The following is a 72,089-nucleotide window of genomic DNA, read 5'->3' on the forward strand; positions in this document are numbered from 1 at the left end:
CCATTGTGCGAATCAAACCTTTAACATGTGGTCTGTTGGGGCCATTTGAGATCCAACTATATGAGATCTAGATATGTCTATGAATTAAATGACAAAGAGAGGATGCTTGAAAAGAGACAGGAAAATTAGCTACAGAGGAGGAAAACCAAGACATCCTACTCTATTCAGTAAGTATAGACAAGCCTTTCTAGAAGTTTGAGTTTTAAGAGCAGTTCGAGCTATAGAATTGCAACTGGAGAAATATGAAGGAAATATATAGTGATTTTATTTTTTAAAAAAGCATTATACATCCTAGGGTAATGAATGTGTTTTTTCCAGGGCAATAAAAATTCAAAAAGAGCAATGTAGTTTTATAAGTAATACCATATTTTTGTGTGATTAATGCCTAAGGTCTAAGATACCTTGATGTTAGAGAGGATTAGTAGGGAAGTGGCATAAAATAAAGGCACCATATCACCTGGGTTATTTCTACACGGTCTCCAAATGCGAGGCATGCGAGACCTGAAATCTCTGCTTTTAAGTTCTATAGTTCAGGTCATTTTTCTTCCTAAAATATTATTTTTGGCAAAAAGAGGGCTCCTTAATAAGTTTCTTCTTGATGTTTTCACCATAAAAATCATATTTTGGGATTAAATACCACATTACTGTTATAGGAATTTACAGTAGAGGAGCTTCTAGGGTGCATGGGTTCTATAGTACATCTATGGGGGCAGTCACACACATTATGAAGAATACATTATTTATATCCCACAACCTTATTCTTGTGTAATATTATGTTACAAAGACAATTACAGAAAAATATTGTATGAAAATATATGCCAGATTCCCTAAGTGAATGCTCAAATTTTATGTTGAATTTATTCTTACTTGAACAGCTATTTTGAATTGTAAAATGTGTGGAGTAAGCATAATAAGAAAATGCTTTTTCTGTTATCATTAAGAACAGATAATTATCATGCAATATATGATCTGTTTGTGAATACTGTGGATGTTATCTAACTTAAAAAGTGAGTGATCAGTGTGAAGCAAAGCAGATGCGAGGTGTCTGGTTTGCATCAGAGGGCTATAAAGTCCAAAAGTGTGGGTCACTAACCAAGCTCACTGGCTTTCTACAAAAAAGGTTTTTAAGACTGAAATCACTGTAAGGCGTTCACTAAACTTTGAGAGTAGAAAGCATGATAACATATTACCTTCCTTACATCTTTTTTTTTCTGGGGGGGTGCTAGGTCTTGAACTCAGGGCCTTCACCTTGAGCCACTCCACCAGCCCTTTCTGTGAAGGGTTTTTTTAAATAGGATCTCTCAAACTATTTGCCCAGAATGGCTTTGAACTGCAATCCTCCTGACCTCTGCCTCCTGAGTAGCTAGGATTACAGGTGTGAGCCACCAGCACCCAGCTTCCTTATGTCTTTCACTTAATTTTTTGCATCATGTACACACACACACACACACACACACACACACACACACACACAAACACTTGAAAATTAAGTGATTATACCATCTTTAAAATATAGGGCATTTAAGCCTTAGTTATCATGAATTAAATAATTTAGGGAAATTAAGATTGTTTTGTTTTTAATTTTGATAAGAATTTCACTTTGTAGTTACATTTTTTAATTTCTTGGGCTGGAACAATGTTTTATAGACTTTGGCACAGAGTCTTTTTTTGTGACCCAGTTTCAACATTGTCTTACAATTATCGTTTTGAGTGTCTGTCTTCTCGCTATGAATCCTTGAATCCTTGAGGATTTAAATTCTGTCATATTGTTGTATCCTGGCATCTCATGAATACCTTGTTGCATACTAAGTTTTTGATGAAAGTCCTCAATAAAAGGTAGCTGTTTTATATGTTAGCCTAAGTAGAAATAGACAGACAGAGGGGTTATCTGCTCATATACAGTATATTTTTTATTTCTTATAGCACCTGGAATGAGAATATATTTAATAAAATATATGTCTCTTACATTTTAATTGCCATTTTGCATTGCTTTTATCATACCAAAATCTAAAATATTGTGAAATCTGTTATTAAGAAGTTAAATTAAGTACAATCATGCTTTTGCATATGTCAGCAAGTCAATTTATAATTAGGGAACCATTAACTCATAAAAAAGCACGTTTACAATTTTATTTTTAACTAGAATAAAGCGTTAGTGTGAACTTAACTTATTACATTTCTCATAGCTTCATATTTAAAGTTGTGCTATCTTAATAACTGCTGTAAATTTAAGTGTAGCAATAGATATCATCACTGACTGTTGCTTTTAACTGCAGATGCTAGGGAATTCAAAGCCAGGAGTTCAATCTACATCTAATCAAAATCATTTTGTTGTTTCTCAGAAAGCCTGACCAGATGACCTCTCCTAAAAGGTTTTATTAATTGAGGTACCTTACATGCATTTAAATGCAAAAATATTTCATGAACTTCCTGGTTAATTTTTATTTATGGATACACCCATGTGTTCACCATAAAGCAAGGTACAGGGCACATGGAGTACAGTAGCAAGCGGTCTCATGTACTCCTTTCTGGTGGAGAAGAATACCATCTATGTGTTTACTGTTTTTGAATTTTATATGTATGCTGTAATAAATGTACTGTCTTCTGACTTGATTTAATTTTATGTCTGTAAGAATCCATTTATTGTTTTCAGTAATAGTTCATTCTTTCTCACTTGCTGCTTTAAGACAAGGAGTTTAAAACTTAAGTTTCTTTCTATACTGTCAATATGTAACACATTATACATACTTATTAATTCAACTATTCATTGATATTTGGGATGTTTTAAATTTTGCTAAATAAAGCTGCTGTGCACATTCTCATATGCATATATTGGTTGATGTAACTACTTGTTTTGGTTAGCTATGGAGGAAATAACTTAGCCATAAGAATGAGAATTAAAATCCTTAAATATGATAGCCAAAGAATAAGGAAGGTGAAATAGTAAGAATGTAGGAAATGCTGTTATACCAAACTTTTTCCAAAGTATCTATTTATCCTTCCATTAGCAGTGTAAGAGTTCTAGTTTTTTCATATCCTTGTTGACCTTAGAGATTGCTAATGTCCACAGAAGTAGAAAATTCTAAAAATTCAGTGATATCCAATTACCCCAGTACAGTTTTTACATATATATATAATGAATAAAATAATAAATGGAACAACACAAATAAGTCTCTAAAGAACCATGTTACGTGGTAAACGATTCCATGTGTATGTCATCCTAGAAAAGGGAAAAAAAACTAGAGCTGTGAAACACAGATCAGTACTTCGCAAGAGTCACGTGATGGGAGACATTGGTTGAAGCGGGCCAGGTGAGAAATTGTGGGGAAATGGAAATGTTCTGTGTCATGTTGTGGTGTAAGTTACATGACTGTACACAACAGTTGAGACACTGAACTACTCATTTAAAACTGGTGCATTTTATTATAAGCCTGTCCCAAAACAGCAGATCCAAAAAATATACAAAGTACACACTCAAGACTTATTTTAGATGGTAAGTCTTCAAAAAGTAATAGTTTTGAGTATTTTATAGCATCTGATTAATATCAGAGTAAGTATTGCATACAGAAAAATTATCACTAATATCAAAAATATCCTAACATGAGAAAGTTAAAATTCTTTAGGATGATATGGGTAATATGTAGCAAAATGTAAATTTGAACCCAGATCTGATGCAAAGGAGTTGAATCATTTACTAAGCTACATTGGTTATTAGGTGATTTTTGTAAATAGGATGCTTTATACTTCCATGAGTAAACTTTTTCTATCACCCAATTTGGAAAACATTAATTAATAAGCAATATGTCACAGAAAAATGACTTGGGTTATCCCTTGTCTGCCAATAAGGCTGATGAATTTTAGCTTGGCTGGGAAAACTTGTTGGAATCCATGAAATTTGTTATTCAGATGGTTCAGATGGGCTATATTTGCTTTGCTTTAAAAATTTTAAGACTGAATCAAATTTTAATCAATATCAATTTGATTAAAAAGAGCATTTTTAAATTTGAAAAGGTAATTTTTTAAGTATCCAAATGTTTATGTACACTTTGCTTTTCTCCTGAACCTGTTAACGTGTACAAGAATATATGCTCAACCTACAATTACAGCAGACCAGAGATACCTCTAATCTCATCAGTTGTGTTGCTGCAGGACTAGTATTGTGGGAAATTATGAGCTGAAATAGGAGTCTCTGAGGCAGATTAGCAGGAAACAATGTTTATTGCACCAGCGGACTTGTGTCCAAAGGCTGAGCCTCATGAACAAAGGGGTCTTACCTTATATATCTTTGCAAGCAGGTTACAGAAGCAAAAGCAAAGCTCAACCCGCATATGGCTGCATGTGACTTCATTGGCTATTTCATTTCCCCAGTGCTATGTGAACTTCATGTTTCAATTCTTTAAGTTTTTTCTTTCTGCTTTGCCATCCCCTTACCCTGTCTCGTCATCAGAACACAGTCTGTCTGTTTCTTTTCTGCCTCCCCGCTTTCCTACTACACTAGGAATGAATGCTTCTTTTGAAGATTATAAATAACACTTTTTTTTTCAGTACTAGGACTTGAACTTAGGTCCTCATGCTTCTTAGACAAGTGCTTTACAGATTGAGTCATACCTCCAGGCCTAAATAACACATGTTAATTGGAATAAAACTTCAATTTCTATTTCTAAAACTTGACAATATACTAAAGTGAAGATACATGAATTGAGGGGGATCACTATTTAAACTTTCTTCTTTGGCCCTGTTTTAGTATAATATTTTTGTTTACTAATAACTAAAAAGAAGTTATCTAAGTTTTCTTCCAAATTTCAGGGAAAGGCTTTAAATTTGCTGAATAGCAAGCATTCAAAGCATTAACATAGAAGGGTTTATTTAATGTCTACTAAGTAAGCTGTTTTAAGATGGTTATAATGAAAGTATTTTTTAATTATAGGAACAAAACAAATGCATTTTATTTGTAATATTTGGATTCTACTTATTTGCTAAAGAAATAAAAGAGTAGTGTTAGCATTATGCATTTCAAATCTTTCTTATACAGCACTTATTGAATACAATGGCATGTTTTCAGGAAACTCACTGGGGTGAAATTTATGTCATATTGGGTTAGAGTATGACGCCCAGTTGTTTGGTCAAGCATTAGTCTAGATGTTGCTATGAAGACGTTTTTCCATATATGATTAAGATTTGAATCAATAGACTTTGAATACCCTCCATAGTACATGTAGGCTTCAGATAATCATCTGAGGCCTTAAGAGCAAAGATAAGATTCCTAAAAAAGGAATTCTCCTTAAGACTCCAATATTTTGGCTTGCTGTATAGATTTCAAAGATTCCATCCAAAATCATATGAATCAATTCCTTCAAATAAATTAATGCCCTGCCTGGGGGATGGTAACAGTAGGAGGGGGAAGGGGTGGGGAAAGGGCATGGGAGAGTGAATACAGTGTAAATAATGTGAACACATGTATGCAAATGGAAAAATGACACCTGCTGAAAGTATTTCAGGAATGGGGATGGTGGGCAGCAGAATGGTGGAGGGAGTGAGTTCAAGTACGATATATTGTAAGAACTTTTGTAAAGGCCACCATGTGCCCCCACCCAGCATAACAATTTAAAAAAATAAAAATAATAAATAAGTAAATAAATAAAATTCTTTGTTTCTTTCCATCTCTTTCTCTCTATATGATATGTGCATATACGTGCATATTTTACGTATGCTGTATGGATATATAGCATATTGACCTTGGCTCTCTGGAGAATCTGACTGATGGACTCACCTTGACATGATTTTCTTCAGACCAATTTTCATGTCTTTTCTTAGTACATGCATATTCTTGGATCCAATTTTTCATCCTGAAGGATATGAGAAGGCTTTCTAGAACTAATGATACCTCTAAATACTAGGTAACTAACCTTAGAATGAAAGCTTTGTGGCTTATTACTAAATTGAAGGTGTCTATGTGGTGGAATGCACACTGAGGTTAGAGAAGGATGTGTTAGGATATGGCTTATATGTCATCATGAGAACAGCTGATTTTCTCAGAATTCTGTAATGATAATAGAAAAATCTTTTCTATCAAGAAGCCCATTAGTGTGTTGTCCACTTGAAAAACTATCTATAACTCTTCTCCAAAACATGGGGTGTAGGTGTAAGTGTGCCCATTTTACAGGTGTTATGTGCTGAAAGTCATGTGACTTGGCAGAGTACAATAGAGAGCCACAGATCTTGCTGCCTTGGTAGCCCCAGCTCTCAACAATTACAAACATGTTCATTTGTAATGATAGTTGGAAATACACATTCTGTTATGTTGACCTCGTGTGACTCTACCAGAAAGTCTCCAGGTATTGAAAAAAATCCTCACTTAAATGTAGTACTGTAAATTGTGTGTTCATCTCTGGTGAAAATATATAAGCTCAGATTTCTAAAGAAAATCAAAGTAGTGAGAGCAATGAAAATCAGTCCGTGTTCCAAAAGAAAATGAGGATACATGGGTTAAAAAAGAACTTGTTATTTCTCATGAGAAATTTAAAAGAATATTTCATTAAAAGTTGTTATTATAAGTCTAGTGATGTGATAATTAAAAAAGAGAAAGTGGCGAAAGTTTTGGTACCCAACCCATCCTTTCTAAATTCTTGAGAGGTTCATCTATGTCTATAAGTTAAGTACAGTTTAAATACTGAGATTATACTGATCACTTAATGCACTTAGTTTTCTTTAATCTAATTAGATTTGCAGCATCTAAATGCTAAAATTGTTACATTGTCAATTATCTGTTTTGTTTTATATATACAATCAATATTCATTATGTGTGAGTTGTAATTTTAGATATCATAAGAAGACCAACTTCTAATAATTTCAGAAATAGCAACTTTTCTTGCATTCCTGGTCTGAAGCTCGGAGCTCCACCCTTCCAACTATCTGCCATTTGTTCACTCACTCAATATACAACCCAAATTAAAACTTAAAAGCAAGAGAATCTGTTTTGAACTATCTGGGAGAATTTTTACTTCTTATTTTCTGTTTATTTATTATGCAATAAAAATTTCATCCTCTCTAGGTATCACAAGGATTAGTCTCATGATCACGCAGAAAGACACAGACTATATTTCTAGGTGGCTTTGCTTTTGCTAACATTCTGAGTATATACAGTGCAGGAGCTCATAAACAAGCAAAAGAATATGATTTGAGTGTGATCACAAATTCCATGAGTTATGTAAATATCTGCTAATAAAACTGTACATTGAAAAGTGCTATTACCTTACATTAATTTTATGACCAATTCATTAGTTTGTCACTGCAGTTGTACTTTAATAGAGATTATTTTTATAACATTGCTATAACTTTTCAATTTTATTAAATTTGTATGTAATCAATTTTTTCAAGATCATAATTCCAAGTGTTCTTTTTACCTCTTGACATCTTGTTTATTTGCTTCTAAATTTCCACATTTAGTCTATTGCCAAACCATTGTTTCTATTAAAGACCTCTTCCAAATTCTACTTAATAGAATTGACATTATGAGTATCTGTTTATGTGTATCTGTTCTTTCCATCTGTGTAATACAAGATATAAAATTACTGTGTTTTCCCATTGTATTCATTTACAATAATATCTAAACATTAGAAGCAAAATTTATTATTCCAAGCAAATGATAAGCCTAGAAAAGGGGGAAAAATTTGCAAGAAGTGAGAGAAAACCAGTAACAAATGCCATAACTCCAATCTTATGAGGAAGCTATTTTAGAATTCTGCACAAAGTCAGTTAACTTGTCTGTTTGCCTCATCTTGTTCTTTTTCTCTTCTTTTCTGTTTCCTGATAATGGAATCACCTAGTCACTATTTCTCCTATTTTAATTTGTCCTTTGTTTATATTCTTTGTTCCCTCATTCCTGAAAAGAGATATTTGATTGATAAATTGGAAAAAATCAACAGGGAGTCTATTGGGGCACCCTAGCATTGGGGATCCCACTCTGTGCACAAGATGCAATGTGTGACCTGCTCTCTGCTCTCCATTGGTAGATTTGTCCTGTAGGACAGTGAGGGAAAAAACATCTGTGCTGCCTACCCTTGAATATCTAAAAAACTACTTCTTCACTAAGCATTCACATTAGTACAGATAATGCTGCATATTAATCCTCATCTCTGTAATTACTTTATACCACATGGATTACTTGTTTTTCTTTTTTTTTTTTTGGTTACTTGTTTATTCTCCCCCAGATACCAACATTCATCTTTGGTAATTTCAATCCATGTTTTTTTTACTGATATACCCTCCCATGACTTTTACAAATACAAACAAATCTGCTATAGCTTACTACCAATTCTACTGTCTTCCTTTTACCTTTTTTTACTTTTGTTTTTTCTTCATATGGAACCTCTCAAAGTATATTGTGTATTTTCTTTTTTTCAATGCTTCCATTCTCCTCATTGAAACTAATCTGGAAATGCCTTCAGATGTACTGTATCCTATGTCTTCTGATTATGATTATGCCCAAGCCTTGTAATTTTTTAATCATCTCCCTAGATAATAGAAGGTTCAATTTGGCTATAACTTCCTGCTGGCAAAAAAGAATGAGTAATGTATCTAGACCTATAAGGGCCTTCATTGTAGGTACCACCATTCTCAGCTTCATATACAGAAGCTGCAGGTCATATTGTCACTTGGACAAATAAATTAAGTCCCTCTAAAGTCTTGATAAAGTAAGGAAAAAGCAGCCAATGAGTATTTTTCTAGTGGTAGTATTCACCTGTGTAAGTAAGCATTTATAATATTGAAAGAATTGTATAGAAAAAATAGTATTCATTTAACCACTCATCTCTTTAAAATACCCAGATTATCACTTTCTCTGACTCTAAATGAAGATGATTGAGGAAATATTAGCAATTTAAATTTATGCTTCTAATCCTCTTGGATTACATTCTGAATATATCCATTATCACCTCATGCTCAAGTTTAAAAGAGAAATTTTACCTATGTCTTTCTCTTTCCTAAAACAGCTTTTCTTGCCTGTTGCATCGTTTACAGGGCCATGACATTTAATATTTCAGTCACCATTCATCTTCATTCATCTTTTCCTTAAGTTCTGTAAGCATATGTTTGTTTGATAGCTACAGATGTGATAGTTTTGAGAAAGCAGAGATTGAGGTTAAGGTTGAGAAAAGACTGTCAAAGATAACTATGAAAGATGTTCAGGATTTTGGTGGAGGTGAGGATGGTGGAAAATTTCAAATGATAATTAGCAAGAACAGGGTGGACCACATTAAAAGCGGCTAGCAGAGGATGGTTTGAACTAGCTGGAGTGAAAAAGCATGCTATTCTGTGTTTCTGAGGGTAATTTTTCCTAGAGTTACCTTCAAGTCTCTTTATGTTATGTTTTGGCAAATATGAGATTGTGAACATAGAGGGAAAGTGTCAAAGCTGTTTATATACCAACCATCAATCTATTGGACAAAAGAAGTCCTGGAAGCTCAAACGTGCTATAACTCACTAGTCCCATTGGGTCCTAAGACCATACTGTGTTAGAACAAGCTGCATGAATTCACTTGAATGTCCTTCTACATCTCTCTTAGTAACCTGCAATTGAGATGGATGGTAAATTGAAGATTCATAACACCATCACATTGTCTTTCTAACAGAGATATAGTAAAACCCAAAATAAAAATGTGTTGTTCTTTATTACTGACTAGAAATCTCAAAAGTGTACTGCACAATTGTTTCTAACATTAAAGTTAATATTCTGAACATCATACCATTTATTTGCTTCTAAGAGACTATAGCAATATCATCACAGACACTTACCAGTTATCCATGTTCTAATTACTATTCAAAGAAGTTTCTATTGCACATGTAGCTAAGTCTTTGGGTAACTTCTTTAGTTAAAAAAATCAAATGAAAAAACCCAAACCATAGCAACAGCAACAAACATAGGTGTCCTGAACATTCCCAGTGTGGTGAGTACAGTCAAACATCTTTTGAGATCATCAGAGTTATTGATTGAAGTTTGTCTTTGAAGGTAAATATGTCAGTTTTATGGATTTTGGGGCTTAAAAAGGCAATAACATCAGGTTATTTACATTTTTTAAAGTGTATGTTGGAGTTTTTAACAAGACTGGATTTTGTGTTTCCAGGCTTACTTCGGTGTTTGTTTTAAAAATAAATGTAGCATCATCTAGATGCAGATGGAGTCAAAAAAGAAAGCTCATGGAGTAGAGGCAAAATAAATATGTTAATCAAAGATTATGATATTGATGTAGGGTAATGTTTAAAATTCATATTTAGGGGCTGGAGATATAGCTCAGGGATAGATCAACTGATTTACATGCCAAAAACCCTGGGTTTGATCCCCAGAACGTAAAATATCTATATGGGTTTATTTCAACTGAAAAAAAGTGACTTAAGGGCATCCTGATGGATTCCGTCCCCAAAATTTCAAGGAAAACAAATAACAAATATTTCAGTCAACATGATTTCAATCCAACTTCTTTTAGTAAACTTTATTCATGTGTTTCAAAAAAAAAAAGTAAACTATTGACCAATTCTTGGGAAATTAATAAGTCTGTTGACAATTTGTTTCAAAATAATTCCAATTCATTTACTGGCCAAATGGCAGGAACTACTTCGAATATCTTGGTATTTGAGGATTTGGGAAAAGGTTTGGAAAATGTGAAGTTTTCTATTTCCTTTACCCTTTTCTCATCCTTTAAAGCACTGATTATTTTTGGTAGATGACAAATTCCTGGGGAAATTTTTCATTTTTCACTATATATACACATGATTTTTAATCAGTAAGGATTTCTGTATTTACAAATAAAAATAACACCACTGTTTCAGTTCACTGTTCTTTTCCATGATGTGTAACGTTATTTTCCTGGCTAGAATTAATGAACACTTATCCATGTTTCCCTTATGCAGCTGTCATTCTGCCAAGCAGATGACTCTGCAAACTTTTTCTTTATGTGCAGAGATTTAATTGTGCTTGATAAAAGTTCTTTTGAAAATGTTCCTTTGAGGTCTTGAATGTTCTCATATAAATCATACACTTTAAAAAAAGATCTCTACTCATCAAATTATAAAACATAAATATAGAATTATGGTAGTTGAAATTGTTAAAATTATAAGATTTAATTTCATATTACTTTAGTGACCTTTCCATACATGTTGCTGATTATATTTATAAAATTAATAAAAGTCTCTGGGGGCTTATAATTTATTTTGTACATCTGTCCAAATAATTCTTTTAACATAGAATGAAATTATATATTTATATTTATTGGGCTTTTCAAGGATATGAAAGTTGTTGTCATGAGCTTCTGGTTTGCCAGCTTCCTGGGAGTTAATAGAATTGCTTCCATAGAAGCTAACACATGGAGTTGGAGTTAAAATAGGTTCATCCTTTCTTTTTTAATAGTTTTATTAATGTGTATTAGTTGTGCAATGGGATTTCATTATGATATTTCCATATATGCATACAATGTACTTTGATCAAATTCAAATCTTCTATTGCTACTTAATATCCCTTCTTCCATCCCTTTAAAAAAATAATTTTAGCAGGTTTCATTATTCTATTTCATACACATATATAAATACTTCAGCCACGTTCACCCTGTCCTTTCAACCTTTCCCCTGCCACTTGCACCCACCTCCAAACAAAACCTGTTTTATATCCCTATCATTAATTTTTAGGGACTAGATTCCTCATATGAGAGAGAAAATGTGATATTTGTATTTCTCAGTTTGATTTATTTTACTTAACATGATGATCTGTAGGTCCATCCATTTTCCTTTAAGACACATGATTTCATTTGTCTCTATGGCTGCATAATGCTCCAAGGTATATATATTCTCTATTCATTTATCAGTTGGTGAAGCACCTAGGCTGATTCCATATTCTGGCTTTTGTGAATAGTACTGCTATAAACATGGCTGTGCAGGTATCTTGATTATATGTAAGCTTACATTCCTTCACATATATCCCTAGAAGTAATACAGCAGGATCATACAGTAGTTCTATTTCTAGTTTTTCAAAGACCCTCCATACTGATTTCTAGATGACTGGTCTAACTTACATTCCCATCAACAAGGTATAATGGTCACTTCTTCCCCTACATCCTTGCCAGCATTTGTTATTTGTTTTCTTGATGATAGCCATTCTGACTATGGTGAGATGAAATCTCAGTGTCCCCTTTATTTACATTTCTTTATGACTAAGGTGGTTGAACATTTCTTCATGTAGTTATTAGTCCTTTGAACATCTTCCTTTGAAAATTGTGTATTTAACTCATTTGTAAGTAAAATAGTCTCACACAGCTCATGGACTCAATAGCCATGATCTTGGACAAATCTCGTCTTTATCACTTACTGATTATGTACATGACTTTAGGCAATGTAACTTCCCTGCTCCCAGTACTTCTTCTGTAAAGACTAATCTCTGAAGGTTTGATGATCAAATGAAATAATGCATGTTTCTGGCATAGGGAAAGCACCAGCTCTATGGCAGTAATTATTGTGCCAAAAGCTAACTAAAGCCAGGTATGATGGCACACATCTGTAGTTCTTGCACTCAGAAGACTAAGGGAGGATGATTGCTTGAGTCCAACAGTTTGAGGTCAGCCTGGGCAGCACAGCAAGATGCTATCTTAAGAAAAATAAAGCTAAATAAAGTTGATAATATTTGTCATTAGGTAAGAAATTAAATTACTAGCCATCCCAACATATTAATAATATATTTATGATGATAGCAACTTATTTTGTCATTGAACACTCATAATAATAACTACCAATTAAACTCCTAACATCTTAGTACATCTAACATGACTTTATGTCAAGTATATCAGAAATTTATACTCAAAGACAAGCTGTAGATAGTCACTGAGCAAAAGATGTAAGGTAATACATTTTTAAAAGTTATTTTAATTTTCACTAGCAATTTTTGCAAAAGACATTAACCATGAAGAACAAATATATTTTTAAATGTCTCTGTACAAGAACTGGGAAGAATATGAGTCAATGAGAAAACAAAATTATAAGGGGAAGCAGAGAAATAAACCCATTTTTGCCTTAAGGGTGTTGACCAGTCTAAGCAATTGCGATTTTCAGATTTGGTGGCTTAAAAAGACATATGAGGACAAAATTAAGGTCCTTGGTCTACAGAGGTGGGAAATGTATTAAAGATCCTCCCATCATTAAACTGGATCATCAAAGAGTCACACACTTTTTTACTACAGGTTTTTATTGTATAAAAGAATACCAGGTACTTCATAATTTATTAAAACATAGAAGCTTGTTTTGGCTAATGGTTCTAGAGGCTGGGAAGTCCAAGAGTGTGGTATGGTATCTGATTCTTTTCTGGTGAGGGCTTTGTGCTGTTTCAACTCATGGCAGAAAGAAAAACCAGTGAACATTTATAGAAGGAGTGAAACACATAAGGGGCAGAATTCCTTTATAATAACCGCTTGACATAACTACTCCAGTATCATAAGAGCAAGAACTCACACCCCACCAAACGACATTAATCCTTTCATAACAGTGGATACCTCATGACTCAGTCATTTCTTAAAGTTCTTCCTGCAACATCACAATATTGTTACATTGGATACCAAACCTCAACATGAATTTTGGTGAGGACAAAATATATTCAAATCACAGCACAAACAGAGCATTTTTTAACACAGGCGATAACAAAAGGTGAAAGGCAGTCACTGTGGATTTCCATCCCCACCTGGAACAAGCGTTCCCAGTAGCCTCAAACTATGAACTTTAATTGAAAAATTCTCAGAATGCCAGTGTCCCCAGAAAAAAAAGCCAAAAGTTCTTTTTCTTTTTAATTTTATTATTCATATGTGCATACAAGGCTTGGGTCATTTCTCCCCCCTGCCCCCACCCCCTCCCTTACCACCCACTCTACCCCCTCCCTCTCCCCCCCACCCAGCAGAAACTATTTTGCCCTTATTTCTAATTTTGTTGTAGAGAGAGTATAAGCATATTTCTAATTTTGTTGTAGGTAGGAACATGGGTTTTTTCTGGTTGAGATAAGGATAGCTATACAGGGCATTGACTCACATTGATTTCCTGTGCTTGGGTGTTACCTTCTAGGTTAATTCTTTTTGATCTAACCTTTTCTCTAGTTCCTGGTGCCCCAAAAGTTCTTGAGGGTAATTTCACGTAGTTGTGAAAGAGCCCTGTAAATGTTCTTTTACCAGTGAGTATCCTTCTAAAATAATAGAGTGCACAATAGAAACAAAAAACCATGAGTAAGAAATGGCATGACACAAAAGAAATAGCAAAAAATAGGTTGACAATGGTTTTCAGCAAAAGAGATTACAGATAATCAAAATACCTATTCTTACTCTTACAAAATAAGAGTCTAGCTTTAAAATTTGAAATAAACAGGAAATATAAAATGTAACATAGCCAACTTGAGAAAATTAATTTCTAGAAATGAAAAGTAAATAACCAATATTAAAATTCCAGTGGTTAAATTGAACATCAGAATAGCACACCTGAAGAGCCAATGGATAATCTAGTATCAAAGTTAGAAGAAATTATACAAAATGGTACACATGGAGAGCAAACAGAGAAAATATGAAAAAGAGAAGGTAATTGCTAATAAGTCCAAACACATATTTGGTTGGTGTTTATGAAGAAGAGATAAAATGGAACAGGGTCAAAATTTGAAGAGACAATAGCTGAGAATTTTCCAGAAATGCTGAAATATACTTGTCCACACATTCAAAACCTCATTGCATTCCAAGCAGGATAAATAAATTAAAAATCCACATTGAGATACATCAAATATAAAGTAGGACACCAAATGCCTCTGGAACAGCCAGAGATGAAAAGTCAGCATTCTTTCTTATGCATGACCATTGGACTGCAAGCTTGCATGTCACCAGTATGGAATAATCCAAAGAATATTTCCATCTGAAACTTACATACTTACAAAAAATCAGATATAAGAATAAAGTAAAGAGAATCTTATCAAGGGGTAAGAAGAGCAGAACAAAAACTGAGAGCATTTGTTAAGAGTAGACCCTCATTTCAGGTAGAACATTTAGTTCAGATGAAAGGTACGAGAACCAAAAAATAATAAAGGAATGAATGAATGAATAAATAAATAAATAAAAGTGGTAAATGTGAGTAAATCTAAACCAGGATTTCTTATAATTGACATTATTGATATTTTGAATTGGGCATTTTTTTTGTATTGGGATCCTGTTAATTGTAAGAGGTTTAGCAATATATTTGCCCTCTATCCAACAGATTCTAACCTCTAATGACAGCTAGTGATGTTACTACATCCTACCTAATATCCCCCGAGGAGCATCAGTATTAAGAATCACTGATCTGAATTTGAAAGCTATTGTCTAAATGAATATTCATTTATGAAGCAATAATTTAATGCTTAATACCTTTGTGGCAAGAAAAGATTGAATTAAAATTCACAAAAACAATAATCTATCAGTTAGAGGAAGGAAAGGGGCCTAGTAGAAGAAAGAAAAATAACTTAAAAAAATCCCTAGAAAAGGGAAGACAGAAAAAATAAGAAAAATTGGCAAGGCACTGAGAAAACACCAATCAGAGCAAGAGGCTCAAGCCTAATAGCTCAGTGACTAAATTTGTATGGAATAGGATGAATGATCCTATTTAAGGGAAGCAATTGCAGAGTAGATGACATAATAATAAAATTCTAACTACATGCAGCAATATGTAAACAAAACATCTAAAACAAAAAGATGTAACAATCTGTAGGTGAAAAAAAAATGAAAGGAAAGATAGGATCTTGAAAAAAAAAACCAGGTGTAAATATTATAATCAAACAAAACAGTTTTTAAGCATGGAGGTTTATTCAACACTTCTGTCCTGATTGTTTCAAGTCTGTGATGTGATGGAGAGCCAGTCTTTTGTTGCCCTTTCCTGGTATTCCTGCAGTTTGTTTTGTGCAAGCAAAGCCAGAGAAGAAGCACCGTGGAGGAATCACAGGGCTTCACCATAGCCAGGAGCAAAACTGGTAATAGTGATACCAGACAATTCCAGCACATGCTACACTAAAACATTTTAGACAATATACTGAAATTCTTTTAATGAGAAAGCAGGCCCTCTGGTTTGTATTAAAAACATTTCTTAATTAAAAATAACTTATAAAACTATGTTAAGTAATTTTTAATAACTTTATAATTATTATCTATCTCTCTGTCTTGACTTTGCATCTCCCTCTCTTTCTCATAGACAATAATAAACATAAACCATCATATGGAGATATTTTGTACTCCCTTAGAAAGAAATCTGATCCTGTTTAAGAAATTGTTTAGCATAACCCAACAGAATCATCTGCTAAATTTTATTTATTTTGGACAAGATGCTGTCACAGATGTTCATTATAACAGAATGAAAACACGTGAGTAGTGCAGTAGATGGCTCAAAGTGAAGTGGGGGAAGATTGAAAGAAGCAAAGAAGCCCAGTAAACTTTATAAGCCAGTTTATATGTGACCTGGTCGTGGGTTAGAAGACATGTATTTGCAAGTTGTAAGAGTCTGGTTTCCTTTCAGAACATTGAGGGAAATTCACTTAACCCTAAAAGAAGCTGTTGAGATAATTGAGCAATCATTAATAGAAGGGAGATGGAACTGAATCTAGCTAAAAATTTTTTCAAAGGGATTTTTCTGAGAATCTGGGGAAAGATAAAATGGCCAGGCTCTCTTTTATCACTTTTCCATATCACTTTACCTTCATGTAACCTAGGGAATTTGGACCTTGAGGTTATATTTTGTCTTCACAGAATTTGGCATGACCTTGTCGACTCTGAGAGCAGTACAATAAACAGTCCAGAACTCTCAGGAATGACTGTGTTTTAAAAATTCTATAAATAGACTCTGTGGCTAACTATTAAACTCTCCATTCTGTCTAGTAAGTGAACAATGAAACTACCAACTTATAAAAAAGCTAATTCCTATGCAATTGCAAACTATGTGAAGTTTGGATGGGCTTCCTTCCTCATACCCATATTAACAGAGCTTCTCATTTCTTTATCCTGTATTACTGAAAGTGCATATTTCCTTTCATATCTTCATATTTATTTACATTGCTAATAAAAACTGTTTTCAGTAGCAGCCCAAATAAATGAATGTATTAAAATGAATTCCTTATATATAGCATAATTTTAATGAAGACCAACTGTTAAGCCTTTTGTACAGACTCATTATTTATAAAAGTTACAAAATTGATTGTTCAGTTATCTCATCAGAGTTGCTAAATGTGCAGCTTCAGTTCTACAGTCTATCCTAGTTTCTGTATTCTAGTTTTAGTAACACAGATCTTCTTTGTGGTAAACACTAGTCCTGAATTTTCTATCTACTGATATGCAATCCTTGGACCTTCATTCCCTTTATCCCTCAACTCCCCAAATATGAACTCAAAATCTTGTGAAAAGCCTATTAAAATGTAAGAAGATTTTATATCATTTCAAATACAAATAACCCAACAGTGATAATACTAAAACAACAATACCTTTGCTTTTAGAGATTGTTTTCCTCTATAGCAGGACTAGAGAAAGCATTTGTCAGACAGGACTTTTCATTTGATAAAGTTCACAATAACTGGATTAGGCAACCAGTGTTACTATAGGCCACATGCCAGGACATATTACACTTGTTATATGGAACCAGTTATTACAATGGTTTTCAGTTAAATGAATTCTTCTCCTAAGTCCAAAAACATGCTTAGGCTCACAAAACAATCATTCTCTTTTCAGTATGAATAAATTCTGCACTCAATTACCACGCTCATTTTACCATTTCTATTGTTGTTTCTTATATTTATCCTAGGTCTAGCATTGTGAACAATGAAGAATTGTTGTTTTGTCTGAATTGTTTTTCCAGTAAGTCTGATTACTACTGAGCTAGTCCTGCTATTAATGTTATGTGAAAGACATGCACATGTCTTACATTAAAGAAACACGTTAAGAGTTAAATGTGGGGGATATGAGATGGCAGAAGGTGGTGGCCTAAGGAAGAACCATGTTGATCCAGCTTTAGGAACTACACAAAGAGGAGGAAACACTGCTTGTGTTGAAGGAATCCCTAAATGACTAGTTGAACTGCCTTAATATTGAAGAATTGACCCTTCAGTCAATGATCAGTTGTAGAAGATGGAAGGAGATGCTGACTTCTCAGAGGGTACCCAGATGGTCTCACATGATATGTTGGTGCATAAACAATGAAACATCAGTTAATCAAACTGAGCTAGAGTTGAGCACAAGGAGCTATGTGATGGAGGAGGAAAAGGAGGAAGAAGAATCAAGTTCCCAAATGGGGATACGAACCAGGGTTAGTTATACAAATTCATTTTCTAAGTCTCAGACACTATCTTTCTTCAAAAACGTCATCTTGCCATAGTCCCTGTAGCCTGTTGGAAAGAGAAGCAGGAACTGTAGAGGGGTGTGAGTTGTATAAGGGGCTTCACCAGTAACTCAAGTTTCATAATGTTTTAACAAAAATTAGTGACAGAAATTCAGAGATCCAGTGTCTTAACACTGAGCAATTTGGCATGGCATGTAACATAGTCAGATTTAGGACTTGTGTTCAAAACAAGTTTTCCTCTGAAATGCTATTGAAAAAATTAACAAAAAGGGCAGAGTTTAAACACAAGCCAGCCCTTCCAGTCAACAATGCCTCTAAAGAAAGCCAATTAATGTTAGGTGATTTTGAAGTTCATTTTTCAAGCTACTCTGCAAATCTGACTGCCATTGTGGATACATAAAAGCGAAAAACAAGCAATGATCAGGAAAACTAGAAAATCATTTAATATGTAATAAAAATACTGACAAATCAAAAATTTGTCTAATGGTTAGACGTGTTGTAGCCCACTAAACTTTTAAAGTAACATTTGCATAGATTCAGTTTATTTGTATAAAAGACGCTATTAAAAATCATTGTTTTAGGAGACTAAATGCCTGGGAGACATCAAATAGATATAAAAGAGATAATGTTATTAGTTTAAAATGTGGAATAAAACAATGAATTCTTGTAAAAAAATTAAAAAGAAAGAAAAGAAAGCCAAAAAAAAAAAAAAAGAGTTAAATGTGTTGGACCTGGGAATTTAGCTCAGTGGTAAAGGGTTTGCCTATCACTTGCAAGGCCTTGGGTTCAACCCCCAGCACCACAAAATGAATAAATAAATGATAACATTTGAATGTGGTAAGTTATGTAGACTTGATATTTTGCCCCTTTCTATCTCACCCTGGCATGTGCATAATTTGTTGTCACAGAATAAAAACACTTATCTATATATCAATTCAGGCTTGAGGTGGTTTATCATAGACATGAGCAACAGGGATTTCAAAATATTTTGTAGAAGAAATTTTAGTGATTTTTAAATAGATAACATGTATAATTTCCCTGAGAGAATTAGTCACTTGCCAGTATCTTAAATTCCTATATTTAATTAGTTAAACCAGCAGAAAATTATAGAAAGAAGATGAAAGCAGGTAGATGTTTACATTTGCATTATATTCTTTCTGAAGATTACATAAGATTTTGAAGATTACCCTTGTTTTCATATTAGTTCAACAAATGTACAGAGACATTTCCTTTTACATAGGCCCTGTCTTGGCGGTAGAGATGATAAGATTCAGCTTCCAATGGTTGACCATCTAGTGGAGAAGTTGGTTATACTTCCTTTTGTTAATAACACATATAATGTGGCTAGAACTTAAATTTAAGTCCTTTTTATTCATTGATGAATTTGAGCATCTGTAAATGCATAGAACATGGTAAACAAATATGTATACAGAAAGGATCACCTATACTCTTAATATTATGTCCCATAGAATTTAATGCATTGCATATATCACTGAGTTTAGCAATGAGGATGGGTATTCCAGTAAAGCTTTGCAGTTTATGTGGCTTGCCTGCACTCTTAAAATACTTTAAATTAGCACGCACCTTGGTTAACAGCGCTAAGCGATCACACGCTTTAGGCATAGGATACTTAAATACATAAATGAAAATTTAACTTTGTTATTATTTAGTATCAAAGCCAATGAAACTATGCCCCTCTATTTTGCAGTTCAAGACCAAATGTAAGCTTGGAAATTAGTCATACAATACCACCAGCTACACATCTGCATAGTGTACTCAAGGGAGAAGGCACCAGGGACTCAAAATACGCCCTGCAATATGTCAGGGTGTCTGCAGCACAATACTGTGCTAAATGAAAACATTCCAGGAAGCAATTATTCTCTTCCATGGCCAGGATAAGTATGGAGTAAACATGGGAGGCAAGCATCCTCTCCCCATTTTTCACTGCTCTCTTCTCTTCTGGAAAAATGGAAAGCCCACCCCATTGTGGGGGAAGTCAAAACCATAATAGTGAGTCATCATATAGTAAAATGTATATATACATAATAAGTGCAAAGAACCATTTCTCGCACTTGTATTACACTAAGGTGTAGAAGCAATGAATTTAGAACAGTACATGCTAGGGAAATTCAAAAATAAAGTTCAAGATAGAAAATACCCACATCACACACTTCTATAATAAAGGGGGCTTAAATTTTATTAAAACTCTAGGGACATGTTAGAAAAATGAAGAATGGAAGGTCAAAATGACTATTAATCACTGTTCAGTGAGATAAAAGTCTACAGATAGTAGCTGAATGATCATTTTCTAGCTGTATAGTTTCTTTCAAAAACATTGCATGCAGTTGGTCAGAAAAACTGCCCATAATTGAATAATGTCTCAGTCAGCTAGACTAGAGAATCTCCTTAAGATTTGAAAAGTAGTATTAGGTGCTAAGAATATTGAATTAACCCTCTGATAAGTATACATGATTAGGTTATACCCCCATCTCTCTTCTTTCCCAACACATTTTTCTTCCTTTTTTCTCAGTCTAATAATCTTAAGGTTAAAATATATGATTTATTTTTCCTTAAGAATTTTGTCTTCCTTTAGCTAACTCTAATAATTACTGAAATCACTTGAACATAAAATAGAGACAACCTTATTTTTTCTGAGAAAATTGGTTTTATGCTAATATTGTTTAAGGAAATGAGGCATTTAAAACATGTTTGTGGTGAGAAAATGGAACCAGTCACAATACTCCATCTACCACACTTGCTTCATTGGAATTCCAAGCCTATATATGTTTCATGGTTTTGTCAGTCCCAAGGAAATTTACAGGTATGGCCCAATTCCTGACCTAAATAGGATTTCCAGGTTTGGCAAATAAAAATATAGGACACCCAATAAAGTTTAAATTTCAGATTGATGGCAAAACATTTTTTGGTAAAAGTGAGCCCCAAATATTGCATGGTATCCTAAGTATTGCAAGAGACATACTCATAACTAAAAAGAAAATTTATTATTTATCTGATATCCAAATTTAGCTACATTCCTTGGAAGAAACTGCTCCAAATAATGCATCATATTTCAGGAGTAGAGGAAATGCCCAAATAAATTTCAACTTTCTTAATTATTTTGCTTTTTAAAAAGTAATCAGTCTTTTCTACTTTACAAAGTAAAGAACAGTCCCTGAAACATTTTAATTTTCTTGAAATTTTATTCAGAAATTCTCAAGGTGATTGACAAGTCACCTAATGTTGATATAAGATTCCTAGGAGAATGAAAAGAATCATGGATAATCAAGGAAGATTTTCTTCAGGTTAATTTAGATAGAATCACACATATTTCTTATGGTTAGCTTTGTAGACAGCCTGGAACTGGCAAATAAATAAAAATTATATTTCATTCATCAAGTAATGTTTTTTTATTTTAATTACCTCAGCAAAGGCTTAACTACTCAATAGAAACTTAGTTCACCAACATGAAGTGGTTGATTTGGAATGAGTAATGTAGAGAATCTTTTGTTCAAAACATGTTATGCTACTGACTTTCCTTTAAAAAGTTGGCATGTGCATGTGTATTTTTTTTTTAATCACGATACCTTTACTTATTTTGTCATGCTCCTAATAAAATATTGAATGCTCATTAAAAAGGTACCTCATTTTTTACTTTCTCAAAGCCAAATTTCATTCTACACCTTATCCTTTTACCCAAATTACTCTTTAATGATAGAATCATCAATAAACCTAGTGGCTTTACATTTCATAAATCATTAATTAATGTAATTTAAATTATTTTTCCTAACAGTGACTGAAAAGCTCCACATGTTGATTAAGACTGCGGTAACAGAGACTAAGTTGAATCTCAGGGAAACATTTTGGGGGAAGCTTTTGACACCCAAACACAAATGAAGAGATAATTCCTTTGCTGTAGTTTTAAGTAGTGTGACCCCTAAACAACAGGACAGATGTGCTGACATTTACAGAGGTCCCAAGTACAGCCAAGATATCTTAATGCACTCTTTGGCATCTCAGAGCACACATACGCTATGTGAAGGATGCTTGAGATTTATGGGACAAATTCAGCCCACCATATGGGCCACAGCTCTTTCCTATTTAGTGCTTTCTTCCTGTGTCTGTACAGATGTGCTCTTTGTTTTTGATCATTCCTTTCTCTACTATTATATATATACATACATACTATATCATATTATATATAATACTTATATATTATTATAATACTATATTATATATAATACTTACATTTATACTGTATTATATTATTTTTCCAAAATTCTTTCATCTATTTTCTTCTCATTCAAATTGTTCAATATACACTTAAAGTAAAATAGAAAAGTATTTACCCATTTCACTAACAGACTCCTTATTTTTGCCCCTAATACTGAATATATTCACTCACTCTTAAGTTTATTTTAAAAGACAATGGGTTGGAGGTTTGGGATAAAAAGGTATATCAATTTTTTCTTAATATTGATCTGGATAACATTTATTGTGATTTTTACTTATCAAAATATTGCTTTTAGAAGAATAAAAATTAAATCATGTGTAATGAATAACTTCTGAGAATCATTAAAATACATAACTTTCAATTTATAGGCATTAATAAAAATGATTGAAAAGATTCAGATTAATTCTGAATTTGATCTTTTTATGATTTTATTTGGCAATTAATCATGGAGTATGCCAATCTGTTTTAAACATTTTCTGTGTTAAAAATGTCACTAATAGAGGAAACTCAACTATTTTGATGATTGATGTACTTCAGTTTTTTTGCAAACTTTAGATGTTTATGTAATGATTAAGCTCAATGAATACAAGTTAATTTTCTTTATAATTATTCCTAATATATTGAAATCATGTGGTTTGGATATCTCTTTTAAATCTAGATGGTCAGAGTTAGTTTAACTTTAACACAATGATATGCTGGTTTAGAAATGATCTTTGATGTACGGGTTCACAAGTTTCTTTCATGAACTTTATGATTTCTCAGAGTAAAGTACATAATTATAACTGCACTAAGATTTATTTTTCATTATTTATTAAGTTGTAAAACTAATGGAGTCATTGTAAGTGAGTAAAATAAGAACCCAAATTCATGAAAGAGATGCAGCTAATATCCCATAAATACATAAATCAAATTGAAATTTTACTGTTTTCAGGTGCATTTATATGTAATTATAATATTTCTACATTCATTTTCACTGTAATTATTCATTTATATTTCATAATGCCTTTTTGCCTAAAAATGTAGGCTTAAAGGAGTTTATTGCATATAGATTTTGAAATATTTTTAAAAATCTAATATAGAATACCAAATATTTCTGTAAGAAACTGATTATTTTAGGTCAGATATTTAATGCATATTTAAAATATATTATAATAGATGTTTATTTCCACATATCTTATAAGAATGGGAATAAGAATAGATTAAAAGTAAAATTAGAATTATAATAGGAATTTATATTATTGCCAAGCAATTCAAGTGCAGATGCTCTGATGTATTTCCTCCAACTTTTAGACTTGTCTTGTATAGAATTAAAAGAGACAACAGTTATTTTAGAAACTCATTTTTTATTAAATGCTCCCAATGATTTAATATTTTCTTTACCAAAATGACAACCTTTGAATAATCATATTAAATTTTTCATGAGAAATTACTTAATGTTTATGATTACTATCATCGGTATAAATAGAAATTTAGGGCAAAAACATAATTGTCTTGAGATCTATAGCACAAATAAAGAGGGTAGCAGACTGCAAGCAGAACAGCAGAAGATCATACAGTATTTCTATTTTTAGTTTCTTGAGGCACTTTCATACTGATTTCCATAGTGGCCACACTAATTTACATTCCTATCAACAGTGGATAAATCTTCCTTCTCCATTCCCACTACATCTTCCCTAGCATTTGACGTTTGTTTTCTTGATGATAGCCATTTTGACTGTGGTGAGATGAAATCTTAGTGTTATTCTTCTATTGAATTCCTTTATGGCTAAGAGACTTGTACATTTTTTCATGTATTTGTTATTCTTTTGAGAATTATATGTCTAATGAATATACGCATAATGAAACCCACTAAAATTGTTTAAAAAGAGAATGCAGAAGGATTAAAAAAACAGTAAGATAAATGGAGTGAATTTGATTGTACATTATATATATGTATGTAAATATCACACTGAAACTCCTTTGTACAATTAAATTATGCTAATAATTTTTTTTTAAAAAATCAACAGAGGAAATTTCAAAGAGTATAGGTAGGAGTAAGCTTATTGGTTAAATAGAATTTCATTCAGAGAGCTGCTATTGAATTGAAAAATTATGAAGCAGAAAATAAACATGCCATCTTCAAGAATAAATACTTGATACTTTGGATATTCCTTTTCATATCAATCAATCTGTCTATCTACCTATCACCTATCTAACTATATATCTATCTATATCTATATCTGATTTACTGTGGTTCTGAAAGGAGGTTGTTAAATACTTTATCTTTCTGAAATCTCAAGACAACTGGACACTTCAGGAATGCCTGTGTGAGGTCTGTTCAAATGGTAGTCAAAATTGTAGTTTAATAATTTTTTTCCTGGAATGAATCCACAATTTGGAAGTACATAATCTAGGTTGGGGAACTGTTTCTAGACCAGATTGTTTTTCAATAACCCTTGTGTCTCCAAAAATACTCTAGAACAGAGATAAAACCTTTTTGTTTACTATTGTAATCATATATTGACACCATCATAAGACTCTATCCAGAGTTTATTATTATCGTTAATACAATCAGGAAAGATTGAGAATGATTTCAATGTGACCTAATTTATAAAATAGTAAATATATATTATAGAAAACTGCAAGTATATAGAAAAGCATAAAGAACAAGATAAAAAGGGTTATTTATGATCCTACTACCCAAGTATAATAATTACTATTTGGATTTTTCTCTTTTTCCTTCATTTGTTTAGAGGTAAGTATCTGTGTATGCTTGAATGTGTATACTTTTTTTGGTAAAATATAATTATCCTATATAGTCTGTTTTGTTATATCATGGACTTTATGTGTTTGGTGGGCTTTTCTGCATAGAGTTTAAAAGCTCAGGTTTTGGATTCTGACAGCCTGGAAAGGAGTTCTGATTCCATTCCTTACTAGTGTGAGGTCTTGACAAACTAAAGTGTCTCCTAAGCCTCAGAATACAGCCAAAAGAATATAGAATAATAGTAATACCTATCATGTAGATTTAAATGAGGTGATTTATGTGAAATGTTTGGTTCAGAAAACATTAGTTTTTGATGGCAGCTTGTTGAACCAACACTGTTGTATGCTTTAGTTAAACAAATTTAGAAAATTTTTCTGTAAGTTAGAAAGTGATTATAACTTTAGTATTTGTAATTTGAATTTCCTGAATGCAATCAAGGTTTTCAACTGGTTATTAAACTTGTGCTGATAGAAAATTTAACAGATTTATGAAGCATGAAACATTGTGTAAAATTGTCCTTCCTAGTCTACCACAGCAGTTAATATTTTACCAACTTGCATGCTTTTCCTGTTCATGCTTAATGAATCCCTTAAATCCCACGATTCAAAGAAATTAATTAACTGGGTTAGTATTTGCAAGCATGTTACTTCTGGGAATTAATGTGTCTAAAATAAAGTCTATGTCATCTTTTGAATCAATTAATTTTGTTGGACAACATTGACTCATACCTTGTAGTTAATTGTTAAATGTCTTGATCATATATTATAGAACCAGGAACTTCAAGTCTTCTCACAGGTCAGATGGTGAAATTCCCACAGTAGATTTTAGGTTGAGTTTGCAAGTATCATGGCAAACAATGTTTTTTCAATTTCTTCCTCCTCTGTGAGATAATAGTTGAACAGGTGATTTATAAGCACATCTTTCTCTTTCTACCTCTACATCCATCTGAATTTCTTCAGTCTTGTGAGCTCATTGACTTCTTCAAGTGTAACTTTTCACCAATGTTATATAGAATAAGAAAAATCTGAAAGCACCATTGTAAAGGATTAAAAATGTAAATAACTTAATAACCATCTTAATTTATGTTCAAGGGTGCAAAGAGTTAATATTGCTTCCTTTGTTTAAGTTTTTGGGTTATTAGTATTCTCATGGAAGTATCTAGAAGGCTGATGTGGGATGAAAATGATCATAAGGTCAAAAATTTCTGAAGCAGAAATGGGCAGAGAAGGGATCCAGTAAGAAAGATGCTGGTTCTCAACATGCCTTTATCTCCACTGCATGCTCTGGCAGACTAATAATCTACAAAATTATATGCCCCTTGATGGCTGAGATACTTTATTTTACTTTGTATTCTGAATATTATCATACTAACTATTTTAAGTAAGCAAATAAGAAAATAAATTAATTTTCTAATTCAACTTTCCCCTTGAATAAAGAATCAATTTGACATCCTGAATGATGGGTATCCAAATTACATTTAAATTTAATGCCAGAAAACTCACCACTACATAATTTTCCCATTTTTCATTGGGACAGTAGGTTCTAATTCCTTCATTATTATCTGGAAGCCTTGGGGAAGAGACCTCATTTCATCAGTGTCAAGTTCATCTTCCCTTCTTTTATCATCCTAAGCTTACTTCTGGGCTGCTATTAAAATTAGATTGTTTAATTTGTGGGAAACAGTCTGGCACAGCTTTGGGTTCATGGCTTTTACTCAGTATATTGTAGTTGAGTATGTGGATTATTTTTCTTTTCACTCAGTCTGTTGCTCAAAAACTAAAGAATTTAATATTTGGACTATGTGATTCTTGCACAATTTATTTCTTCTGGGAGCTTTACTTGACTTTGTTATTAAAAGAAGAGATAAGTATCTTTAATTTGTCATTAAAACTAACAAATGGTTTAACCATCTCATTTAGGTAGGGATACCCATTTTCTTCCCGAACAAATTTTAGTGGCCTATTACTTCCTGTTAAAACTACCCTGGGGTTTTTTTTTTTTTTTTTTTTTTGCATCACATTTCAGTTGGATCATTCCCTCTGAACCGTGACTTTTTTCTTGCTTCCTTTTTCTTTCTCTGGGTTATACATCTTTTTCATTTTCAAAAGAGGATCATGGACAGTAAGACCGTATACCTTCCTTTTTAAATTTCTTTTCACAGTTACATGAAAATTTTCCTGTATATGAATTTTAAAATTTGATGTATTTTCTTCTGAGGTATACCATCTTTTTCCTGGCACACAATGGCACTAATGAAATATTTGATGCCAAGCTACTCTTTCCTTCCTCTGTATGCTATGTCCCCTTTGTCAAACATATTATGAAATTCCTGTGGGGTTGGGATTCTAATACTGAAGTGTTCTCTCTCTGGATTGTTACTGCTTTCCATTCTTCCTATAATCTGTAGACTCATTTAACTTGAATCTTTCTTTTTCTTTGAAACATGTTTCAGTTATTTCTGTATTTATACCCATTTATTAACTATCTGGTCTCCCAACAAGATTATACCTTGTAATTGGCACTTAAATATTCTAATATTTCCCAATTCTTAGTGTTTCAAATTTTATTTTCTGGGACATTTCCTTACCTTTATCTTTCAGATTGCTAATCCAAATTGCTCATTTTAACTTGATGAATCCTTATAGCAATTATGATTTCTAAGAATTTTCTTTTGTTCTTTTATTGTTCATTGTGATACTTTATTTTAGGAGTTCAGTATCCCTTTGAATCTCTCTGAGGTTAGAAAGATGATTTTTAAGCATTTTTTGTATTTCTTTTATGGCTCCTTGATTTTTCTCTTTAGATATTTTCTTACTAGTGAATCTCAGTCATATTTATGTATTAGCAGCTATGTTGGTTAATCTCTTTGCCAGTAGGTTCTGCTTTAAAGTTTTGTAGAGATGCTGTCTTAAAGGGAACCCTTCCATTGGACAGAGTCCTGGTTGTGAGCCAGGCCAATTGCCAGACAAACTTCTCTTTAGATTATGAAGGTGTAGAGCAGTCAGGCTAGCAATGACCACAGGGTGGAGGGCACTATTTGCAAGTGAAGTACTTGGATTTATTTTATTCCAACAATGCCAAGCTCACTGAACTTTCCCATTTCTGCCTCTCCTCCCAATCATGGCAATGCCAACATAGAATCACCCAGGAGGATCCTTTGTCAGGAGTAAAAGTAAGTTCTCCAGCTAGACAACAGATCATGGTCAGCTGTTGGATACGTGTTGAGGGTGAGAATGGGGGCTGGATGACATGATAGCTTTGTTTAAATTCTATAAAGGTCACCTGAACTCTCTCCTGCTTTCTAAAGCTAAAAGTTCCAGATTGAGAGTCTCTTAATTTTATTTTATTATTTTTTCATCACTGAGAACAGCTTAAATCACCAGCAAACTTCATCAATGGGTGTACTAAGGTGTGGTTTCTTTGATCTAAATTTTACCTCTATTCAACTTTACTTGATTGCTGTCTTCTCCAATTGTGCCAATATTTCTTATCTGTTCTTTTCAAATACCTTTCAACTTTTAGCACTGCCCTCAGTTTATTTATGTTTTGGTAAAATATCTTCACTCTCTTTTCCATAGTATATTGAGGATAGGTTCTTAATGTAATGCATAGTAAGAGAAAATTGAGACTCTGCTAACTATATTAGGTATAAACATAATTTGTGGATGTTGACAACTGTATATGTTTCTTTGGTTAAAGGAGATAATAATCAAACAAGTTCAATAAAGGTACTTACTTCCAAGTTCAGGGAAATGGGAAACTAATCAAGTCCAGGGAAAACATCTTAAAGTGGAGTAATAATCTGGGACTGGGAAATCTGGAGAACTATTTTCCCCAAGGTCTTAATAGACATTGAGGTGGCAAGAAGAATAAGTAGTTACTAGAAACCAGAAGAATAACTGATGAAAGTGTTACCTTATAGGAGCTGTGACTTTTGGTAGAGGGATAGAGTCAACCCATAAAGGAAACGGAGATAAATACTTCTCACTTTCTTACTCCTGATCTGCTGGAGACTCCTGGTACCTGGGGACTCCAACTGGTGCCAGAGGGTGAGAGGGCTCTGTAATATCAGTTGGGTAGGTCAGCCTCCAGAAACACAAGGAAAAGATGGAAAGTGGACCTGGGTGGACAAATGGGAAATATCCAGCAGAGCTATCCCTTCTACATTCATCTTGTATTTTTAGATGAAATGTTATGTGCCTAGCACAGTGACCCACAGATTCATATCAGCTGTATTGATAGCAATTCAATAACCTGCTCACCTGGAACTTAAAACAGAGGATAAGACCAAAGTTCTCACAAAAGGTAGTAAAGTAAAAAAGAAGAGAAAATGAAAAAAAAATAACATTATATTTTTATGCTATAATCTCCACTTCTGACTGTAGTCATGATGTTTAATTTGATAATTATGGCCTCCTTTCTCTACTACATAGTCTATCTTATTTTATCTCTGACAGCACCTTGGACAAATGGGGCTTTTTAAGTGCTGAGTGTACTCCGGCATGATCTGCTTCCATGTGGGCCTTGTGTGAACAAAATTACTGTGTTGCTCTTGTGTCTTTTGCCAAGGACTCTTATGCAAGAAGTTCTACGTTTATCGTAGTAAATCCCTTGATTCCATACATAGAGCCCTTTATCCCAACAATATAGCAGGAACCCAATTTCACATTGATATTTAGGATAAATTACTGTAATGAACAAGTAGATTTCTTTTTTGGTGGGGTCAATCATCAGGAGCTTCGAATGAACAATAGAATTCTCATCTTTTAATTATATAGGCCATCACTGTTCTCTATAATGGAAGCATTTCTTTAGGAGATATGACTTCAAACCCACTTAATCAAAGGTTGTGGGGATTGAAAGTAAAACTATCACTGGGTTGTGTTTATAATAGTAAGGGGACTTATTCTCATGTTCTTATTTCAGTTATTTGTCCTCTAAATTCTGAATATATTAGTGATGACTCCATATTTTGAGAGCTCCTTTGACATTTAGCATGCACGTTAAGATAGAATTCCAATAGCCAAGTTATAGAAACAGCCAAGACGTCCCACTACTAATGAATGGATTCAGAAAATGTATTTATACACAATGGAATTTTATGCAGCCATGAAGAAGAATGAAATGTTATCATTCACAGGTAAATGGATGGAACTGGAGAACATCATTCTGAGTGAGGTTAGCCTGGCCCAAAAGACCAAAAATTGTATGTTCTCCCTCATATGCGGACATTAGATCAAAGGCAAACACAACAAGGGGATTTGACTTTGATCACATAATAAAACGAGAACATACAAGGTAGGTATGAGGATAGGAAAGACACCCAAAAAACTAGATAGCATTTGTTGCCCTCAACGCAGAGAAACTAATGCAGATACTTTTTTTTTTAAATTTTATTATTCATATGTGCACACAAGGCTTGGGTCATTTCTCCCCCCTGCCCCCACCCCCCCTTACCACCCACTCCGCCCCCTCCCTCTCCCCCCCTCAACACCCAGCAGAAACTATTTTGCCCTTATTTCTAATTTTGTTGTAGAGAGAGTATAAGCAATAATAGGAAGGAACAAGTGTTTTTGCTGGTTGAGATAAGGATAACTATACAGGGCATTGACTCACATTGATTTCTTGTGCGTGTGTGTTACCTTCTAGGTTAATTCTTTTTGATCTAACCTTTTCTCTAGGTAATCAATGCGCATCAACTCCCTGTATAGCTATCATTATCTCAACTAGCAGAAACCCTTGGTCCTTCCTATTATTGCTTATACTCTGTCTTCAACAAAATTAGAGATAAGGGCAAAATAGTTTCTGCCTGGTAGCAAGGGGTTGGGGGGGTAAGGGAGGGAAGGTGAAGGGGGAGCAGTGGGAAGGAGGAGAAATGACCCAAACATTGTATGCACATATGAATATAATTTAAAAAGAACAAAAAAGATAGAATTCCAACCTTGCAGACTGTTTCCTATTGAGGCTTTACTTGATCATAGCATTATTGTATCATGCCCATCAAACTAGTAGTTCTTGGATTATAAGGCACATAGTAAGACCAGTAAAATTCTTGGTTATGAGCCTATTGCTCCATTTTCTCCACTTTAAAATGAATCTTGTTTTTACAGATGTTGCTTGGGGTTTCATGGTGATAGAAAAAATTAATAATGGAGATCCTTTCAGGGGCAGAATAAAGTGGAAAGTAGGTCTGTAAAAACAAATGGAAAATACCCCAGTATGCAAGAAAACTTTACTGGTTGAAAGGAGGTTAGGAAGATACTGGATACATGCATGATTAGAAGCAATAATTTTATGAGAAAAAACAGGTTAGTAGACAAATTCTGTTGATTCTGGTGTCTGAAGATTATCAGAAAAACAGAATACAGGTTCAATTAAATAGCAAATGTTAATACAGAAAAATATCTGAAGTTCTTGGTTATAATCATAATTAATGACTAACAAAAGTAATATGGTATTCACCATAAAAATTGTTCTATTAGATTGTTGTGATCAAAGAAATTAGTCAAAGTAGTTTTCCTCAACTAGTGTAAGAAACTGTTGCTCAGTCAACTGAACACCTACCATTTGCACTAATCAAAACACCACGTATGTAAGAGGGAAAAGCCCTGGACCTGAAGAAGCCAACTGTCTAGTAGGTAAACAGACATGGAAAGCAACATACATAATACAAAGTAATAATTATAACAATCATTTTCCCAAAGACAGAGAAAGTTGGATCAAGGTGCCAGGATGGGAAGAGAAAAAGTTAAGGAAGAATTTAAGGAAGTTTTATAAAATATTTGACTTTTGGGGGGAAGGTATTATACAAACAAACAATAAAGACTGAAAGAAATTAGAAGCAGATAAGATGAAAGAAAAGAGGAGATAAAAACAAGTATAATCAAAGGATGCTATGACATATTTAGGCCAATAGTTCAGTATGGCTATCACAGATCTTGAAAGAAGGAAAGAAGCATGGGAATAAGGCTGGTTGGAGATTCAAGACAAAAAACTGATGTGAATTGTTGAATCTCCTTTCGGTACCATGTACTAATGATTGGTATCTGAATGTTCTTAGAATCGGCATCTGTAAGAATTGGATAAGCTACAAATAGTTTTTCTCCCTCATTTATTCTACTAAGCAGCAACATCCTTATTCGTGCACAAGTTATCATGTTTATCGTCAGTGACCTATTATTGAAAAATATGTGTCTTCTAGGCCCCCTAAAGTTTATTAGATTCACCAGGTTTGCTGCAAGTTCAGTCATATCTTAATGATGCCTTATAGTTCTATATATAAGATCATCCTACATGGAAAAGATGAATACAATTTACACATAACACTACTAGGTTTTAAAGAATTCCACTAGATTTTTTCTCAAAACTTCCAACCACTCCGAGCTATCTTCTATCTTCCACCCTTAGGATCACTGAACTCAAACTAAAGTGTGTCACTTTTGGAGGGAGATGGGAAGAGTGACTGCAGTTTTTCCCATTTTCATCACACAAGAGGGTGACCACAGTCCCCTGAGCACAGTGCAGACACATTTGGCCATGCTCACATCTTAAAGAGAGCTCAAGAACAAACAGTTCAAGTGCATACATGACATATTCTTAAAATCTCTTGGCAAGGTCACAGAAATGTTTTTAGCGACTGACATATTACTCAGGTTTTATTTTTCTGACACTACTAGTAGCAAAACATGCTTGCATAATTGATTCTTTCTTCTCATTGAAATTTGTTGTATGTGAAAGTATATCCTGTGAGAAACAAAGTGGTTTTTATCTCTAAAAGAAAAGCATAAAATAAATAAGACCTGGTCCAAGAAATACAAATGGAGTTTTCTCTTTATCTGTCAGCCACTCTAGTGCCTGAACTGACAAAGTCCAAGATATTTTAATATACAGAACTTGTGTATTCACACACATTGCACATATGCACATTCAAATAGTGCAAGCACAATTAACCGAGCTTACTTTCAAGTGTCTGAGTAAAAGCAAAAAAGGAGAATGACATTTAACTATGACATTATGAGTATCAGGGTTATTCTCAAGAAACAGAATGATGTTTTTCTAAATCAATTATCCCTTATGTGCCTTCATAATTTAGCTGAATATTTTATATGATCAGCTTATGTTATCTCCTTCCTCCTGGTGTTTGCTGATTATTTTCTTTAGTGACGTTCCAAAGGAAGCTGTGTGAAATTAGATTCTTTCGTTGAGTCTACTTTGTCTTCAACAATTCCTTATTGAGCTCAATCATGCAGGTTACACAGTCTGGAATCCTTTCTGGAACAAGTTTAAATATTCATTCATTTTGAAAATAAAGGAAAAACTGGAAATAAATGTTTCTGTGAAAGATATTTAATTAAATTTGTGTTTTGAAAAAAACATTTAAAATAACCTTATCTAACAGATAGCTGTTAATGACAGCAGACTGGTAATTCTTTCTATATAGGGTTTTGTTTAAGAATACTTTTGCATTACAATAATATGTAAAATTACAACACTCTGAATTTATACTAATGAAATTCATTAACTGTATGTATTCTTTTTCTGGCTAAAATTTCAATCCTTTAATCTACTTTTTTTCCCAATCAAAAATATCATGAAATATATCAATCTAATGAAACCACACATATCCAACATTAATTAAATAACCACATACATTAGCTGATGTAGAAGTGACTTTCAGAAATATCTAAGGTAGAGCTACATATAAAAACAAATTAAAACTTGTCTGTTTAAAATTCTTTTGATATGCTACACACTAAACGACATTGTTAAAACTTGAATGTGTTTCAATATCTTTAATAGCACTGTGATATAATGTAGAGTACAAGCAGTTTCACTGACATTAGTAGTAATCTAATATAAAAATACTAGTGATTATTCAAGAAAAGAGAGAATAATGACATCCCGATATTTCTACTGGGAGCATTCAAATGACTACTGACTCAAAGATGTGTCCATTTGCTGCCAGTGAGGATTTTATAAATTCAATCTTATCTTCACAGACTCGTGACAGAGAGACTATGAAGAGATGGGTAAGTGAATGTGTATATGTGTGTGCATGCATGTTCTATCAGTTCTTTGTAAACACTTTAGGCAAAGAGCATAGTAAAAGGAGAGCTATTCATTCCTTCTTCGACATTACTGCCTTCTGGGAAGAACTGGCAGCAATGGGAAGATAATCTGGACATGCTTCAGTGACTTCTGAAATATTCTGCTTCAGTGCATTCAGTGTCACAGTTCCAAGAGTAAGCAAGGACTTTGAGTGATGTCTGGCAGTCCTTCACATAGCTTATGCAATGACATTTGTCTTCTCTTTCAAGAAAAAGTATTGATTTAGATTTATGCCAATTATTTATTGCTTCTGCAAACCTGAATTTTCTCATAATTCTTAGCTGCTGATTTGGTCATGCAAATTGTAGGAAAATAGCCATAGTGGATTAAGGGGTATTCATTCATTTTCACTGCGTGTAGTCTAAGAAACAGTGTCTCACAGTTTAGTCAAAGGAATATGCTTGCCTCTGCCCCCGGACTTAGGGTAAACTTATATTTATGTCTTGGCTAACTTTTTAACCCATGTAGATAAAGTAAAGTGGAGTTTATGATCACAGAAAGGCAAGATTGCCACTCTACTGTGATTTGATAATCATGTATATTGTTTTCATGCATTTTACATGTTCCACATAACATAATTTCTAATAGATTTAGTGAAAGCCCTTTCTTTTATAAATTTTATAGCAATGGTTCCAAGGAAGATGCTATCTGAATTGTCTTCAGATATAATCTAGACAAGTAAATTTTTATATTTAAATTTTTGACAGTGAATAATTAATTTTATAAATATTTTATATTTTGTCTTAATATGACTTTAAATGTACAAACAATACAAAGGGCATATAGAACATTTAAAACTCAGTCATATCTTTCTATATGAATTTAATTTCTTTTTAATGCTAAATATTATTTGCTGTGTGATTATGTTACACTGATTTATCCTACCTTTTATGGAAACATAATTCAGTATTTTTAGTTATTAAATTTTATAATGAATTTGTGACAGATTTAATATGTTTTTGAGTAGAAATGTGTAAAACTTCTTTAGGATATGTCCTTTGTTCTAGGATATTTTTATTATGTTATATAATAAAATTAATTTATTATTGTAAACTATTTCTTCAAAATAGTTTTAATAAAATGCTGGCATCAGTTCTGGATGATAGTTCTTGTTTTGCATTCTTTTTCATTTGTTTGTTTGCTTGTGACAGGGTCTCCCTATGAAATCCAGGTTGTCCTGGAACTTTTGCTGTCACCCAGGCTGACCTTGAACTCATGATCTTCCTTCTTTAGCCTCCTTGGTACTGGGATTTCAAGGTATATATCACTATGCTTACCCTTATTCTACATTCTTGTCAAAACCTGCTACTAAATAGCAAACAGAGTAAATGTTTATTTTCATTGTCTTGAAACTGGTAACTCACAAAATAGGTTCTCTTTGAGGTTAAAGTTTTAGTTAATTGATTAATAGTAAGATTAAGTATTTTTCTTGTGTTTTCTGCTAAGAAATTTTCTATATTTTCTTATCAAATGTTTCTTATCAAAGACTGACCTAATGGTTAAAATTTTTTTTTTATTCATATGTGCATACAAGGCTTGGGTCATTTCTCCCCCCTGCCCCCACCCCCTCCCTTACCACCCACTCCGCCCCCTCCCTCTCCCCCCCCAATACCCAGCAGAAACTATTTTGCCCTTATTTCTAATTTTGTTGTAGAGAGAGTATAAGCAATAATAGGAAGGAACAAGGGTTTTTGCTGGTTGAGATAAGGATAGCTATACAGGGCATTGACTCACATTGATTTCCTGTGCGTGGGTGTTACCTTCTAGGTTAATTCTTTTTGATCTAACCTTTTCTCTAGTACCTGTTCCCCTTTTCCTATTGGCCTCAGTTGCTTTAAGGTATCTGCTTTAGTTTCTCTGCATTAAGGGCAACAAATGCTAGCTAGTTTTTTAGGTGTCTTACCTATCCTCATCCCTCCCTTGTGTGCTCTCGCTTTTATCATGTGCTCATAGTCCAATCCCCTTGTTGTGTTTGCCCTTGATCTAATGTCCACATATGAGGGAGAACATATGATTTTTGGTCTTTTGAGCCAGGCTAACCTCACTCAGAATGATGTCCTCCAATTCCATCCATTTACCTGTGAATGGTAACATTTCGTTCTTCTTCATGGCTGCATAAAATTCCATTGTGTATAGATACCACATTTTCTTAATCCATTCGTCAGTGGTGGGGCATCTTGGCTGTTTCCATAACTTGGCTATTGTGAATAGTGCCGCAATAAACATGGATGTGCAGGTGCCTCTGGAGTAACAGTCTTTTGGGTATATCCCCCAGAGTGGTATTGCTGGATCAAATGGTAGATCGATGTCCAGCTTTTTAAGTAGCCTCCAAATTTTTTTCCAGAGTGGTTGTACTAGTCTACATTCCCAGGTTATTGGGATAGATCCTGGGATCTCTGGCCTTCACAGAAAACCCAGGACAGAGAGTAAAAACTTTGGGACTAGGCACAAACTGTGATCCTGAACAAAGGTGACTAAAATCAACATAGTGCTTGGGAACAATGAAAGATGGAGTCAAGGGAACCTGAAGTGGCATAAAAGGGGTGCTTGGCTTTATGACATCATTTATGTGTGCTGGAAGAACAGATAGGGGACTAATGCCTCAATTGTGTCTCATTAGAGACCATTTACAGACAGCATGTTTTCCTCCTGTCATTACCCAGCAGTATCAGGCATTTGGTTTCATTCCAACTGCTCCTGCCTTGCCATCAATCTACTTCTACATCAGAAATACAAATTGCGACCATCACTTCCTCCAACTCTGTGCATCTTCTGCCATTTTTACTTGTGAAATACAAGCTCAGCCTAGATCTTGCTTTATCATCACTCTACTATGAATGAAAGTCAGATGATTACATTTGACTAGAAGCTACATATTCCCTAAATTCTACAGGCATGATGCCTGACAACTTGTGTTTTGAAATTTGAATTTGGGACTTCCTAAATGTAGACTGGTTATCCAAAAAATAATAGGCAAACATGGTGTATGAAGGTCCAGCACAAACCTTCCAGTAAAATTCCTCATCACTCCTGATACTGAGCGTCTGTCCTGTTAGACATGAATGCGGCCTTACATGGAAGAATGGTCTTAGGATAAAATAGTCAGTGTGGTCAACCAAGTGGAAGGCAGATGTGATGATCTATCTAGTGGATCAATCAATCCTGGGGCCCACATTGACCTTGAACTCCCAGGTATGTGAGCAAAAATATTCACATTGTTTATACCACTTTGAGTTGCTTTTGATCCTCTTCACTGATGAAACAACCCTAAACATTATAGCTATCAGCTATTTTATTTCCATTTGAAAAAAATCACCTCAGACTTTAAAATTATTGGGAAAAATATTCCATATAATTTAGGATGTAAGTTTATATTTCTATTAATATTTACTTTCCTCAATATTAAATTTGGCAATATATAATTGTATAAGCAATTCCAATATCTCGTTTTTTCAGTTTCAGTGTTTGAAGTAAATTCAAAAACATTCACTCATTTTATGCACACTGCAATTGAATGGTGTAGGAAGTTTATAATTTACTTTACTTTAGACCTGGAGAAGCTGTGACTTAGGAAAATCAATTCACCTTCTTGAAACCACATAGTTAACAAGTGAATAAATTCAGCTGAGAAGCTAGACATTCTGAGATCTAGTCAAGCAGGAAATATTTTACAAAAATGTTTACATAATTCAAATATACGTATATATATTCATACATATTTATTAAGCAAAACATATTGAGGGTATCTAATTGTATCTAGATAGGAAAGGTCCTGCTTTAGATACAAATGTTTCTCATGCATTTTATATTATGTTTGTATCATATTATGAGTTCTATAGAATTTATGTCTAAATAAGAAATTATTTCATCTGACTCTCATCTGAATACTTTATTCATATATGATGTAGACCAATGAATGTCATTTTATTAAAGACCATAGTGCTTATAATTTCTAGATACAAATTGCTCTTTTAATTTGTATCCTCAAGACAAAATTAATATTTAAATTAAGCGGCATTTTCAAGAAAACCTACAAACATGATTTCTGATGATCTTTAATTCAAAGGATTTATTTATTCATTATATCAACTAGCCACTAAATGAACAGTCACTTATTATACTCCATGTGTCAAATATTACGGAGATTTTAAGGGTTGAGACTGCTGAGCTCTCTTCCAGATTGAAGAACCTATATTCTTTTGAGGGATTCAAACAACTTACTGCAAATTTACAGTAGATCTTATCAAGGATTGTTTTCATGAAATGAGAACATATACATCAAGCCCAGATAGGCTTCAAGGAACAATGTTTGGGATTAACTTGTGAAGAGTGTTTTAGGAGCAGGGAGAATTTTCCAGTGACTGATACACCGAGGAACAGAGGAACAAACTTACTTGAAAAATCTATAGGACAAGTTCCATATTTCAATGGTGAGAATTAGGGCTTTGGATTTGTACTTTTTAAAGTTCAGATGGGAGCTTCATCATTTCCTGACTGACATGATACTGTCTGATGTGGGAAAGGTTTCTTTAATTACAAATGCTCATGTTTCAAAATAAAAAGGAAATTAGTACTACAGTGAATATATTTACTAAGGATTAAAGGTGATTCAGTAAGTAGAGTGTCAAGGACAGGATCTGATACATGCCAAGCTCTTGGTGAGTGCTCTAACTTCACTGTGACTAAGTGCAAGAGATGGTATGAAAACTGTGAGGGACAGCTGGAGGAGTCATGTACGGAATATGGACTTTATCTTTAGAGTCATATGAAGAGTCTGAAGGTATCTAATTCAAGAAATTTTACAAATAAATACTCATTTTGTAAAAATCTAGCATTCGAATTTGTCACATATTATCATAAAAAGGAGTTGTATTTTACATTGGAAGGAATTATAAAGATAAAACAGAATAAAACACAAAGGTAACGGACAGCAGCAAGAAAAACCAACACTGTTTATAAGTATATATGTTACATATTTTTCCTATACTTAGAAATATTCTGGAGGATTTAGGTCTTGGGTCTTAGAGATTCAAGCATATTATAAAATACCACTCAACTAAAAAAACCATTACGTAACCTGTTGATAACTAAGAAAAACATATTACTATCTTAATTGTTGACATGTCCACATGTGCAGAAAAATAAAAATCCCATGCCAAAGAGATGGCCAGAAATCTCAATTGTACCTAAATCAAAATTTAACATTTATGAATATATATACTAAGACATTGCCTGTTACTTATTCTGTTCTGTTATGACACTTATGTGCAAATCATTTTACTTTTATACTTACTGTCATGTATTATTGACAGTAAGTCAATAAGATTTTATTCATGTGTTGTTTTAAAATATAATGTAAAATTCTACATTCCCATTGAATTATTTGTGGTATGGTATGTACCCAATAAATATTATTGACATTGCATTTCTTACATGTCTGTATCACAGCTCCAGGATGAAATTAGTACATACTGGTTATATATATATATATATATATATATATATAAAACTGCCAGTGTTTTTCAAAGGAATGGTCTGAGGACCAATTATTTGGGAAAAATGTAGGGGGTGAGAGTCCTATTGTAAGTGTAAATTCTTTATTCCTACTTCAGATTTACTGAACTGAAATGTACTGTGGACAAAGTTCTTCCTGGAATGCACACTTAAAAATTATTTAGTATATTCTTATGTGAATTCAAGTTAGAAAATAAGTTCAGAATTTGTGTGCAACTCTTTTCTGTAATTGAATTGTTTTTATATTTATATAAAATACAAATACAAAATAAATAATAAATATTATATTAGATGACTGATAATATAATAACCATGAAAGAGTGTATTTATATCTGCTATATTAATCAGAAAAACCACATGAAGCTTTGATGGATAAGGTAGTCATATAGAGAAAAATTAAAAACTTGCAGGGATGAGTAAATAAACACTACCAACACTGAAAGGCGTGCTCAGATGGGACTACGACTGACTGTTCTTATTGTCCCTAACATTTATATTCTGAAGCCCATAATTCCTAATATGATCATATTTTGAAGTGGCAATTGTGGCAGGTAATTAGTTCATAAGTATAGATCCCATGAGGATCAGAAGAGACAGGAGAAAGATGAACTCTCTTTTACTATATATACAGAGAAATATAGCAAGAAGGCAGTTGTCACCAAACCAAGAAGATGATCCTTGCTAAGAACCATATTAGCTGGCACCTTGATCTTAGATTTCTGAGGTTTCAGAACTGTGAGAAATAAATATCCATTTTTAAGCTTCCCAGACTATGGTATTTGTCATAGCAACCCTAACTGACTGAGAAGATGGTACATATTTTACTCCATTTAATTTATGTTTTCTTTTTTGTGTGATTTTTTTGAATGAATGACATAATATTTTCATGTTGTTCAAACTAGGAGGCAGAGATAATTTACATGAGTCAAAATCCCAATAGATATGTAAGTCTGAAGCAACATATCAAACTTATAGCTCAAATACAAAAGTCTATACTAAATTAAAAACATCAGTTATATAAATCCATGGTGTGGAAAAAGGTGGACTAAGGACACTTTATTTATACAAGGAAAATGACTTTTAGTTGCTTACAAGCTGCACATGAATCAATAATGTGAGGTAGTTGCCAAAAATGCAGAAACTGTTTTTATTTTAATTATAATGCTTTAGCAACAACAGTAAGTATCAAAATGACCATGTCATCAGCTTTACTTAATTTTAATTGCTGCATGTTCTTTTCCAGGCCCTGATCACATACATGCATATTTCAAGTGCTTTGATCATAATATGCACATTATTACTCAAATGTTGCTTTTTCTATCTAATCAGCTGTCGTAAGACTAATGGGACCTTAAGTTTCATTAATTGCAGCACAATGCTGATGGCAAGGAAAACCATAGCAGAATCTTACTCCACGCATGGTGTTGGCACACAGGAGCACATCTGGAGATGAGCTGCCAAACAGCATGGAGTTTGGAAACGGGAATGAATGTTCTGCCAGGAGGCGAACATTCCTAAGAAACCATGAAAGCTGTTTTTATGTACTTAAGGGTTCATTTTGTGGAAGTACAACTCCAAAGTACCTTTTTTGTATGTTTTCCATTATGTTTCTAGAAAGCACAGTTAGGATCAACTGAATGCAATTCAACTAACCTTCATTGAGTTCTTATTATATTCCAGACAGTGGGCTTGGAGTTTAGGACTAAACGGACAAGGAGAAGGCAGTATCTACTCTCTCAGAGCTTATGGACTAGTGGAGAAACAAACATTAAACTCCCTGTCAACTCCTTTAAAGGCTCCTGAGGTGAATTTCCAAATTTTCTCATTTTCTTTCCTGCTATATTAATGTGTGATTATTATGTGTTATTTTATATATTGTATTTATAATATGTATTTCTGTTTATAATATTAAGTACCTTTTCTTGGTAATGATAATACTTTAGGAATGGTTGCAAACATTCACAGAATATACAATGTTCTAGAGATAAAGATAATTTAGAAGAAAATTACAAAAATTAGCATTATTATTAGCTCATGATAAGAATTTCAAAGGAATTAAAGTGAAGTTAGTGTGCTGATTGATAATTAGAATAATTAAATTTAACAGTCTGTCTTTTAGTGGGAAAACATTTCCACTAAGGATGATTCAATAAGGAATTTACTCCTGTTTACTAATAGTTAAATTTTGTAATTTGAAAAAGATATAAAACTATGCATATTTACTTTGCGTTATATGACTCAGAACTCAGTGTTATCTTTTATTCTTAGCTTTACAAGCAGTGTGGGTCAATAACATTTGTCGAACTTGAATTTTACATTGCCTTGCACTGGAAGTGTGGCTCAAGTGGTAGAGTGCCTACCTAGCAAGATAAGGCCTTGAGTTCAAGCCCCAGTACTATCAAAAAAATTTACTAAGATATCATTGCAAATAATCAAATGTTCAAAAATATAGCATGATCCTGAATTGAATATAGATTTCTGACAATTATAAAAATGGTGACATTGCATTGTTTATTTTAAAACATCCTCAAAATGTATTATCTTAATAAATCCTATAAGTATGTGCTATGTTAGATCTCTCATTTAAGAAAACCATTATCTCAGCATTTAATCAGTCTGTCTAATATGTCCATTTTGTGTTTTTTAAACAAATATTGCAAGCATTTTATGCATAGTTTAAATTACTTGCATTATTTTCATAAATTATTAAGCACAAATGATATCTGGACCCAGAAATATAAAAGTGTTAGTTCATTTAATCCTTAAAACAGTCAAATTAAGTAGGAAACATTACTGTTTCATTTAAGTGAAGAATCTGAAGCTAAAAACCTTTCTCAGTGTCAAGACTTCAGGAAGTGGTATCAACAAAGGTTTTTCTGAAGACCTGAGACTAAATTCTTAACCTCTCCACAAGTTAAAGGCATGGTGGCCCCCAGTCAAATGGATAATATGTAGCAGCATCCAAGGTATTCAACTTTAATGAATGTCTGCCATGCACAATGTACCAAACTAGGAGACACTGCTACTTCTCCCCTCTGTCATCACTATCCAACCTGGGAATCTTAGAGTTAGATTGGAAGAAAAAATTGTCATCATTTCTTCCAAGCAGAACATCCCTCAGAGTCAACTTTTCCTTGAGCTACTGCTTTGAATTTAATCTTCTTAGAATAAAAATACCACCTTTAATTTTTAGAATGTTACAGAAAACCTGACTTCAGTGGTTTAAGCAAGAGGAACTTATTTTTCGCTCATAACTAGAGCAAGGGAGGGGTGACTGTGGCTCCACCCTTCAACTATGCAACTGTCAGTGATCCTACAGTTTTCTTGAACAGAGGTGGATGCCTTCAAGGAAGAAGAAGGAAAAACATGATGATAACATCTATGACTATCCTTTCATTAGAAGAAACTAGCTTTGCTAAAACTTCTCCACATATTCCTGTTGAAGTTTCATTGATCAGAATTGGGTATTGTGACCACATGGAAGCAGCAAGAGAAGTTGGGAAAATGGGGGCTGGACTGCGATATTAGACAGACCACTGCTTCTCAATGAATGTTGTTTGGAAATTTGGGTGGGACAGTTCTTCAATATGCTAGATTGTTTTATATCTTGCTTTCCAAAAGTTAGTTGTTCTTTCCAATCATTCAGAAGCCATCAGTACATCCATAGTATGTCATACACTCCCTATGAGTAAGAATTGCCCCTTGTGAACCCTAACAGGTTTTTTGTAAACTGTCAATTATAATTTATGGCTGAGTACTTTGAGGGCTCAAGTTCCTAAAAAAGAAAAAGAAGGAAATATGTGTTGCAGAAGCAACATTATCTGTCATGCTTACACATCCACAGATTTTATAGATTTATCATTCAAGTTATAAATTTAAAATTATATCATTTAAACCATTTCATATAGGTTACTCAGCATAAGATAGGTTGTTTCCTCCAAAGAACCACCATTGGCCCCGAGAGAGATAATTAGAAATTCAAAACAAGAAATGACAGTAAGGAATTATATCTCATTTAGGGAAAATTTGAAATCATGAACCACTAAAGTTGTAAATACTCATATGAATAAATTGAAATTTTAATAAGGAAATGCATGCTTACTTCCAACAAAATACTAAGTGCAAAAGGATTTGTGAATATAGTATAGGCCAGGCAGTGTGACTCAAGCCTACACTTTCAAGGAGAGATGAGGAGGATGGTGGATCCAGTTCAAGGGCAATCTGGGCAAAAAATTCATCAGACCCCATTTCAACCATTGCCTGGGTGTGGGGGTGGGTGCCTTTTGTCTCAGCTATACAGGGAAGTACAAATAGGAGAACCATGGTCCAGACCAGCCAGAGGTTAAAGCCAAACTAGTCAAAACTGACTCAAAAACTGCCTGCACTAAAAGATCTAGCAGACTGGTTCAAGTGGTAGAACATCTGTCTAGGAAGTTAAAAAATACAGTGAAGAGGCTTGTTGTACTTTACTCAAGAAATAAAGGTATTGAGAGGTTAGTAATGGTAAAAATCTAAATCATGCACAATTTCATAGCATAAAAGAATACCACATTGTTTTTTCTGTGTTATACCTAGTAGAGATGCTAGCTTGAAATTTTTTGGGGGGAAGGGGGTGCTGGAGATCAAACATAACCTTAATCTAGTATCAAGAAAACAACATTGAAAGAAATTCTATACTTGATAATGCTTATAGTCTTTATACTGCCAGGTCATGAAATCAATATGATTAAGAACTTTCAGGGACTAAAATGTAACATTATGCAACCTATAATTCTGATTTGGTCTGTTTCTTATATGGGATATTGTTGAGATCATTGATAAAATTTGGATAGGGCCTGAATTTGATGGTTATGAGTATTTGTATTCCTTCCCTCCCTTCCAGATTTCCTTCATTCTTTCCTTTTTCCTCTCTTGATTTTCCTTTTTTTGGTAGAAAATACACACACATATGATTTAAGTATTTGAGAGTGATTAACATTAGGTTGGAAACTTCTTTTCAAATTATTCAGGAAAAATTTACTTTCCTTCCTTTCAAGTTTTTTGCAAGTTTATAATTGTTTCAAAATTTAAATCATTTTAGGTGTTCACTGGTCAAATTCTTGTTAAAATGTATTTGAAGCTTAGAAAGATGAACATTACATGTTTCTGCTCATACACAGAGTCTAGACATAAAAATTTTTAAAAATGACATGATTGTAAAATGGGACTGTTTTAGGAGGTAACCAGTGGGCCAGGGGGAAAAGAGAGGGTGATAAAAGGTTACATGTGTGAAAATAGCATGATGAAACCCACTAAACCTGTTTAAAAGGGGAGAAAGTTGGAGAGTTAGGAAAGAGTAAACGGGATGAATTTGATCAAAGGATGTTTTGTACATGTATGTAAATATCACAGTGAAACCCCTTTGTAAAATTAAGGTGTGTTAAAAGTCTTTAAAATATGCTTGGATACAGGTAAAATATGATTAATGTGTGAGCATGGTATTTAAGACTTAGTGGTTAACTAAGAGAGAAGTGGAAATTCCTTTCTCTTTCGATCTGTTTTTAGAATTTACAAATATATTAGTGTTTGTCACTATCTTGTAGACATCGAGTAAAATGCTCTTGCAATAACTGTACATGACAATCCAACCATCCTAAGGCATGGCATCTATCAGTGTCCTTTCTGAAGTCTTTCAGTGTGCAGATACTCAAGGTGAAGCAAAAGGGGTTAAATCTGTGATTTTTTTTCCAAAGCATATGACTTTTTACATTTCTTTTGTGAATAAATATTGATATTAGCTCAGGCAAGGAGGAAATCTGGTTATAGCTGAAGGATTCAGATGGTCTGGTTTTCTTATCAAAAATGGTGTCCAAATTTTTCTCTCATCTCAATATACTAAAAGTGTCTGGCAATTTAGGCATTAAGTTTTCTTTTAATTTCTACAAGGAAAGCACCATATGGTCCAGGCAGTTTGGTTGCTAGGTCTTAGGGTCTTCATTATAAAATGAAAACTATGCTGGCAAAACTTATGTCACAGAGTTCTTACAGGGATTGTGAGAATGAAGGAAGTGGAATGGAAGAGAAAGAAGGGACACACTAAGACAAATACAATTAGTTGATGGGTATCTATGAAAGTGCCTCCCCTTTATGTTTCCCACTGAAGTGATCAGAATCTTGAGGGATGAGTCAATTAGGAACCACTCAATACCTAAAAAAAGCTTTCTATAAACTTTAAACAGCAGAAGAAATTTTTTGAAATAACTGCATATCCCACAGAATAAATATATTTTGTTTGCTAATTCAGAATAATAAGTGAGTGATGATTCTATAAAATAAGGCAAAATAGAGTTTTAAGGTAATTTCTCATTCTGCTCTTTGGTGAAAACCCTCAATGAGGAATGGTTAAGAGAACAGTCTCTACCCAGGTGGAGCCTGAATTGTTCTTTCTTCGTGTTTGCTTTACTTTCACAGGAGTAATAGCAGTTTGCACTGAAGTGTTGATTCCTTTCATCAGGAAAGTCAAATATTATACAAGTATTTCTAATTGTCTGTGGTGGCTCAGTTTGTCTTTTAAATAGAAAAGTGGATATTAACTAAGATTGCAAAGGGGCAATCCACTCTGCCTACACCCTGACTTCGTTACCAGGTAGCTTGAGAAAAGCATCAGGTCCTTGCTTTTTCCTGAAGCTCTTTATTTCTAACTGATCTGGAAGACTTGTGATCCTACAAGTCTGAACACTGTGTGACACAGGCTTTTGTAGACCAGGCTTAACACATGGTTCACTCTGACAGAAACATGTTACCCTCATTACACTGCCCTTTGGTATTTACTAAATTAACTATACATCAAAATTTATGTACTTTACATTTGTGTATAAAAACAGAATAAGGAAACATGTTGAAATTGTTCTAAGAAGTGGGGGATGCAGGATGAGGGGGAGCTATGTAGGGAGGGGGTGAATTTAATTCAGATATATTGTAAGTACATATATAAATGTTATAATATATATTATCTCTATAAAACTATTATATACTAATAAAAATATTTTAATTAATCCATTTTAGAATGGCATGGTTTACATATATTGATTCTTATATTGCTACAATATAAAGAAGAACTTCACAGGCAGGAATAAGTAGAGTAGAATTTCTAAAAATTTATGCTTTGCTTCTCTGAATAAAGAATTTGAGGTGGTATGAACATCCAAATCACTATTACTGCTGGGATGTTAGCATTTTTCAAGCTTCTTTTGGCACAGAACAAGTCATATTTTTAAGTACTTGACTCATAATGGTCAGCTTTATAAAGGAGAATTTTAAAATTTAAATGATTCTCTTTATAGTTATGTGGTGTTTCCCTGAATTGTTTGCTCATCAGTCAGCCTCTTCACAGTGGTCCAGTCATCACTCAGTGGTCGCTGTGTAAATGAGTAAGTTTTATGCCATTCCTTTCCATCTCCTCCACTTTCCCAAAGGAAACAATATTAGGTACCAGTGCCAATATTTGTAGATTGAATTAGGAAAGCAGAAGCTCTTGGTACAGTTTATAGCAATCATTACATATTTAATAGTGCACAATCTTTTGCAAATTGAATTTTTAAAATATAATTTGTTTCAGTTTAAATTAATTCCATTGAGACTATTTAATACTGAAGAATCTAACTGTTGAAAGATTGAGTTAGAGAAAACAAGGTTTCAAAGTTTATATAAGTGCTACTTATAAATCATAAATAAGAAAATTATTCTAAACAAACCAATATAAAAATTTCTGTCAAGACTACATTTGACATGTGGTAATGGAAACTTGATAAGGCAGGGGCTGAAATGGAAAGCAATGTATTTTTCACATATAATAAAACCCTGGAGGTGGAGCATTCAAGACTGGCATTGCAGAAAAATCAATGCTGCCATATAACCCATTTCTTTTAGTTTTTTCTGGTCAGTCATCTTTAGCATGTTATCTTTAAATGTAGGCTTCTTTACTTCAGCATATCCTGAAGTATTCTAAGGGAACAGAGAGGAGCAAAAGGTCAAAAGCTGGGTTGGACCTGTCAAGGGAGTATACCTTTGTCACCAGCTTTATAGGAAGCTACACTCAATGACAAACATGATTTCCTCTTTAATCTCATTGGCCAAAAGTATTACATACGTTTATCTGACTTGCATCAAATTTTGCAAAGCTAAGTATTTTTAATTAGCTTTGTTGCCATCTCAGAAAAGTAGGATTTTGTGGCTATAAAAAAGCCACATCATTCTGAGCGAGGTTAGCCAGACTCAGAAGACCAAAAATTGTATGTTCTCCTTCACATGCAATTTTTAGATTGAGGGCAAATACAGCAATGTTGTAGGACTTGGGTTACATGACAAGGGGAGAACACATACGGGAGGTATGGGGATAGGTAGAAAACCCAAAACATGAAAGCATTTGATGCCTCTCCTCCAGAGGAACTAATACAGAAATCTTAAAGCAACAGAGAGAGATCAACACAAGAAGGGGATCAGTAACCAGTGTAAAGATCAGTTAGAGATAAATCAACTTGGGTTGTAACACATTTGTACATGAAAGCAATGCTAGGAATCTCTCTGTATAGCTATCCTTATCTCAACTAGCAAAAATGCTAAGTCTTTCTTATTATTGTTTATTTCTACTCTTCAATAGAACTAGAGAAAAGCTCAGAACAGATTTTGCCTGGAAAAGACTGGGGAGAAGGTGGGGACAGGAGGGAGAAATGACCCAAACAATATATGCACATGTGAATAAATAAATTAAAAAAAGGAAAAGAAATAAAAGCCTTGGTCTAAACATAAAAAAAAAGCAATGAATAGACATTAGGCAAGGTGCTAGCAATGTTGACTACAAATATCTTAATTAAATAGACACCATATCATCAGGTTTCAGAGCCTTTTCTGGATGATGGTTTGTGAAATGTATATCCATTACTACTTACTACAATGTGAGAGAAGTTTTCCATAGACGATATAGTGTGACTTCATGTATGATGATATTTATTTGGTAAACCCAATTGCTTGTTCAAAGTATGATTACTCATATCCAACAAGTTAAAACTAAGTACATCTAAAATGATCTCTATTGCCTTTTGATTGTTCTCCTATAATTGAAACATTCAGCATGTCTGGGATTAATAGATTAAAGGAGAAATTTGCATTAAAATTTGCTCAATAGTAACTTGTGCATTACCCTTACATTTTATAATCAGGATTATTTAGGTTTTGAAGAATAATGAAATTTAAGATTCATTTGTTATTTTATATTATTCTATCATTACAAATTAAGTATAATATACTTTAAAATATGATTTTAAACTAATGCAATTTATTAGAAAATATGTGAAATGTTCATTTCATAAATGATATATCAATATTTTTGTGGATTATCTTTACTATCAATGGCCTTCAGCCTTCATTTCAACTATAAAGGAAAGCAAACTAGAAAGTCTGAGATAAATTTGAGTACGTATATTGGGCTACTCCAGATAAATTCTTAATTGAAGTTACTTGTGTCTAAATTAGTTAAATTATATTTATATGTATATAAATTATATATGTACATCAGTTATGTAATTAGTGAATGGCTTCCTTTTGTATATAAATATCTTTGCTCATTAAAGTATTTATTATAACAGGCACTAAATGAGTCTTAATTAATGGTATATAGTCTGATTTCCAGAGATTATAAACTGTGCATATATGTGTGTTTTGGAGAGAAGAGATGATATAGAAAGTAAGAAGTTTGGTGAAGGTAAAGAATATTATGAAGTATAAGACTCTTAATAGCATACAATTGAGTGTTTCAGAAGTACATTGAAGTAGGAATATCCCTTGCAGTGTGGAAGGATGAGACAATAGATGCCCAGAAGAGAAGGAAGAGGCTAGGTGTCCAGCTTGATCTGCATAGAGTCTTATCTAGGCTGTCCTTACTTCATGACCAGCTCCCTTAAGCTACCAGAAAAAAAATGAAAGAAAAGGAAGCAGCTCTAAAGCATCATGAAGTGATGAGGAAAGCTACACAGATTCAGTATGTTGGTCAGACAAATATGCAAACATATGGAAAGAAGGATGTGAAGAGCAAAGCATGAAGTCAAGAAAAAAGAGAGATTACATCAATGGGGAAATATGAAGTAACTACAGTGCCTCAAAATAAAGACAAAACAGAGTTCAAAGGAAGTAAAGTAGTAAATATGTTTGTTGAAATTTACAATACTATTTAGTGATAATTGTAGATCCTAAGATAGACTATCCAGGCTAAATTTTTTTTTCAATAGCACTGAATATAATATAAAAGACTTTCCTATACTAAGGAACACAATTATACTGAAAATATAAATAAAACCTGATTGATATTAGCATTTTACATATCTATTCTGTCTAGTTATTATACTTCCCAGATTAGAACAATTACTTTAGGCACTCAGAAAGAAAAGCAAAGAACAACAGGAAGAAAAAGATTGCCTTGCTATATTTAGAGTCAAAAGAAAACAAATAATTGTCTAAAATGTTCTGGCAAAATGTGAAAGAAAGAATGATCTAAAAACATTATGTGAGCAAGTTGCCATTCAAACATGAAGTTACAAGAGGACATTTTCCGGCTAATAAGAAGAGCAGCTAGAATTCATTGAATAGTTGTTCTGGGTTAAAGTCTTTCCTGCATGAATTATAGGTATTATTATCTTTAATTCTCACAATAATTTAGTGAGCAGGAACCCAAGTATTATCTCCAGTTTATATCTGAGGAAATCAAACCGAGTGTAGCAATTTCATTTTTTAAGATTTCATATCAAGATGTTGAAAGAGCTAGGGTTTGAACGCAGATAATTTGGCTTAAGAAAATGTATGTTTCCCCATCCCATCATACAGTCAACAACCTGAAATGACTTGGAAGTAATAGACCCAAGCACCCTCTGGAAAAGTCAACAAATGTAATAACAAACATAGTAGGTGGTTAAATTCAATCAGTGAAAAGATGAATTAATTATGGTTGCAGAACTGAATGTCACTTGGCAGGAATAATGTGTTATAGTTGTATATCAGTATAAGTAACAAAAATAAGAAGCAGAGAGGAGAATGTAGGAACGATGTAATGGTTACAGTCTGCTTATATATTATATCAGGGAGGAAACAGATTCTGCTCAAAACAAATATATGTTTCATTAACATGATGACTCTCTTCTATTCACATTACTTTTTTTTCTTAAAGACTTTCAAAGAAATTAAATTTTTATATGGAACATAGAACATTCAAAATGTCTATAGTTTAAGTACAACTTCTTTTTGTTCTGTTAAATTCAAGTAGTTGTAAATAAAATAGTTTTAATTGATTTAATATGCATAATCTAACCTCACTGCTATCATGTTATTTATTTCTATTCATTTATCCATCAGTCTATCTGAATCACATGTTATCTAGAATTATGTTCCCATTATGTATTAATAACTATAGACATACATTCATGCTAATCAGGATTGAATTTTTTCACCAGTATAACAATCTTTTTCTTTACTTTTTTACTTACTGATCTCCAGGATGATTACCATCATGCAGGTAATTCAGTAGACTTCTTGTCCCCTTGCATTTCTCTGTTTAGGGAAATTGGGCTCGGAAGTCTAGTTGAGTCTAAAACTGCAGAGTTAAGAGAAGTACAAAATCTACCAAAAAAAGTCAACAGAAATGGTGATGAGTGGAGCCAGTCCTACAAACATACACCATCCTTATTGAAGTCATATCACAGTACCATACATTGGTCATTGGTTCAGTGAATCTGGCATGCCCACAAGAAACACAATCAATGCCTTGTTTAAAGGCAGGCTTGAGGTACCAGCTGGAGGCACTTGTAGATTTAAGCTAATAGAGATGAAGAGATGAATAAAAGGAATTTATGACTACAAGACATGTATTTGTTATTATTGGGTTCTCTGCAGATGGAAAGCAGAACAAAGCATGGAAGCCTCAGAGCTTGACAAGGACCAAGAGGACACAATGGTGGAATGGGAAGCAAATCAACCAGGCCCTTACAGGGAAACTTGTATGGCTGCTCTGAAGACACTTGGAGGTTTCCTTGATCAGGAACATTGGCTAAACTGTTCCTGTAATGATAGGTTATTTAATAGAATTTTGTTCATGTTTTTAATGGTCTCTTTACAAGTGCCTGACCTTCTCTCAAGAAAAAAATCGTTATTTGTTGAGTTCTTTGTTATTCCTGTACAGCTAGAATCTGTTCCTCATGATCTTGATCCCCACATCTATGGAACTGATAGCTTTTCCTTCATGCTGCATCTTTAACAAACCTAGTGGAGTTATGGTTTTTTTTTTTTACAATCTTCAACACTAAAACTTAGTGTGTCTTATAATTTCTCATGAACACAGTTTCCACATAGATCATAATGTTTTTCTTTGTGATAGTAAAGATTAGTTCCACCATTTCCCCTACTTCTCTGGACAGAATCTAGAACTTTTTCTAAATTGAAGTCTGGTTTTTACTGTTGTTTATTTATAAAATTAGGTCTTGTCAAGTAATACAAGTTGCATATACTGTTTTGAGTTCTGTAGATATCTTCTTGATAATATTTTAAATTCCAACTTAATAATACAAGATGAATTGTCAGCATTGTATCTCTCTGGGGAAAGACGTTTAGCCACATTTCTTCTTCACAATCTACTTATGCTCACCTAGTTCTTTGCAACCACTTTCCCTATTCACACTGCAAACCAAGATATTAATCTGATCATTTAAATCCAGAGTTATTACTCACACATAATTGCTAGTGGGCATTTCAACTGTGTGTGTGCAATAATTGGTTATAAATTCAAAGTGAAGAGTTAAGGTCCAGAATTTCTCACAGTTACTTCCTTTTTCATAGCATGTTGCAGAATTGGTAAGCAAAGTTAGAGATTCCTCTTAAATTTGGTGGCTTTTCTCTCATGCAGTGTCTGGGTGAGTAAAAGGACCTCAGTCATATATGTATATCCCTTTTGGGTACAACTGAGACTTACGGTCTCAAAATTTGACATGCTGAATTTCTTCATGTGAAGTCCCATTTAGATATAAAACTTACACTCGACCTTTCAACTTAGCTTTCAGCTAGGGCTATTAGTTGAAGAACACAGTAACCTATGTCCTTTTATTCCTATTTGTTTTATTCCTTGGATATCATACTTACTAACAAGATGAGAGGGATTCCTACCAGTGACATAGTATTTAAGCTTTCTTGGCATCTTAACTGTAAAGTGATCACAACACCATCAGAAGTCTATGTCTCTAAAATAGCTTAGAACATTTAATGAGAAGTTCTGTGGGCTTCATGCATGACAGGCAGGCACTCTACCATGTGAGCACTCCCCTAGTCTATTGAGAAGTGACTAGACTCCCCTAGTCTATTGTGCCCAGATAATTCTAGGCCTATACCTACATAACATTTTGCTACATAAGGGCAGAGATGACACATTGCCCTTCTTGTCACAAGTAGATTATATAGTGCTTGTGCACAGAAAGTATTTTTCAATGAATGAACATGTAATTCCAAATATATCATTTCAAAAACTTATTTTTTCAGACATTTAGAGTTTCTTTAAAGGAAGTATTTAATTTATGATGACCTAAGTGGTGTTATCATTTTAGAGATGAGGAAATAGAGGCCTCCAAGAGGTTTAAGGGTTTGTCCAAGTTTTCATGGTGATGAATGGCAGAATTGACATTCAAATGGAGGTGTACCCAAGTCTAAAGACATCACTTAGTTTAGCAACACTGCCTTTAACATTATCTAAGGGCACAGAGGAGTCCTAGTTTTCATCCTTGGTCAGTCAACATCACTTCATGTGACTTATATTCATTCTTCTGGCTCTGGGTATAAACTCGGATGTTCTTGGTCATGGGACATTGTTGTCTTTTGACTGTCATGCAAGCATAGTCAACTAAAAAATATTCTTATAATAATACACGATTTCTCTATTATGTTGTTTATTGACAAAAATACATGAAGGAAGATAAAAGAAGGAAGAGAGGTGATAGAAAAATCAAGAACTTCAAAGGAAGCAAGGGAATAACATTTGAGAGGAAGAAATTCTAGCTTCCTACTAAGAATATTACTTTCTGAAGGATCCAAGATAGTGGCTAGAGAGAGGAAGCAGAAAGTGAGCCTCCTATAGTGAAATCTTGGAGAGATGCTGGAGACACACTTTGCAAGCAAAATCACCGAGAAGAGGCAAAATTTTGACCCCTCCACACCTCCAGCCAGCACAGAATATCTCCACTTCACATAAACAGAGAAACAAGGAGGGCCCCCGGGCTGCAAGTCACCCGTGCCCACGGCTTGGGAAGACGTAGACAAGGTGAGCTTCACGATACCGTGGTACTTCCATAGACAAGCCTGGGCCAGAGAAGCATAGCCCCCTGGACAGACCGACCTCCACCCAGGGAAAAAAAGAGAAACTGACTAATAAGCAATAAGAACAATAAAGATATGAGGGAAAGAGGGTGGGGTGCACTGAGTGCCGAAGATTAGGGGAAGGGAATCCTTCCCAGGACTGTAAATAAACAAGCTGGGCAGGCAGGAGAGGCTCTGGCGGGAGTGGGGGCCCATGCCCAGCAACCAGGAATGGGAAAGCTTGTGAGAGTGGCGGAGGGAGGAAAACTCCACAGGAGAGGAAGGAAGACCTACTTCCCACGTGAACTGTAAACAAACATGGTGGCTGGGAGGAGCAGCAGCACCGGCCAGTAATCAGGAGCAGGAAAGCTTGTAAAAGTGGTGGTGGAAGGAAAACTGCACAGGAGAGGGGGGAAGACCCACTTCCTACATGAACTGTAAATAAACATGCAGGCCTGAGAATGCGGGTGTAGTGTCACCTTCCCCAGTGTGCTTGGAAAGGGGAAACCTTGTAGCAGAGGCTCACACACAGGAGAAATCTGAGTAAACAAACCCTGCAGGGCCAGGTGAGTTCTAACCTCACCCCAGAGATCTGCATAAATAATACCTCCAGCAACAGTTGGTTGAGAGCAGCAGGCAGGCAAGCCACAGTCACAGATAGCCATTCACAGAACTGTCTCCAGACTCTTTTTTTTTTTTCTCTCTTTTTCTCCCTACCTTTGATGAGAGAAAAACTGAATTACATCTGCATGCTGAAAAACTTACTGAAACTGTATTGCATTTGAACTTGGGACACTTGGTGGGGTTTGTGTGAGTGTGTGTGTGCGTGTGTGTGTGTGTAGTTTTGTTCTACTTTATGAGTCCCCTTTGATGAGACAACTACAGACAACATCTGAGGCACCATCTCCAGGACTGGGGACTGAGACACACACCCAAATTATTAAGACTGAAACTTCATTGCATTTGACTTGGAGGTTTTTTGGTTTTTTAAAAAATTTTCTATTTTTCATTTTATTTTATTTTATTATATATATTTCATTCATTTACTTATTTTTTATTATTATTTTTATCTTTATTTTTTATTTTCAATCCTCTCTCTCTCTAATGCCTGTTCAGCTTACTGTCGATTAGTACACTAATGCTCCCTGTTTATACCTTTGAAACTTTCTTGTCTGATTCCTTGTTCTGTTTTCTCCTTCTTGTCTGTTTATTTGTTTTTCCCTTTTCATTAAATTCTTGCTTTCCATCTCTGCTAACCCTTCCATTCTAAATATCACCATTATTATTATTATTAAACCCTAGAAAATACTTAATTGCACACAGTACAGGGACAGTAACAACACCAAAGACAATGATGGAAAGAGAGAAAAAACAGGGAAACCAGTTTCCCCAAAGCAAAAAATTAGTACAGGAACCAGAGGGGAATGAAGAAAACAGATACTCAGATCCACACTCCAACAAAATGAAGATAAACTATGCCAAAGGACCCAATGAAGCCCACAAGAATAATTTAAAAGAATACATACTACAGGTAATCAATGAGAATTTTATAGAGATGATACTGGATAGGGTCAACCAAAATGTACAGGAGACACTCAAGAAATTCCAAGAAAACAAAAATAGAGATTTTGAAACAGCAAAAGAAGAAATAAAGGAAACCATAGAAGCACTGTATAAACACAAGTGAAACAGAGAACACGATGAATAAAGAGATAAATGAACTCAGGACAAAAATAGACAACATAAAAGAGGAAACCACCCAGGATATGGAAAACCTCAGAAAAAAGAACGAAACAGAACTGCAAAACAAAACGGAAGGCCAATCCAGCAGAATAGAACAAACAGAACACACAATCTCAGAACTTGAAGATGAAATGGTAATTAAAGGAAAAATCGAAGAACTATTAATTAAACAATTCAATAACTGTGAAAAGAAAATGCAGGAACTCACTGACTCTATCAAAAGACCAAACTTGGGAATCATGGGCATCGAAGAAGAAGAAGAGGTGCAAGCAAAGGGAATGCATAATATTCAATAAAATAATAACGGACAATTTCCCAAATCTAGAGAAGGATATTCCCATACAGATGCAAGAGGCCTCCAGGACACCAAACAGACCAGATCAAAATAGAACGACCCCACAACATATCATCATTAAAACAACAAGTTCAGAAACTAGGGAAAGAATATTGAAGGCTGTAAGAGAAAAAAAACAAGTAACATACAAAGGTAAACCCATCAAAATCACAACAGACTTCTCAACAGAAACATTAAAAGCAAGAAGAGGGTGGGGTGGGATCTTCCGGGTACTGAATGAAAATAACTTCAACCCCAGGATACTCTACCCAGCAAAACTATCATTCAAAATAGATGGAGCAATAAAAGTCTTCCATGATAAGCAGAAACTAAAACAATATGTGACCATAAATCCAACACTACAAAAGATTCTTCAAGGGATTCTGCACACAGAAAGTGAAACCCAACTTAACCATGAAAAGACAGGCAGCACCAAACCACAGGAAAAGAAAAAGCAAGACAGTAGAGAGTAACATCAAGTTAGGTACACACAATCAAACCTTCAAACAACTAAGACAACTAAATGACAGGAATCACCACATACCTATCAGTACTAACACTTAATGTTAACGGACTTAATTCACCCATCAAAAGGCACCACTTGATGAAATGGATTAAAAGGGAACATCCAACAATTTGTTGCTTACAGGAGACCCATCTCATCGACAAAAATAAGCATAGGCTTAGGATGAAAGACTGGAAGAAGATTTACCAAGCCTATGGCCCCTGAAAGAGGCAGGAGTAGCAATACTTATCTCTGACAAAGTAGACTTCAAACCTACATTGATCAAATGAGATAAAGGACATTCCATACTAATAAAAGGGGAAATAGACCAAAAGGAAATAATAATCATCAACCTGTATGCACCCAATGTCAACACACCCAATTTCATCAAACATACCCTGAAAGACCTAAAAGCATATATTAATGCCAACACAGTAGTTGTGGGAGACTTTAACACCCCATTATCATCAATAGATAGGTCATCCAAACAAAAAATCAATAAAGAAATCCAAGATCTAAAATATGCAATAGATCAAAAGGACCTAATTGATGTCTACAGAACATTTCATCCAACCTCTACACAATATTCATTCTTCTCAGCAGCCCATGGAACCTTCTCCAAAATAGATCATATCCTAAGGCACAAAGCAAGTCTCAGCAAATATAAGAAAATAGAAACTATACCATGCATACTATCTGATCATAATGCAGTAAAAGTAGAACTCAACAACAAAAGTAAAGACAAAAAATATGCAAAGAGCTGGAAACTAAATAACTCATTACTTAATGAAGAATGGATCATCAATGTAATAAAAGAGGAAATTAAAAAGTTCCTGGAAGTCAATGAAAATTAAAACACAACCTACCGGAACCTATGGGACACAGCTAAGGCAGTCCTGAGAGGAAAGTTTGTAGCCATCAGTGCATATATTAAAAAGACTGAAAGATCTCAAATCAATAACCTAATGATACATCTCAGACTCCTAGAAAAACAAGAACAAGAAAATCTCAAAACAAAGAGGAGAGAAATAATAAAAATAAGAGCTGAAATCAACAAAATAGAAACCAAAAAAACGATAGAAAGAGTTATTGAAACAAAAAGTTGGTTCTTTGAAAAAATAAATAAGATCAATAGACCCCTGGCAAACCTGACTAAAATGAGGAGAGAAAAAACCCAAATTAGTAGAATCAGGAATGCAAAAGGGGAGATAACAACAAACACCATGGAAGTCCAGGAAATCATCAGAGACTACTTTGAGAACCTATATTCAAATAAATTTGAAAATCTTAAAGAAATGGACAGATTTCTAGATACATATGACCATCCAAAACTGAACCAAGAGGAAATTAATCACCTGAATAGACCTATAACACAAAATGAAATTGAAGCAGCAATCAAGAGTCTCCCCAAAAAGAAAAGTCCAGGACCTGATGGATTCTCTGCTGAATTCTATCAGACCTTTAAAGAAGAACTGATACCAACCCTCCTTAAACTGTTCCACAAAATGGAAAGGGAAGGAAAACTGCCAAACACATTTTATGAAACCAGTATTACACTTACCCCAAAACCAGGCAAAGATACCTCCAAAAAGGAGAACTATAGGCCAATCTCTTTAATAAACATTGACGCAAAAATCCTCAACAAAATAATGGCAAACCAAATTCAACAACACATCAAAAAGATTATTCACCACAACCAAGTAGCCTTCATCACAGGGATGCAACATACAAAAATCAATAAATGTAATAAATCACATTAACAGAAGCAAAGACAAAAACCACTTGATCATTTCAATAGATGCAGAAAAAGCCTTTGATAAGATCCAACACCATTTCATGATAAAAGCTCTAAGAAAACTAGGAATAAAAGGAAAGTACCTCAACATTATAAAAACTATATATGACAAACCTACAGCCAACATTATACTTAACAGAGAAAAACTGAAACCATTCCCTCTAAAATCAGGAACCAGACAAGGATGCCCACTATCTCCACTCCTATTCAACATAATACTGGAATTCCTAGCCAGAGCAATTCGGCAAGAAGAAGGAATAAAAGGAATACAAATAGGTAAAGAAACTGTCAAAATATCCCTATTTGCAGATGACATGATCCTATACCTTAAACACCCAAAAAACTCTACTCAGAAGCTCCTAGAGGTCATCAATAGCTACAGCAAGATAGCAGGATATAAAATCAACATAGAAAAATCATTAGCATTTCTATATACTAACAATGAGCAAACTGAAAAAGAATGTATGAAAACAATTCCATTTACAATAGCCTCAAAAAAAATCAATACCTAGGTGTAAACCTTACAAAAGATGTGAAAGACCTCTACAAGGAAAACTATAAACTTCTGAAGAAAGAGACTGAGGAAGACTATAGAAAGTGGAGAGATCTCCTATGCTCATGGATTGGTAGAATCAACATAGTAAATATGTCGATACTCCCAAAAGTAATCTACATGTTTAATGCAATTCCCATCAAAATTCCAATGACATTCATTAAAGAGATTGAAAAATCTACCATGAAATTTATGTGGAAACACAAAAGGCCACGAATAGCCAGGGCAATACTCAGTCAAAAGAACAATGCTGGAGGTATCACGATACCTGACTTCAAACTATATTACAAAGCAATAACAATAACAATAGCATCGCACTGGCACAAAAGCAGACATGAAAACCAGTGGAAGAGAATAGAGAACCCAGATATGAAGCCACACAACTATAACCTACTTGTTTAGACAAAGGAGCTAAAAATACATGATTGAGAAATAGCAGCCTCTTCAACAAAAACTGCTGGGAAAACTGGTTAGCAGTCTGCAAAAAACTGACACTAGATCCATGTATATCACCCTATACCAATATTAACTCAAAAAGGATGAAGGATCTTCATATCAGACCACAAACTCTAAAGTTGATACAGGAAAGAGTAGGAACTACTCTGGAGTTAGTAGGTATAGGTAAGAACTTTCTCAACGAAATCCCAGCAGTACACCAACTAAGAGATAGCATAGATAAATGGGACCTCATAAAACTAAAAAGCTTCCGTTCATCAAAAGAAATGGTCTCTAAACTGAAGAGAACACCCACAGAGTGGGAGAAAATATTTGCCAGCTACACATCAGACAAAGGACTGATAACCAGAATATATAGGAAACTTAAAAAACTAAATTCTCCCAAAACTAATGAACCATTAAAGAAACATGCAAGTGAACTACACAGAACTTTCTCAAAAGAAGAAATTCAAATGGCCAAAAAACACATGAAAAAATGTTCACTATCTCTATCAATAAAGGAAATGCAAAATAAAAGCACACTAAGATTCCACCTCACCCTTGTTAGAATAGCCATCATTAGCAACAGCACCAACAACAGGTTTTGGCGAGGATGTGGGAAAAAGGAACCCTCATAAACTGTTGGTGGGAATGTAAACTAGTACAACCACTGTGGAAAAGAATTTGGAGGCTACTTAAAACACTAAACATCGATCTACCATTTGATCCAGCAATACCACTCTTGGGGATATACCCAAAAGACTGTGACACAGGTTACTCCAGAGGTACCTGCACACACATGTTTATTGCGGCACTATTCACAATAGCCTAGTTATGGAAACAGCCAAGATGCCCACCACTGACAAATGGATTAAGAAAATGTGGTATCTATACACAATGGAATTTTATGCAGCCATGAAGAAGAATGAAATATTATCATTTGCTGGTAAATGGACGGAATTGGAGAACATCATTCTGAGTGAGCTTAGCCTGGCTCAAAAGACCAAAAATCGTATGTTCCCTCTCATATGTGGACATTAGATCAAGGGCAAACACAACAAGGGGATTGGACTTTGAACACATGATAAAAGCGAGAGCACACAAGGGAGGGGTGAGGATAGGTAAGACACCTAAAAAATTAGCTAGCATTTGTTGCCCTTAAAGCAGAGAAACTAAAGCAGATGCCTTAAAAGTAACTGAGGCAAATAGGAAAAGGGGACCAGGAACTAGAGAAAAGGTGAGATCAAAAAGAATTAAGCTAGAAGGCAACACACACGTCCAGGAAATTAATGTGAGTCAACTTCCTGTATAGCTATCCTTATCTGAACCAGGAACACTTGTTCCTTCCTATTATAGCTTATACTCTCTCTTCAACAAAATTAGAAATAAGGGCGAAATAGTTTCTGTGGGTATTGAGGGGGGGGAGAGGGAGGTGGCAAAGTGGGGGGTAAGGGAGAGGGTGGGGGCAAGGGGGAGAAATGACCCAAGCCTTGTATGCACATATGAATAATAAAACAATAAAAAAAGAAAAAAAAAAGAATATTACTTTCTATTGTAATATGTTATATTAATATATTATGTATAATCAGTGAGACAAATCTATCCTTAGGCTAGTCATTTCTGTGTGAGAGACATAAAAATCTGAGTGTCAAGATTCAGCAATTTTCTCCTAGTTGTGTAAAATTTCATCCGTATAAGTATTGAGTATGGAAGACTATTGACTGATCAAGACTAAAATGCAGTTCTAGCCTGTGCTTTCAGTTGTGAAGAGTCTTAATCATAGCTGGCTGGAACAACTTGGGGTTGTTCCTGTTTATAATTAAGATGAAGTAATTGGGTCTAGAGTATTGATATTTATTATTGCAAAAATATTGCTAATTTTAATCACATCTTTTTAGAAAAGTTAATTTTTCTCTGAATAATTCTAAAGAAGTACAAAAGGAAGGGAAGAGTAGCAGATTTTTATGTGTCTATTTATGTGCTTGATCACCTTTTTTAATTCTCCAAAAGGACTGAAGCACTTTATTAGAATAAAGTAGGAAAATAAAATGATCAATTGAAGAGTATGGAAAATAAAGCTAAAAATACAAAAAGCGTATTGGGAAAAGCTCATGTGAAGATATGATGTCATAATTTCCTAGATAAATTGAAATTAGATCTGCACACTTAGCTTAGCCTTTTAAGCAGCTAAGGATGAAATGATTTAAAAATATAACTTGAAAGTTATGTTGTCCAAAAAAGAGTTTTCTGTGTTCATTTAGCTGTTACTGTGACAATCATACATAACCCTTATTATTCGTACTTAAAATGCATATATTCAAGCCTTTTCAATAAATGCTTCTAAGTCAAAGTTTCAGCAAGCTATGCTCCTGTGATATCTAGGACTTTATTCCATTCTTCTTTGGAAACTTTCCTTGGAACAAATGTGCATAACTCTAAACAGTACAAATGGATCATGACTCCTTCCTGTTCATTTGAGACCATGTCTTCTCAAAGCCCTCATCTAATAACAACAGAACTCACTTACAGGTGGCCATCAGGGCCTCAGGAAAACCCAACAAATTCCCTCAATTATAAAGCACTGTAACTAGTCAGTAGATGTGGGTTCAACAATTGACTCTTGTTAATTGGTGCAATGACCTTTTAATAATAACCTTTCAATAATCTTTACTGGAAATACATGATTCCAAAAATGGAAAAAGTATTAAATTTTGTGAAAAGGTTAGGGAAAAAACCCTCTTTTCCCCTTTTCAGGTTTATAAACAACGCTATGGGAAGCAAATCAGTTTACACAGAAGATTTTCTATGGTACACATGGTTAGTGCCTGCACAAGGTGATTCACCATTATCTCTGAGTGTCCTTGTCCCAGGAGTTTATCTTGCCTTCTACGAAGTAGGGTAAAGTGTGGAGTTTCTCACCTAAGACCCTGAAGTGCATTTTGGTGAGCAGAAAAGAGAAAGAGTTTTCAGCATGTCATCCATTAACTTTACTTCAGAGTAATTTTTCTGATAATACCTAATGAAAATACCAGCTTTGAATGAGGGATGAGCATAAAATATGGGTGTATTATCACAGGTCCATCTGAGACATGAAATGAAAATCAAATAAAATCATTTAGGCAACCCAAGTTGATTCATCTCTAACTGATCTTTACCCTGGTTCCTGATCCCCTTCTCTTGTTGACCTCTGTTGCTTTAAGGTTTCTGTATTAGTTCATCTGGAGTGGGGACATCAAAGGCTTTCATGTTTTGGGTTTTCTGCCTATTCCTATATCACCAAGATGTGCTCTTCCCTTGTCATGTGATCCAAGTCCAACCACAGTGCTGCACTTGCCCTAGAGCTAAAGTCTGCATATGAGGGAGAACATGCGATTTTTGGTCTTTTGGGCCAGGCTAAGCTCACTCAGAATGATGGTCTCCAATTCCATCCATTTACCAGTGAATGATAACATTTCATTCTTCTTCATGGCTGCATAAAATTCCATTGTGTATAGATACCACATTTTCTTAATCCATTCGTCAGTGGTGGGGCATCTTGGCTGTTTCCATAACTTGACTATTGTGAATAGTGCCACAATAAACATGGGTGTGCAGATGCCTCTGGAGTAACCTGTGTCACAGTCTTTTGGGTATATTCCCAAGAGTGGTATTGCTGGATCAAATGGTAGATCAATGTTTAGCTTTTTAAGTAGCCGCAAAATTTTTTTCCACAGTGGTTGTACTAGTTTAGATTCCCACCAACAGTGTAAGAGGGTTCCTTTTTCCCCTCATCCTCACCAACACCTGCTGGTGGTGGTGTTGCTAATGATGGCTATTCTTACAAGGGTGAAGTAGAATCTTAGTGTGCTTTTAATTTGCATTTCCTTTATTGATAGAGATAGTGAACATTTTTTTCATGTGTTTTTTTGGCCATTAGAATTTCTTCTTTTGAGAAAGTTCTGTTTAGTTCACTCGCCCATTTCTTTATTGGTTCATTAGTTTTGGGAGAATTTAGTTTTTTAGTTTACTATATATTCTGGTTATCAGTCCTTTGTCTGATGTGTAGCTGGCAAATATTTTCTCCCACTCTGTGGGTGTTCTCTTCAGTTTAGAGACCATTTCTTTTGATGAACGGAAGCTTTTTAGTTTTATGAGGTCCCATTTATCTATGCTATCTCTTAGTTGGTGTACTGCTGGGATTTCGTTGAGAAAGTTCTTACCTATACCTACTAACTCCAGAGTAGTTCCTACTCTTTCCTGTATCAACTTTAGAGTTTGTGGTCTGATATGAAGATCCTTCATCCTTTTTGAGTTAATATTGGTATAGGGTGATATACATGGATCTAGTTTCAGTTTTTTGCAGACTGCTAACCAGTTTTCCCAGCAGTTTTTGTTGAAGAGGCTGCTATTTCTCAATCATATATTTTTAGCACCTTTGTCAAAGACAAGTTGGTTATAGTTGTGTAGCTTCATATCTGGGTTCTCTATTCTGTTCCACTGGTCTTTATGTCTGTTTTTATGCCAGTACCATGCTGTTTTTATCGTTATTGCTTTGTAATATAGTTTGAAGTCAGGTATCGTGATACCTCCAGCATTGTTCTTTTGACTGAGTATTGCCTTGACTATTCGTGGCCTTTTGTGTTTCCACATAAATTTCATGGTAGATTTTTCAATCTCTTTAATGAATGTCATTGGAATTTTGATGGGAATTGCATTAAACATGTAGATTACTTTTGGGAGAATAGACATTTTTACTATGTTGATTCTACCAATCCATGAGCATAGGAGATCTCTCCACTTTCTATAGTCTTCCTCAATCTTTCTTCAGAAGTTTATAGTTTTCCTTGTAGAGGTCATTCACATCTTTTGTTAGGTTTACACCTAGGTATTGATTTTTTTTGAGGCTATTGTAAATGGAATTGTTTTCATACATTCTTTTTCAGTTTGCTCATTGTTAGTGTATAGAAATGCTAATGATTTTTCTATGTTAATTTTATATCCTGCTATCTTGCTGTAGCTATTGATGACCTCTAGGAGCTTCTGAGTAGAGTTTTTTGGGTGTTTAAGGTATAGGATCATGTCATCTGCAAATAGGGATATTTTGACAGTTTCTTTACCTATTTGTATTCCTTTTATTCCTTCTTCTTGCCTAATTGCTCTGGCTAGGAATTCCAGTATTATGTTGAATAGGAGTGGAGATAGTGGGCATCCTTGTCTGGTTCCTGATTTTAGAGGGAATGGTTTCAGTTTTTCTCTGTTAAGTATAATGTTGGCTGTAGGTTTGTCATATATAGTTTTTATAATGTTGAGGTACTTTCCTTTTATTCCTAGTTTTCTTAGAGCTTTTATCATGAAATGGTGTTGGATCTTATCAAAGGCTTTTTCTGCATCTATTGAAATGATCAAGTGGTTTTTGTCTTTGCTTCTGTTAGTGTGGTTTATTATGTTTATTGATTTTCGTATGTTGAACCACCCCTGCATCCCTGGGATGAAGCCTACTTGGTCGTGGGAAATAATCTTTTTGATGTGTTGTTGAATTCGGTTTGCCATTATTTTGTTGAAGATTTTTGCATCAATGTTCATTAAGGAGATTGGCCTATAGTTCTCCTTTTTGGAGGTGTCTTTGCTTGGTTTTGGGATAAGTGTAATACTGGTTTCATAAAATGTGTTTGGCAGTTTTCCTTCCCTTTCTATTTCATGGAACAGTTTAAGGAGGGTTGGTATCAGTTCTTCTTTAAAGGTCTGATAGAATTCAGCAGAGAATCCATCAGGTCCTGGACTTTTCTTTTTGGGGAGACTCTTGATTGCTGCTTCAATTTCATTTTGTGTTATAGATCTATTGAGGGGATTAATTTCCTCTTGGTTCAGTTTTGGATGGTCATATGTATCTAGAAATCTGTCCATTTCTTTAAGATTTTCAAATTTATTTGAATATAGGTTCTCAAAGTAGTCTCTGATGATTTCCTGGACTTCCATGGTGTTTCTTGTTTTCTCCCCTTTTGCATTCCTGATCTACTAATTTGAGGTTTTTCTCTCCTCATTTTAGTCAGGTTTGCCAGGGGTCTATCGATCTTGTTTATGTATTCAGAGAACCAACTTTTTGTTTCATTAATTCTTTATATGGTTTTCTTGGTTTCTATTTCATTGATTTCAGCTCTTATTTTTATTGTTTCTCTCCTATTTGTTTTGGGATTTGCTTGTCCTTGTTTTTCTATGAGCTTGAGATGTATCATTAGGTCATTGATTTGAGATCTTTCAGACTTTTTAATATATGCATTCATGGCTACAAACTTTCCTCTCAGGACTGCCTTAGCTGTGTCCCATAGGTTCCGTTAGGTTGTGTTTTTGTTTTCATTGACTTCCAGGAACTTTTTAACTTCCTCTTTTATTTCATTGATGATACATTGTTCATTAAGCAATGAGTTATTTAGTTTCCAGCTGTTTGCATGTTTTTTGTCTTTACTTTTGTTGTTGAGTTCTACTTTTACTGCATTGTGATCAGATAGTATGTATGGTATACTTTCTATTTTCTTATATTTGCTGAGGCTTGCTTTGTGCCCTAGGATATAATCTATTTTGGAGAAGGTTCCATGGGCTGCTGAGAAGAATGTATATTGTGTAGAAGTTGGATGAAATGTTCTGTAGACATCAACTAGGTCCATTTGATCTGTTGTATATTTTAGATCTTGGATATCTTTATTGATTTTTTGTTTGGATGACCTATCTATTGATGATAATGGGGAGTTAAAGTCTTCCACAACCCCTGTGTTGGCCTTTATATATGCTTTTAGGTCTTTCAGGGTATGTTTGATGAAATTGGGTGCGTTGACATTGAGTGCATATAGGTTGATAATTGCTATTTCCTCTTGATCTATTTCCCCTTTTATTAGTATGGAATGTCCTTCTTTATCTCGTTTGATCAATGTAGGTTTGAGATCTACTTTGTCAGAGATAAGTATTGCTACTCCTGCCTGTTTTTGGGGGACATTGGCTTGGTAAATCTTCTTCCAGCCTTTCATCCTAAGCCTATGCTTATTTCTGTTGATCAGATGGGTCTCCTGTAAGCAACAAATTGTTGGATCTTCCTTTTTAATGCGTTTCATCAAGCAGTGCCTTTTGATGGGTGAATTAACTACATTAGCATTAAGCGTTAGTACTGATAGGTATGTGGTGATTCCTGTCATTTAGTTGTCTTAGTTGTTTGAAGGTTTGATTGTGTGTACCTAAGTTGAGGTTACTCTCTACTGTCTTGGTTTTTCTTTTCCTGTGGTTTGGTGCTGCCTGTCTTTTCATGGTTAAGTTGGGTTTCACTTTCTGTGTGCAGAATCCCTTGAAATATCTTTTGTAGTGGTGGCTTTGTGGTCACATACTGTTTTAGGTTCTGCTTATCCTGGATGACTTTTATTGCTCCATCTATTTTGAATGATAGTTTTGCTGGGTAGAGTATCCTGGGGTTGAAGTTATTTTCATTCAGTACCCAGAAGATCCCACCCCACCCTCTTCTTGCTTTTAATGTTTCTGTTGAGAAGTCTGTTGTGATTTTGATGGTTTTACCTTTGTATGTCATTAGTTTTTTCTCTCTTACAGCCTTCAATATTCTTTCCTTAGTTTCTGAACTTATTGTTTTAATGATGATATGTCGTGGGGTAATTCTATTTTGATCTGGTCTGTTTGGTGTCCTGGAGGCCTCTTGCATCTGTATGGGAATATCTTTCTCTAGATTTGGGAAATTTTCCATTATTATTTTGTTGAATGTATTACACATTCCCTTCACTTGCACCTCTTCTCCTTCTTTGATGCCCATGATTCCCAAGTTTGGTCTTTTTTATGTAGTCAGTGAGTTCTTGCATTTTCTTTTCACAGGTCTTCAGTTGTTTAATTAATAAGTCTTTGGTTTTTCCTTTAATTACATTTCATCTTCAAGTTCTGAGATTGTGTCTTCTGTTTGTTCTATTCTGCTGGATTGGCCTTCCCTTTTGTTTTGCAGTTCTGTTTTGTTCTTTTTTCTGAGGTTTTCCATATCCTGGGTGGTTTCTTCTTTTATGCTTTCTATTTTTGTCCTGAGTTCATTTATCTCTTTATTCATCATGTTCTCTGTTTCACTTTGGTGTTTATACAGGGCTTCTATGATTTCCTTTATTTCTTCTTTTGCTTTTCCAAATCCTCTATTTTTGTTTTCTTGGAATTTCTTGAGTGTCTCCTGTACATTTTGGTTGACCCTATCCAGTATCATCTCTATAAAATTCTCATTGATTACCTGTAGCATGTCTTCTTTTAAATTATTCTTGTGGGCTTCATTGCATCCTTTGGCATAGTTTATCTTCATCTTATTGGAGTCTGGATCTGAGTATCTGTTTTCTTCATTTCCCTCTGGTTCCTGTACCAATTTTTTGTGTCAGGAAACTGGTTTCCCTGTTTTTTTTGTCTTTCCGTCATTGTCTTTGGTGTTGTTTTTGTCCCTGTACTGTGTGCAATTAAGTATTTTCTAGGTTGTAATAATAATCATGGTGATATTTAGAATGGAAGGGTTAGCGGAGATGGAAAGCAAGAAGTTAAAGAAAAGGGAAAAACAAATAGACAGGAAGGAGAAAACAGAACAAGGAATCAGACAAGAAGGTTTCAAAGGTATAAACAGGGAGCATTAGTGTACTAATCGACAGTAAGCTGAACAGGCATTAGAGAGAGAGAGGACTGAAAATAAAAAAATAAAGATAAGAATAAAAATTAAAAATAAGTAAATGAAAAAAATATGTATATAAAAATAAAATAAAATAAAATGAAAAATAGAAAATTTAAAAAAAACCCAAAAAACCAAAAAACTAAAAACCTCCAAGTTCAAATACAATGAAGTTTCAGTCTTAATCATTTGGGTGTCCATCTCAGTCTCCAATCCTGGAGCTGGTGCCTCAGATGTTGTTCTGTAGTTGTCTCATCAAAGGGGATGCATAAAGTAGAACAAAAGTGCACAAAAAAAACCCCACCAAAAACCAAAAAACAAAAACACCCCACAAAGCGTCTCAAGTTCAAATGCAATACAGTTTTAGTAAGTTTTTCAGCATGCATGTGTAGTTCGGTTGTTTTCTCATCAAAGGTAGGGAGAGAGAAAAAAAAGACTAAGGAGACAGGTCTGTGAATGGCTATCTGTGGCTGTGGCTTGTCTGCTCACTGCTGTCAGCCTGCCGTTGCTGGAGGCTTTATTTATGCAGCTCTCAGGGGTGAGCTTAGCACTCACCTGGCCCTGCAGGCTTTGTTTACTCAGAGTTCTCCTGTGTGGGAGCCTCTGCTACAAGCTTTCCCCTTTCCAAGCACACTGGTGGGGGTGACACTGCACCTGCTTTCTCAGGCCTGCGTGTTTGTTTACAGTTCACTTGGGAAGTGGGTCTTCTCCTCTCTCCTCTGGAGTTTTCCTCCCACCGCCACGTTTACAAGCTTTCCCGCTGGTGATTACTGGGCGGTGCTGCTGCTCCTGCCAGCCGCCATGTTTGTTTACAGCTCACGTGGGAAGTGGCTCTTCCCTCCTCTCCTGTGGATTTTTCCTCCCTCCACCACTCTCACAAGCTTTCCTGTTCCTGGTTGCTGGGTGCACGCCCCCACTCCCGCTGGAGCCTCTCCGGCCTGCCCAGCTTGTTTATTTACAGTCCCGGGAAGGATTCCCTTTCCCCAATCTTTGGCGTTCGATGCCCCCCACCCTCTTTCCCGTGTGTCTTTATTGTTCTTATTGCTTATTACTCAGTTTCTCTTTTTCCCAGGTGGAGGTCGGTCTGTCCAGGGGGCTATGCTGCTCTGGCCCAGGGTTGTCTGTGGGAGTACCGTGGTACCGCTAAGCTCACCTTGTCCGCGTCTTCCCAAGCTGTCTGGGCGCTGGTGACTGGCGGCCTGGGGTCCTCTGATTTCTCCATTTAATGTGAAGTGGAGATGCTCTGTGCTGGCTGGAGGTGTGGAGGGGTCAACGTTTTGTCTCTTCTCTTTGGTTTTGCCTGCAAAGTGTGCCTCCAGCGTCTCTGCAAGATTTCACTATAGGAAGCACGTTTTCTGCTTCCTCCCTCTAGCTATCATTTTGGAATCCTCTGTTGGTGGTGTTTTTGATGATAGCTATTCTAACAGGGGTGACGTGGACTCAGTGTGGTTTTGATTTGCATTTCCTTTATGGCTAGAGATGGTGAGCATTTTTTCATGTGTTCTTTGGCCGTTTGAATTTCTTCTTTTTAGAAAGTTCTGTTTAGTTCAGTTTCCCATTTCTTAATTGTTTCATCAACTTGGTTTGCAACACATTTGTACATGAAAGCAATGCTAGGAATCTCTCTGTATAGCTATCCTTAACTCAACTAGCAAAAACAGTTTGTCTTCTTTATTATGCTTGTGTCTTCTCTTCAACCAAATTAGAGATAAGGGCGGAACAGGTTCTGCCTGGAAGCAAAGGGGGGGAAGGAAGCAGGTGTGGGAGGGGGTCAGGGGGGAGAGATGACCCAAACAATGTATGCACATGTGAATAAATGAATATTTAAAAAATATCATCTAGGCATTTCCAAGTAAACAGAAAGACAAAGTGTTAGTCATCTTATGATAAAATAATGGAAGGGTATCTGTTTACCTAAGTTTTTTTGATTTCAGCAGGACATATTTTTCAAAGTCTGTGAATTTCTTTAGTGAAAGTAGACTGAAGGACAGTGCAGATTTAGAAAACTGCCTGCCACAGGATTAGAGAAACTTACAGATTAATATTGTTATTTGGGGAAAATGTTGACATAACCTATCAGAGCCATTAACACCGGTCAAAGATAGAAATGAGTAAAATTAGGTAAGAACCTTGGTTCTGAATAACATGGAGAAAATTTTGACTAGATAAAAATATTTATGATGAAAAACTTTTTTTTGATGGTACTGGAGTTTGAACTCTGTGCTTGGCATTTGCTAGACAAGTGCTCTGCCACTTGAAGCACACCACAAACCCTTCTTTGTGTTAGTTGTTTCTCAGGTAGAGTCATGCATTTTTTCCCAGGGCCAGTTTCAGACCTTGATCCCCTTACCCACTGCCTCCTGTGTAGCTGGCTTATTGAATGATATGAAGGCCTTGCTAATTTTTTTCCTGGGCTGCTCTTAAATTTTGATCCTCCTGATCTCTGTCTTCCAAATAGTTGGAACAATAGTCATGAGTCACTGTGCCCAGCCCTGATGCAATAAAGGTATGCCGTATATGCTTTAAATCATGCTTCCTTTGACTTTGTTCAAACTAGAAATATTTTGGAATATGAGAAATTACATAAAATATTAACCACAGACCCCCATGATCTTTTTAGTTTACTCTGAGTTTAGGGAGGTTATGGTTGCCGATTTATACTTAAAAAATTACCACTTTTTTCGAATACATTATAAATAGTTGAACTAAATGTATCAAATGCATATTTAGAAAAATCTACCTTTTGGGCAACATAAAGAACTAGAAGAGGGTGTTTACATTCATCAGATGTCTCAGAGAAGTTATGATGGATCTTTCCAAGGTGCTAGTGAAAGTTTCTGGAATAACCCCTTTAGGGCAAACATTGGAAGCAAGAGAAATGAGAGAGACAAGGAAGTCTCAAGATTTGTAACTTAGGGAAGTTCTGCTCAGTGAATGAAATACAAATCTTAGGGGAGAGAGAGAAATCAGAAGAATGATTGTTTGGAAACAATTAGAAAACAGTGAATTTTAAATTTGAAGTAAAAATGTTGATACTTTCAAATGCACTCATGTAATACTGAGAAAAATAAGTGTGTTAAATTTTACTGGAACATTTACATTAAAAGGTATACAATCGTATTACCAAGACATATTTTTTTCTTCCAAATCAAGTAGCAACTCATAGAGCCAGCAAAGTCCATGTGTAAGAGGGGTCTAGTTCCAGTGAGTTTGTACCTCACCTACCCAGGTTCTATTACTTCTCATTCTTATTTAAGACATCACAACCACTTCCTTCAGGCCATCCAGAAGACTATATAGCAATATTTTCACAAAATATTGTTTAATTAATTGGGTTAGTTGTTACTTCTAACATCTTCAGCTTCACTCACATTTTATTTTGTTTCAGAAAATGTGTTTTCATATAAAAATCTATGAAGTTATTTTTTGGTGAAGCACCTGCCATGTTGAATGTGGCACAAAGTGTCCTGCAGCATCTTTATTTCTGAGGCAGCAATCTCAGTTCAGGCCTTTTGACTTTCTTGTTCTGTTCACTGCAATAACCGAATTCTTTTTCACAGGCTGCCATAAAGAGCTCTAAAAACCAAATATAATCATGTGGACTCATTTTCAAAATTTAAGTAACTGCTTATAACTCACAATAATAGAAAGTCTTACAAGTCAGCTGCCAGTGTCTCACAACTAGAAAGCCTAGCTACTTTGGAGACTGAGATCAGGAGGATTCCAGTTCAAGGCCAGCCTGGGCAAATAGTTCACAAGACCCCAT

At 34.5% G+C, this 72,089-nt stretch overlaps 2 long non-coding RNA genes and 1 pseudogene across 2 annotated transcripts; all 3 read left to right on the top strand.

Annotated features, from left to right (window-relative positions):
* Positions 1-18,006: 18,006 nt before the first annotated feature.
* Positions 18,007-18,384, top strand: LOC109674979 (snRNA-activating protein complex subunit 5 pseudogene; annotated as a pseudogene).
* A 9,975-nt stretch (positions 18,385-28,359) lies between these two features.
* LOC141423035 (uncharacterized) lies at positions 28,360-35,687 on the top strand. Its single transcript, XR_012447697.1, has 3 exons — positions 28,360-28,494; positions 34,322-34,351; positions 35,582-35,687. It is a non-coding gene; the product is annotated as an uncharacterized lncRNA (long non-coding RNA).
* Positions 35,688-41,501: 5,814 nt separating this feature from the next.
* LOC141423034 (uncharacterized) lies at positions 41,502-52,469 on the top strand. The gene is made up of 3 exons (XR_012447696.1): positions 41,502-41,748; positions 47,267-47,353; positions 51,861-52,469. It is a non-coding gene; the product is annotated as an uncharacterized lncRNA (long non-coding RNA).
* Positions 52,470-72,089: the final 19,620 nt, after the last annotated feature.

This window comes from Castor canadensis, chromosome 5, assembly GCF_047511655.1.
Source record: "Castor canadensis chromosome 5, mCasCan1.hap1v2, whole genome shotgun sequence".
NCBI lineage: Eukaryota > Metazoa > Chordata > Mammalia > Rodentia > Castoridae > Castor > Castor canadensis.